General features: G+C 39.2%; 2 protein-coding genes and 1 long non-coding RNA gene across 3 annotated transcripts; 2 read left to right on the top strand and 1 right to left on the bottom strand.

Moving 5' to 3' along the window:
- Positions 1–20839: 20839 nt before the first annotated feature.
- Positions 20840–29231, top strand: LOC127935498 (scinderin). The gene is made up of 16 exons (XM_052533417.1): positions 20840–21132; positions 22589–22743; positions 23231–23392; positions 24576–24725; positions 24945–25037; positions 25138–25270; positions 25355–25443; positions 25957–26172; positions 26411–26547; positions 26644–26734; positions 27282–27452; positions 27697–27874; positions 27976–28097; positions 28270–28347; positions 28523–28583; positions 28821–29231. Exons 1-16 carry the CDS (start codon positions 20940–20942, stop codon positions 28988–28990), a joined length of 2199 nt encoding a protein of 732 aa, XP_052389377.1. The 5' UTR covers positions 20840–20939; the 3' UTR covers positions 28991–29231.
- A 2199-nt stretch (positions 29232–31430) lies between these two features.
- Positions 31431–33953, top strand: LOC127935499 (ADP-ribosylation factor-like protein 4A). Its single transcript, XM_052533418.1, has 2 exons — positions 31431–31589; positions 32187–33953. The coding sequence occupies exon 2, from the start codon at positions 32325–32327 to the stop codon at positions 32928–32930; it is 606 nt and encodes a 201-aa protein (XP_052389378.1). The 5' UTR covers positions 31431–31589; positions 32187–32324; the 3' UTR covers positions 32931–33953.
- Positions 33954–35673: 1720 nt separating this feature from the next.
- On the bottom strand, positions 35674–40158 carry LOC127935497 (uncharacterized). Its single transcript, XR_008148093.1, has 4 exons — positions 39237–40158; positions 38113–38153; positions 37906–38020; positions 35674–36563 (listed from the first exon to the last, which is right to left on the bottom strand). It is a non-coding gene; the product is annotated as an uncharacterized LOC127935497 (long non-coding RNA).
- Between the last annotated feature and the right edge of the window lie 31931 nt (positions 40159–72089).

The raw sequence follows: 72089 nt of genomic DNA, 5'->3' as shown, positions 1-72089 counted from the left end.
TTTTAAAATAAGTTTCTTTAACTTTGGGAGAAACAGGCCATCTAATAAATTTTGAGACAGCCTTTACCATAGTGGACTTCAATAGAAATTCAGGAACCAGCAGTGGTTTGTTAAAATCTGTATATATTTTAGATCTTAACACCAAACCCATTACTTTATTATGACATTTCTTATCAACTAAATCTAGACCATTAATCAGTAGGGCCGGAAGAGAAGGCTTGCTATTGTAATATTTTAAAATACCACAAATTAAATGTAAAAGGGGAAGAGGGACGGCTTTACAGATTTTATCAAATTCTTTTGTTGTACAAGCCACGTCGTATTTCTCTTTGAAACTCTCAAAACTAAGGAAATTACAACTGTGATCAAGGATATCAGTCACAAATAAAACGCCCTTCTCAAACCAATTCCTCTTAAATAATGATTTTTTTATTTATTAAAATGACCCTATTATTCCAGAGTGTGGATCTATGGGGAGTAAAATTATGTGTAAATATCATTCCTCTTCAGGAACTCGAGCTGCGTCAAAAGCGCTTTGGGGAATGCGCCCAGCGTCACCGGCGGAGTGACGTAAGCGACCAGGAAGCTATAAAAGCACGTGCCACGCAGCTGGCGTCTGCTTCGCGTCTCTCAGCAAGCGCTCTGTGTGTGAATGTCAAACTGTTTGTCTGTGAGTCTTATTTACTGTTGTCTGTCCAGTTTAAGAGCTCCTAGACAATGCCCAAAAGCAAGGCGAAAGTGAAACATTCTGGCGATTCCAAATCGCGTTATAGGCTGTGTGTTCCTCCCTGCCCAAGATATATAACGGGTGGGGATACACACAGCCTTTGCGTGGTTTGCCTGGGTTCGAAGCACGCTGAGTCGGCTCTCGAGGGGGCCGACTGCCCGCACTGTGAGCGTATGTCGGTGCGGCTGCTTCGTTCCCGGAGGGCCCTCTTCGAGGAGGGGGCCTTCGCCAGCGTTCCCCGCGGTGCTGGTCCCGCTTCTGCTGAGGCAGAACGGCGGCTGCACTCGTGGGGTTCGCAAGTGGATCTGGTGGAGGGAATGGAGACGGGCCAGTCCCTATCTCCTTCCACTTCTGCCAGATCCGGCACCCAATCCCTAGAGTCGGAAGCACGCTCAGCGGTTCCTTCCACTCAGGGAGAGGGGTCGACGCTCCGCCTCTCTTCCTCCGAGGAGGTTGATGTGGAGTCGCTCGACAGGGATTCGCCACCCCACTCGCCGCAGTATGAGGAGCTCTTGGAGGTGGTTACTCGCGCGGTGGCCAAGTTAAACATCGATTGGCCCGCCGAGAAAGCAGCTGAACCGCAGAGAAGCAAGCTTGATGAACACTTCCTGCGCGCGAGTCAGCCACCTCCCAGCCGGGGCCTGCCATTCTTTCCCGACCTGCACGAAGAGATCTCCAGGTCGTGGAAATGCCCATTCTCGGCCCGCCTCTACATCCCCTCGTCAGACTACTATGGGAACGTAGTGGGGATGGGAGAGCGCGGTAATAGAGCGATGCCCCAGGTGGAACAGACGCTCGCGAGCTATCTGTCCCCCGGTGCGGCGTCGTCTCTAAAGGCCCCGGCGTTGCCCTCAAAGCCACTAAGAGCAACATCGGCTTTGGTGGGCAAAGGGTATGCGGCAGCAGGTCAGGCTGGTGCGTGTCTGCACACTATGGCGGTGTTACAGGCGTACCAAGCCGATCTGCTCAAGGAGCTAGACGAGGGAGAGGAGATCAAGTCCCATGACATTTCAGAACTAAGAAGGACCGCTGATCTCTCCCTCCGCGCCACCAAGGAGACCGCTTGAGCGATTGGGCGGTCCATGGCAGCTATGGTGGCCGCGGAGAGGCACTTATGGTTGACCCTGTCCGATATGAAAGAGCGGGACAGGGTCTGCCTCATGGACGCCCCGATCCAGCCGACTGGCCTGTTCAGCGACGCAGTCAATTCTGTCGTCGACAGGTTTCAGGAGGCCCGCAAGCGGCGGCGTTCCATAAGTTCCTCCCTCGTCGCTCCCTTGGGGCATCTGGGCGGGAGATGCCCCAGCCGCTCCCTAGCTCCTCGTACCGCGAGGCCCAGAAACAGAGCGTCGCCTCTCGTGCTCCTCCGCATCGGGAACGAGAGTCTCGACGACGCTCTCGGCCGAGGACTTCCCAGCCCAAACAAGATCTTAGGGCGGTCATTGACGCTAAGAAGTCCTCGGCCAAGAAACCCTGACGCCAACAACCCAGGGTTTCAGAGGGCAGCCTCTGCTGGGGTAGAGCGGTACACACCGCAGTACACGGTGCCCGTCTCCCCTCAGCGCCCTCTGGGGGCTGGTCTGCCAACCCTGCCAGTGTTCCAGGGCGCAGCAGGTCCCAGCGAGCATCGCTCTCAGTATCTTCCGCCCATGCACGTAGCGGGGCTGAGACGCTCGCCGCCCCTGCGGGGGCCTTTTACACCAGAGATCAGTCTCGAGAGACTGATTCCCTTAGTAGATTATTTAGCAGCGTGGAAACTACTGCCAAATGTATCTCGATGGGTCCTGCACACAGTAGAAAAAGACTACCGCATTCAGTTCGGCTCCGTGCCGCCAGTATTCAACGGGGTCGTTCAGACAATAGTCGGCCTCAGGCAGGGTCTGGTTATGGAACAGGAAGTGAAAACCCTATTAGAGAAGGAGGCCATCGAGGTGGTCCCTCCTCAAGACAGGGAGTCCGGATTTTACAGCCGGTATTTCATAGTTCCGAAGAAGGATGGGGGGCTGCGTCCGATTATAGACTTGAGGGTCTTAAATCGTTCAGTTATGAGACTAAAATTCAGAATGCTCACAATCAAGCAAGTTGTAGCGCAGATCAGGTCCGAGGACTGGTTTGTCACAATAGATCTCAAAGACGCATATTTTCACATATCCATCCTTCCACATCACAGGAAGTTTCTGAGGTTCGCTTTCGGGGGCGAAGCTTACCAATATCGAGTACTTCCTTTCGGCCTTGCACTCTCACCCCGCACGTTCACAAAATGTGTAGACGCGGCTCTGGTCCCCCTGCGCATGCAGGGCATCCGCATTCTCAACTATATCGACGATTGGTTGATCTTAGCTCAGTCAGAGCAGGCTGCGGTTCGGCATCGAGATGTCGTCCTCGCACATATGGGGGAGCTGGGTTTGAGACTGAACGCCAAGAAGAGTGTGCTTTCTCCGGTTCAGAGAACCACCTATCTAGGCGTAGTATGGGATTCGACCACGATGCAGGCACGATTGTCCCCTGCTCGTATCGAGTCGATCCGCATCTCAGTCGAGAGAGTCAAAGAAGGCCAGTCACTCACTGTCAAACAATTTCAGAGATTGTTGGGTCTGATGGCAGCTGCATCCAACGTGATACCTCTTGGCCTGCTGTACATGAGGCCCCTGCAGTGGTGGCTCAAGACCAAGGGATTTTCCCCGAGGGGCAATCTACTTCGCACTATCAAGGTCACGCGGCGTTGCCTACGTGCCTTAGATGTATGGAAGAAACCTTGGTTCTTGAAACAGGGCCCGGTGCTGGGAGCTCTTTGTCGCCGTGTAACGCTAGCGACAGATGCATCCCTCACTGGTTGGGGTGCAGTCATGAGTGGCCACCTTGCCCGTGGTCTGTGGAGCGATCGCCATCGAACATGGCATATCAATTGTCTAGAAATGCTAGCAGTTTTTCGTGCACTGAAGCACTTCCTCCCAGACCTAAGGGGTCACCATGTGTTGGTGCGCACCGACAACACATCGGTGGTCTCCTATATCAACCATCAGGGAGGTCTGCGTTCGCGCCCTTTGTACAAGCTGGCGCACCAGATCCTGGTGTGGTCCCAGAGCAAACTCCTCTCATTAAGAGCAGTATATATTCCTGGGAAACAAAATGTGGGAGCAGACATACTGTCGAGGCAGGGGCCGAGGCCCGGGGAATGGAAACTTCACCCACAAGTAGTGAAGCAGATATGGAGAATATTTGGCAGGGCTCAAGTAGACCTATTTGCATCTCAAGAGACGTCTCAATGCCCCCTTTGGTTCTCTCTAGTTCATCCAGCTCCTCTGGGACTGGACGCTATGGTACAGACCTGGCCGAGGCTTCGTCTGTACGCATTTCCCCCTATTGCTCTGCTCCCGGGAGTTCTGGCGAGAGTGCGCCGGGACGGGGTCCGTCTGTTGTTAGTAGCCCCGTTCTGGCCGGGCCGAGTATGGTTCTCAGATCTAGTCTCGCTCCTCGACGGCTCTCCGTGGGAGATACCGATCAGGACAGACCTTCTCTCGCAGGCGCAGGGTACGATAATTCACCCTCGCCCGGAGTTGTGGAAGCTGTGGGTGTGGCCCCTGAGGGGGCACAACTTTTAGCAGCCGGTCTCTCAACCGAGGTTCAATTCAATTCAATTCAAGTTTATTTGTATAGCGCTTTTTACAAAATAAATCGTTACAAAGCAACTTTACAGAAAATTATGTTTTTACAATATTTAGTAGTAGCTAGTAGTTTGTGCACATTTGACAGGATTTTAGAAAAAATAAAAATAATAATAATAATACAAGACATAGTCAGCTAGACGATGAACTATCAATATTAGTAATTAAGTTATTATATGATTCAGTCACACAACCGAGGTTGTTGAGACCCTTCTCCAATCCAGAGCTCCCTCAACGAGGAAACTGTACGCGCTGAGGTGGAAACTCTTCACCTCATGGTGCAGAGACCGCCAGCTAGACCCAGCAAACTGCCCGATTGGTACAGTTCTGGAGTTTCTACAGGCTAGGCTCTCTGCAGAGTTGACCCACTCCACGTTGAAGGTTTACGTGGCGGCTATTGTGGCCTACCACGCCCTTCTCGATGGCCAGTCTTTGGGAAGACACCCCCTAGTTACACGTTTCCTCCGCGGTGCGCTGAGGCTGAAACCTCCAGTATAGTCCCGTATTCCCCCGTGGGACTTGGTTGTGGTGTTAGAGGCAATGTGCAGACCCCCATTTGAACCTATTCAAGATATCTCAGACAGACATCTCACACTTAAAACCTCCTTTCTGTTGGCTATCACCTCTCTGCGGAGAGTAGGAGACCTCCAGGCCCTCTCTGTGGCCCCTACTTATCTTGAATTTGCACCAGGCATGACTAAAGCGTTCATATACCCTCGAGCGGGATATGTTCCTAAGGTTCCCTCTGTTACACCACAACCTGTCATACTGCAGGCCTTCTGTCCTCCTCCCTTTCGGGAGCCAGACCAGGCGAAGCTGAATTGTATGTGTCCAGTTAGAGCGCTGGACGCATACGTCCACAGAGCTGCCCTGTGGAGAAAGACCGATCAATTGCTCGTATGCTACGGTCCCCCCAAGAGGGGTTTTCCTGCTTCTAAGCAGACTATCAGTCGTTGGATAGTTGAGGCTATCAATGCTTCCTATGAGTCCTCTGGTTGTCCCCCGCTGTCGGGAGCCAAGGCTCACTCTACTCGGGGTATGGCGGCCTCCAAGGCCTTCTTAGCAGGTGTATCCATGCTGGACATCTGCAACGCTGCGGGATGGTCCACGCCCTCCACGTTTGTCAAATTCTATGGCCTAGACATGCCAGTCACTCCAGGCGCTTCAGTCCTCCTGACCTAAGCTGTGCTCTTCGGATACACACTAGGCAGGGGTTTGGTAGTCTGGCGGCGTTGGTACTCGTTCCCCAAAGCGCTTTTTGACGCAGCTCGAGTTCCTGAAGAGGAATGTCTCTAGGTTACGTATGTAACCCTAGTTCCTCGAGGGAATGAGACGCTGCGTCTCGGAGCCATACCCCCAGCACCCCTGTCGGCGCTTGCTGGTACTCGAAGCTGATGCCAGCTGCGTGGCACGTGCTTTTATAGCTTCCTGGTCGCTTACGTCACTCCGCCGGTGACGTCACGCTCTTCCATTGGTCTGATTTCACACGATATTCAGAGTCGCGCACGCTGGGCGCGTTCCCCAAAGCGCTTTTGACGCAGCGTCTCGTTCCCTAGAGGAACTAGGGTTACATACGTAACCTAGAGACGTTTTCCAAAAATGAAGGATTTGTTTATGGAAATTAGACAATCTAAGAGGGATTTTATTAACTTCAAAATCACACCTTAAAAGAAATTCCAGGCCACCTAACTTATGGAACAACCTTCTGGGAATGTGGAACCACATTGAATTTGGTTGAGAAAGAAACTCTTTAATCCACTTAATCCTAAACACACCTACTAGTGCCTCAAAGTCAATGGCCTTAATTCCACCTTCATTATAATCTCTGACTAGTTGAGATCTCTTAATCTAGTGGGTTTTATTTCTCCACAAAAAATGGCATAAAACAGAGTTGGCTTTACTAATGTTGCTGGAGGAGACATAAAGAGAGTGACAAGGATAAGATAATTTGTATATACCTTCAGCATTAGACAGAAGAACTCTACCAACTACTGTTAAATCTCTGGTTAACCAATGACTTAAAGACTTCTCCGTAACAATGATTCGATTGGCAATATTTACATCTTGTTTTCTAATTGGGTTTTTAGATATTGTGATTCCTAAATATTTTACTTCTTGAACAACTTTAATATTACTAATGGTAGAATCCACACTTGTATGAACTGGAAGTAATTCACATTTATTTAAATTAAGAGTTAAGCCAGAAGCTTTAGAGAAAGTTTGAATGATATTAATTGTTTTTTCAACCATAGATTTGTCTTTTACAAATATAGATGTATCATCAGCAAATTGGCTTAACCTAAACTCTTTATCAAATATAATAATACCTTGTAAATCATGTTAATTATTAATAAGTAATGTTAATAACTGAGTAGTCAAAATGAAAAGTTTTGGAGAAATGGGGCAACCGTGTCTTATTCCTCTTGACACTATAAAACTAGAAGTCATACCAGAATTTAACGAGACATAGCTACTAATATCAGTGTAAAACATTTTGATAATGCTACAAAATTTCTCACCAAAACCAAGAAAACGTAAAGATTCTAAAAGGAAGGGATGTTCAATAGTGTCAAATGCCTTAAAAAAGTCCAAAAACATAATATAACTCTCTGTGTTAATAAAGTCACTATAGTCTAAAATATCCAGTATTAATCTAGTATGGTTATGAATATGTCTACCTTTTATAAAGGCAGATTGACATTCATCAATAATTTTAGCCAAACCTTTATCCAGCCTTCTCGAATAAACATGTGCTAATAATTTGTAGTCATTACGTAACAGAGTTATGGGTCTCCAGTTGTCCAGCAGCAAATGATCTTTATTGGGTTTAGGGATTAGTGTAATGATGCCTCTTTTCATGAAAGGTGAAAGGTTGCCACTAGAAATACATTCTAAAAAACCATTATAAAGCAAAAGTCTTATGTCTGTCCAAAAGTGTTGATAAAAAGCCACCGATAAACCATCTAAACCTGGCGATTTACCCTTTGACATTATAAAAATAGCAATGTCGAGTTCTTCTATTTTAAGGGGCTCCTCCAAATATGATTTGAAATCCTGTTCTATTTCCTCTTTTCTTAGTTCTTTTATCTTTGTGAAAAATATTAAAGACTCAATACCGGAGAATTTAGAATTATACAGATTGCAATAAAAAGTTCTTATTTCTTTGTTAATCTGATCATCATCTTCAATAATTAAGCCATTGATTGACAACTTCTGAATCTTCTTTTTAGTTTGTCTTTGTTTCTCCAAATTAAAAAAATACAAAGAATTTTTTTCCCCTTCTTCTAACCATCTGGCTCAAGAGCGAATGAAGGCTCCCTTGGCCTTCTCCAAGTATAAATTGTCAAATTTCGCTTGTAAGTTATTTAGCGGAATCTGTTCATCTATAGTTAAATCAGTTTTGTTGCCAAATTTGTGCATTTCATTTAGCAATTCAAGCCGTTTCATACTTTTAAATTTGCTAATTTGTTTACCAGTCTCTATAGCTAATCCTCTAACATTAAATTTAAACCATTCCCATTTACTCAGGGGTGACTTTTCCATTGCATTAACATCTTTTAAAGCTTCTTTAACCTTTTCACAGAAACCCTCATTTTCAAGAAGACTGTTATTAAACTTCCAAATGACACTGCGCTCACACCCTGATTTAAGGAAGGAAAAGGATAGCAAAACTGCACAATGATCGGTTAAGGGAGAAACTGAAATGTCACATTTCGATACGTTGTTAATTAGATTATTAGATATTAACCAGTAGTCAAGTCTTGAGCATTGGGCCTTATTAGAAGAACTGAACCATGTAAATTGTGATTTATGAGGATTACTCCATCTCCAATAATCTGTTAAGTGTAAATCTGAAATCAAATCTGAAATAACTTCCTCATAACAATGACAATTTGCTTTTGGAGGAGAACGATCGAACCAAAGATCATGAACTAAATTAAAATCCCCTCCCAAAATAATTCTATCAACAGCATAGGTGATTCTCCATTTTTTGACAGACTCCTTAAGAAAAACAAGCAATTCCCTATTCAGTGTTTTTTGGTTATATCCATAAATACACAGCAAAATAAAATTAACACCTCCTTGTTCAATTACCACCATAAGCCAATGACCCTTTGAATCACTTAGGTGGCACATAACATTACCTGGTAGCCTATTAAACAGAACCATAACACCTGCAGAATGGGATGTACCATGACTAAAAAAAGCTGAATCCCCCCACTGATTCTTCCAAAATTTAACATCAACTTCCTGAGAGTGAGTCTCCTGTAAAAAAACACAATTCGTCTTTTGCTCCTTGCAATAAAGAAAAATAGCCTTACGTTTTAAATGATCTTTTAGCCCCCTACAATTTAAAAAAAGAAATGATAACACCATTAATTCGAACCTCAAAAAACCAAACAACAAGGACGATGCGCAGGAACGAGAAGAATATGTTCCTTTAAATTCTCAGCAACAAAGAAGATGCAACAAACCAGAAAAGCACTTGTCGTCAAGTCAAACATTACCTCAGATTACAAAGCATTAAATCAGTCATTCGGGGTCCAAACGCCGGTTATCAATCAAAGCGTAACCTTCTTTAAGCAACGCTCGCGTCCCCCTCTTCCGAGCCTCTTGAACCAACGGCCATAACTTTGCCCGAGCTTCCCGGTCTTCTTTGGAAAAGTCCTCCTTGAACCGAATATGCATTTCTTTGCAAACTCTTGCGTCCTTGGACTTTCTCCTGAAGGAGTGGATGCCGAGTTGCCATATCCTTCATACTGATATTATATTATATTATTACATGATTTCTTGTTTGACTATTAATCAAGTTATAGCAAGAGTGAAATTTGTAACCTTATGTGTGCTGTATTTCTTTTCCTCAAGATTAATGTCCACATATTATGTGTGTGTGTCCAACCGTAATGATAAGACACTCGCCAGTGCTAGAAAGCCTTGAATTTTAGATAAGTTCTCTGTGTATGTGTGTTAGTATCTGTCTGTACAGGGAGAAGCTCAGACAGTCCCAGGACAAATGATCAACTGCCAGTGTCCAGCATATCAGATATACGTCTTTGGAGAGTTTTATCTAGGTTTTGGAACCAATCAGAATTTTGTTGACTCATGTATTGACGCAATTAGTATCCTCTGTCAGGGTATAACTGTGGTTGATTTTGTATTGTACGGGGGGCGGCCTGCGAACTCCTTCGAGAGTGTTGAAGCTGACTTCTGCTGATGAAATTGCAAACTATTTTCTTCAAGTAAAATTATTATTATTAATTGAACTCATCTCTGAGTCCTGGTCTTCATTGCGACATATCTGGTCCTTGGGTTTTAACTGTAAATTCCCTTACAGTTAATGGTGGAGGATCGGCGGGCAATAGTTCTTTGTTGACATCCCTGATCAATCATCAAACCAAGGTAGGAAAGATTTTAGATTTAATATTATTGGTTAGGGACTGTCTGTAAGTGGAGGGGGTCGAGAGAAGGAGGAACGATAGACTCACTCAGACGTGAGGGGGTAGACACCAGCTCCAGGGTGGAGTAAGGTAAATTGGTGTCACAATATACCTGTAAATAAGTAACCTTGTGAGTATAAGGGGTACAAGTACACATCGGTAGGTCTTGATATAAGATATTTAGAGATGTGTACAGTTACAGAGGGAACAGGTGCACACCTATAGGTCTTAGAGAGAGACGTAAAAATTTTCTAGGTGTGCACAGTCCAGGGGGGGACAAAAACGCATTCTTAACAGGCATGTGAACCAGTAAAGGGCAGTGCTGGGTCAAGCACCGAGGGACAAGGGACACATAGAGCCGTAAATAGGCAGTGCTGGGTCAAGCACAGAAAGCCGAAAAGCACGAGAGGCCATAAAGGGCAGTGGATTTACGGCCAGGGAAGCCAAAGTAGGGGTATGGGAAATCCCGAGAAGAATGTAAGACGCTAGACGGGGGTTCTAGTCGTATCTCGCTCTTCCAACTCTCGATCACCCACCATTACAGACAGGGGCGCCCCGAGCTTAGAAATAGGCCAGGTCAGTGGTTAGGGAACAGAGTATCCAAAATTAGTGTTTAAAAATAAATAGTGATAATTCATATGTGCACCTATAAAAAATACAGGGATATATGCAAAGGGAAAGTATTGATTGATCTGGGATGCCTCAGGAACAACCCCAAAAGAGCTAAAATGTAGTTTTCATGACCCTGATTGGATTGGACCAGTATATGGAAATTCTGGAATATACTTTGCAGTTCCATCACGCAGAAGTCAAGGGCTGTTGGTAAGATCGCCGCCTCAATATGTTTTTGGTTTATGATAGAAATATGACTGACAAATTAGGTAACCTGGTAAGCCCTGATAGAAATAATGAAACAGAAGAGAGCAAATGCTGTAAACAGTTTGGCTCTGAAGCTCTGACTTTAAAAATATTCTCTGAATTCATTGAAAGAATGGTCAGTCTGAGCTTTGATTCTGATTGGAAAGTTAAAACTAAAAAATTTATTGGCTTTAAACAAAGACAGAACCAGAGAAATAAACATTTATAAATGTATGTGCCGATTTGTTAAAAACAATCCCAGAAGTAACTGAGTGATGATTTAATCTGATTCTCTGTGCATAGAAGGTTCAGATGACAAAGAATGATATCATAAGATCTGTTCCAGTTCTTATATAATTGTTGAAAGTTCTGACAAGGCATACTGAACAGAGTTCTGGGTTAGTGAAAAAAAAAAAAAAAAAAAAAAAACTGAAGGCACACAAATTGGCAGTGGCATTTTGGAAAAACTTAGAAGCTTATGTTTTGCTTTAAAAGATAAAATTGCTTTGACTACAATGAAGCCGTTGTTTTATCTCATGCTGGCCCCCACCATGACTCTGGCTTAAGCTTTAAAAGTACCAGAGACATGTTCTGAGTAAAAAAAAAAAAAAAAATGTAATTCCTATATTTACTAATGTTTGGCCAAAAGAGTAATTTTATTGTTGGATTGCAAAATTGTAGTCACGCAGCATCATAAAAAAAGAAAAAAGAAGAGAAAAGAAAATTATTTTTTGTTTATGAGATGATAAAGTTGTAAACAAGTAACATAAACGGGGGTTTCAAAGTAACTTTGAAGACAGAATGCTAGCAAGACCCAAAGTAATATACCTGGGTCAGATAACCTCTGACAGATTTAAAACCAATGTTGAAATTCAGAAGCCATGGCCAGAATTAAGTGAAACATTTGAGTTGCGAAAATAAAGTATTTTTAAAATGCATATAATTTCTGACAAGTTTTAAACTGGGCTAGAGTAAAATGATAGTACGATGAAATTATGTTAAAAATGAATGAAAAATGCATTGTTACGAGTCCTGAATCCCTCAGAGTTCTCTCTCTCTCATTCAAAGTAAGCTAAAATGCCGTTATCTGAGCTTGTGTTTAAGTGATAAGATATTTATAGTACAGCACAGTGTTTCAGTCAAATCATAGGCAGAGATGCTAAAGGACATGATAAAAAGAGTTCAGATTTAATGCATTAAGAGGGCAATTGGTAGTTAAATGTTCAACTGCCCAATGCATGTAAGAAATAAGAGATTATAAAAATAATGAATAACAATTTAGGAGCAATTGTTGAAGAGACATGAGGTCTTTAAAATCATAATACAGACCCTGAGCTATAGATGTAATAATTTTGAATAGTTAAACAGTTGTATTGCTATTTGTTCTATGACCAGTAACTTATCTGTCTTATTTTTAGTCTCCACCATCATACAGGGCCTGATGGCTGCAGCTACAGAAGCAACAGAAAATTACAATGAATGGACGGGTGTGAAAAATAAATTCACTGAGTAATCTCAGCATGATAGTTTGGAGGTATCCAATTGAGTTTAGCGATTAAATATTAGTTGATTAACCTTTTCCAATGTTTTAACACTAGTAGGTGCTGTCAATGGCTCTCATGGTTCTTGAGTGCACCTTTCCTAAGCTGCAGGAAATACTGGATTCTGGAAGAAGACTGTCGAGGATGTTGCAACGGGAAAAAGTGGTTACCAGTGTGCATGAGGTGATTTCTCAATGACGGGTAAGATCCTCTTCTGGCCAATAGGGGACAACCTAAGGCAGGGGGTCACCGCCACTGGGCACCTGCCCTGAAGGGAGGTGTTATATGTGAGATGGTAGTGGAGTTGAGCGGATGCTTGATAGGCCTAGAGCATCATTAAGAGGGGAACTGTATGAAGTACAGCAATCTGCCTCAAAATGTGAGCTCCTCCAGACCTGATCACCAGCAACCGCATTCCTTGACTGATTGTTGTGACAAGCATCCACAACTTGATGCAACTATGCCAGTGGATCACACCCTGAGGACAAGGAGCTTATTTATAAAAAGTTAATGGCAATGGGCTTTCAAGAACCATCTGAGACCATGTGATGACAGCCATTATTCTGAGACAAAAAAATTCTTATGAGGCTAAAATGATATTGAACTAATATGTCTATATCATAGTCTTTACTCATGCAGGTCATTAGGCATGGCATAAGATGATTACAAGATATGGTGGTGGCTAAAAATGAAGACTGCTTCTGCTTAATCAAGAGATGGTTTAGATAACAAAGGTTAAGGGAATTAAGCATGTAAGGTAAAAATAATTTTAAAGAAATTTTCCTAGCATTATGTATTTTAAACAGTTTAAACTGAGATTTTAGATCTAGAAACTTTGACATTTTTAACTTATTTGAATAATTTAGGGTTATATGTTGTAATGAATTTTATATTATAGTCTAAGTTAAAGTTTGGCAAAAATTGTCAAAATAAATAAATAAATAATATTTTGCACAGTAAGAGAGAGAGAGAGAGTGCTTGAGTGGAGGCAGGGATGGTGCTCTTCTTCTATTATTGGCCTGCTAAGAAAGAGTAACCAAAACAGAGCAATAATTTTAAGACCAAAACAACCCAGCTGATTTTTCTCAAAATAAAAATCATTAATGAACAGGCAAACTTTGAGATTAGATAAGAGATTAGGTACAAACTTGGTAAAATGCACAGACAATGTTTGAGTTTAAATCCTTCCGATGTAATACCAAAAGGAAAACCTTAAATATGAGCTATTAAAATATAAATGTGTTAAGTATGTGCATGCATGAGGATGGCTATATATATATTATTGGGGGACAATTCTGTTCCTGTTTTGTTTCAATTGAGTCACTAACCTCTGGAATGAGTGTTTTATCATTACAGATGTGTTAAGTGAAATTACTTTACAGAAGTCGATAATTCTGAGTGAAACTAATGAAAAGACAATGCCAAACATGGGACGAGCTTTAAGAGGATTGGTTATCCAGCTCTGTCTGCTACTGGTAATAATGACTTGTTTTGTCTTTTATAATACTGATTTAAATCACTCTCTGGATTAATATGTTAAAGAGTGTTTATATGATTGGATTTGTGAAATTTAAGTTTGCCGTCCAAAATGGGTTTAAAATCCATGCCTAAATTTAAATGAGGGTCTAAATTTTAACAAGTTAACACTTTGTTGTTTGAATGGTGAAGGTAAATATTTTAGACTTGACGGCAGAAAAACAGTGACAGATTGGCTACGTCACTAACCAAATTATCCAGAGAGCACCCTCACATAAAGAAGCCTGGTGGGAAAACAAAGGAGTGAATCCTGCTTGTGTACTATAGTGCAAAAGCTTTATGTAGTGGTTTATGTAGAACAGAGATAAGTTGAACAAAAACGTGTGGATAGCCCCTTAATGGAGCAAATCCATAACAAGAGGTTTGAATTAATTGAAATAGCACAGCAAAAAAAAAAAATTATAATAATAAATTTTGTTTAAACAACACAATTGTAATAGGCTCTATGGAGCTGCTTATGAACACTTGTCAAGTCAAATTAATACTGTGAACACTGACAGGTCTTTTTGATAATGTATACTGCTTCAATACAGATTTACAGAAACTGATGATGTCTCTTTAATAAATATTTGGCCGTTTAGAACTAAGTAATAGTATTGTTCATTTAGTAATAGTATTGGGGAATCTGTGTGCTCTTTTTTTAGTTTATAATAATTTATGAGTAAATAAATATCACTACCAATTGACAAACATGAACGAGGGTTTTAAAGACATTGATCACGTAGCTGATGTGTAAGCATTTCTAACTGACAAAACAGTGAGAACTAAATTGACTTAATACGAGGTATTGAGGATTTGCTTCTGAATGTGTCATTAATATAGTCTGAGTACAGTAATATGGTATGATAATTGACAAGACTTACATTTAAAAAAAAAAAAAGGGTAATAATAAGGCAATGAGTATGGTTAACAGTAATGTCCTGGTATAAAATACATGCATGACAATAAGTGGATAGGTTAGTTGTATTTTTGAAGTTAGACACTTCGATACTTAAAATGTAATTTTGATCAAATGTTGTTAACAATGACAAGTTTGGGTTAATGGTTAATATATGTTTAAACAGCATGTGAACTATGATGACTGCAAATGGATTCGTGGTGAAAGTAAAACTTAATAAAAGGGCTATTAAGTAATAAACTAGGAACTGCTCTAGGTTTTCGAGGAAATAATGATTATGATTATTTTTATTTTTAAAGATGGCTCAATATTGATCTTACTTATTTTTGGTTTGTTTATTTTTGTGTTTTTAACACCAAGTTTGGAATGAAAGGGTAAAATGGATATTCAATCTCTATAATTGTACCATTGATCGGGAAAATGATAGATTTTCATAAAATAAGGGTATCTTTACTGGGATTTAGGTTATAAGCAATGTCTGTATTTGGTATCTGTGAGGTGACTGAAGGTCTGACATATGTCAGGAATGCAATAACAGTGGTTATTCATTTAGCCCGGCTTCCAGAGAATAATATATATACGTTTATTGTAATGAGTTTATTTTACTATATGACCAAATTAACTAAAATTCATCATAGTTGTATAAGACATGTTAAAAGAAAACAAATAAGACAAATATCCTTCTTAAGGGTTAATTTTTTTTTTTTTTTTGAATTGGTTATAGTGTATGCGTTTTTCTTTAATGATTTGTTAAATCTGGTTAATGAATATGCAAATTTAGTCTTAAGGCTGTTGGATAAATGTTTGGTTTTAGAGGGTAAGTGTGAAGTAGCTGTAGTAGGAAGAGAGGTATTTACAAAGATATGTTGATGAAAGTGAGGACACTTTTCCAGGTAGAGGGACACACAGAATGATTCACTGGAAAAGACATTATGTGAAGAAAGACTAGTGCAAGTGCCGATATTGTGGGATTAAGTAAGTAGATTAATGTATATGGGAAATAAGAATGTATATGGGAAGTATTTTGTACAAAATAATGTGTTTATTACTAGAAATGTCAGCCAGTACCAGAGATTTTAAGTATGCACATGTTTAAGTTGACCAACAGTCTGCATTCTTAGCATGCATCACAACGACACCTGACCTCATTTATTAGACCAGATGTGGGGTATTAGACCCCACATTGATCTAAAACGGGGGACTGAAGGAGTGGATGCCGAGTTGCCATATCCTTCATACTGATATTATATTATATTATTACATGATTTCTTGTTTGACTATTAATCAAGTTATAGCAAGAGTGAAATTTGTAACCTTATGTGTGCTGTATTTCTTTTCCTCAAGATTAATGTCCACATATTATGTGTGTGTGTCCAACCGTAATGATAAGACACTCGCCAGTGCTAGAAAGCCTTGAATTTTAGATAAGTTCTCTGTGTATGTGTGTTAGTATCTGTCTGTACAGGGAGAAGCTCAGACAGTCCCAGGACAAATGATCAACTGCCAGTGTCCAGCATATCAGATATACGTCTTTGGAGAGTTTTATCTAGGTTTTGGAACCAATCAGAATTTTGTTGACTCATGTATTGACGCAATTAGTATCCTCTGTCAGGGTATAACTGTGGTTGATTTTGTATTGTACGGGGGGCGGCCTGCGAACTCCTTCGAGAGTGTTGAAGCTGACTTCTGCTGATGAAATTGCAAACTATTTTCTTCAAGTAAAATTATTATTATTAATTGAACTCATCTCTGAGTCCTGGTCTTCATTGCGACATATCTGGTCCTTGGGTTTTAACTGTAAATTCCCCTACACTCCAAACATCATCACGTACATTTCTCATTCCGAACTGAATGATGATGGGCCTTGGTGTGCCATCACTTCTCTTGATCCCCAAACGGTAAACAACGTCCACCGTGTCTCGTAGCCGATCAACAGAAAGCGGAACCACTCTGGTTAAAATCCCAATCACCAGTTTTCTTGCATCCTCTCCGTCTTTTTCTTGTAGACCAATCATCCTCAGATTCCATCTTCGATTGTAGCGAGCTTGTTCTTCGTGGGCTTTCTTGAGCGAGCTGTTCACTATCTGTAATTCGGCGACTTTCTTCTGCAACACAGAGATTTCTGCCTTGTTCTCAGAGATGGCGCCCTTGTTAACTTCAATACGCTTATCAAAGCCTTTCAACAGCTCGGTCTGCTCATCCACTTTTTTGGTTAACAGTTGTAAGGCACTGAGAATAGCCATACTAGTTTCACCTTCTTCCACGGATCTCAACCTTTTTGGGAGCGGGCTATCAATCAGCGTGTGAGTAGGATTGGTAGATTTTGAGCTGGCTACAACCATGCTTTCTAAATCACTTTCGTCGCAAGCCTCCTGCAGGGCTAACAGATTATAGTTTTGAATAGACATCTTCACAAAACTGAAAAAAAAAACCTTCAGTGCGACTGATAAATACTCCAAAAGTATTAAAACAATACTTCCAATGAAAATTATATTTGCTGCATCTTTGAATGTCAAAATCTGGGAACTAAATAACAACTAATATACAGAGCCTGCAAAAGTTAGACCTCTCATTCCGCCATCTTGGATCCTCCCCTTGTTTACTTGATGTGCTTACGCGCCGATAGCTAAGTTAACAACACAGAGATATTTGAAGCAGTTTTACTCACCGCATGCGGTTCCAACACACGATCGTGACCCTTTTTCGTTGGGACTGCTTTATCCTTAAGAAATAAACTATGTGCAAATCCGGCGTCAAACTGGGCCTTGTTTGTAAAACAAGCATCTTCGAAATGCAGGGAACAAACAAAAACACTTGCACAACTCCTGATTTTTTCACATAATTTCACACACTTTTGCAAGTACTGATAATGTGCAGGATTTGTTCATTTTTGTTATAGATTGTAAAAGTTCAATTTGTCATGGTTTATTTGGCATCTCTCAGTTCATGCTGTTGAGTAACAGCCTGTTCCTCTGGATTCTGAAGGGTTCAATTAGCACCTGTGTTGGTTTAGACAGTGATGATTTGATCTGACGGGTTGATTTAGTCTACAAAGTGTTTCTTCTTTTTATTATATATGTCATATGTTATTCTCTACACATAACATGACCTGAAATGACAAGTCAAGCCCGGGAGGAAATTATCCTATATCATTTAAAAACCTGGCTTGCTGGAGGCTGCATTGGGTGGAGTTTTTAACGTTTTGACTAATTGTATTGCATAGTTGTGGATGCTTCGTTTTACCACAATCCTCCACGAAGGACTAGAGGGCACCTCACTGGAACTCAAAGGTTCATTTCCCAGCACTCTTTGAAGGAAGCGACCGTACCGTATATGACAGTTACACCCTTTACCTGAAACATTGCTGAAAGATGCACACAAATGTTTCCTTGTTAGTCACATGGGTAAACCATGTGTCAGTGAAGGATTTGCTGCATGAAGTAACTCCTTGTTTCTTGTTTAAAGTGAGATCTTCATATAAAATTACCTTCCTCTTAAAAATGTTTTTTTCCAGTAGTTTTTATTATATATATATATATATATATATATATATATATATATATATATATATATACATTTTCTACCTAACCTAATGTAACCTCAACCCCACCCATCTTAATGAATCACTAATTCCAGCTGCAGCTGAAATATTTTCAATATAATTTATGATACATCTTCAATGTTGATGCAAAATAAGCTTTCACATATATAAATCGTGCACAAGTGTATTTGTGTCCTCAGAAAAGATTTTGATGCTAAATTTCTATGGGACTAACTGTGGTAGATGTGCATGCAAGTGTATACTCAGTGTATATAATATCCAAGTGAAAGATATATAAATATAATATATATATAGAGAGAGATTTTAAATATAAAAAATGTGGTAATGTGCAGGCCCTGCAGGCACCCTTTCAAACTTTTGTACTATTCCAAATGGTAGACAATCATCTATAACTGTGACCCTGGACCACAAAACCAGTCATAAGGGTCTATTTTTTCAAATTGAGATTTATACATCATCTGACAGCTGAATAAAAAAGCTTGCCGTTGATATATGGTTTGTTATGACACTGTAGGACAATTTGGCCGAGACACAACTATCTGACAATCTGGAATCTAAAGGGTGCAAAAAATTCTAAATATGGAGAAAACCGCCTTGAAAGTTGTCTAAATGAAGTCCTTAGCAATGATATTACTAATCAACAGAGATGTATAAAGTACTAGAGAACCATACTTGAGTAAAAGTACAAGTGCTCTATCAAAAAAGTGACTTGAGTAGAAGTAGAAGTGCTCTTTAAGCACCACACTTAAGTAGAAGTACTAAAGTATTCAACATTTTTTGTACTTAAGTATTGCAAGTAGTCTATTTTAAAATTTACTACTCAAGTACTGAAAGTAAAAGTAGAAGTATTGTGTTATGTAGCTATTAAAGAAAGTAGTCAAAAGTTTGAACATATTGTTTTTACTATTTCAAATGATTAACCTAAAGGACAATCACAATTCCTTTGACTGTAACTTCTTGTAAACAAAAAAACGGTTACTAGGGTTAGTTAGCCCAATTTGCAAAATGATGTCATTAATAACTTACCCTCATGTTGTTTCAAACCCGTAAGACATCAGGGTCATTTAGAATTTTTTGAAGCATCGAAAATACATTTTGGTCCAAAAATAGCAAAAACTATGACTTTATTCAGCATTGTCTTCTCTTACGCGTCTGTTGTAAGACAGTTAAAAACAAAGCAGTTTGTGATATCTGGTTCGCGAACGAATCATTCGATGTAACCGGATCTTTTTGAAACAGTTCACCAAATCAAACGGAATCGTTTTAAACAGTTCGCGTCTCCAATACGCATTAATCCACAGCTGAATTAAGCTTAACTTGTTTAATGTGTCTGACACTCCCTCTGAGTTATAACAAACCAATATCCCGGAGTAATTCATTGACTCAAACAGTACACTGACTGAACTGATGTGAAGAGAGAACTGAAGATGAACACCGAGCCGAGCCAGATAATGACTCGTTCTCGAGTAAAGAACCGTTTCTGTCAGACGCGTCCGAATCGTGGACCGAGGAGCTGATGATACTGCGCATGTGTGATTAAGCGTGAAGCAAACCGACACACAGAGCGTCTGGAACCGAACTGATTCTTTTGGTGATTGATTCTGAACTGATTATGTGTTAATGTTATGAGCCCAGGTGCAGTCAACGCCAATGACGCCATTGCATCGAGCGCAAAAGAATCGGTGAACTGTTTTCTTCAACTGGTTTATTGAATCGAACTGTCAGAAAGAACTAACGTTACTGGTCATCCAAAAAATGATGCAACCGGTTCTTGACTTGTGAACGAGTCATTATCTGGCTCGGCTCGGTGTTCATCTCTCTCTTCACAGCAGTTCAGTCAGCACGCGCAGTCTCGCTTGATTCGCTTAATGATGTGCCAGCTTCATCAAACCTGCCATCTACAGTTCTGGCAGTGGTGTAATGGAATGATTCGTAACATTATTATAATTGTAACGAGTAACGATGCAGCACATAAAAAAAATATCGGAGTAAAAGTATTAAACTCAGCGAAAATATGTACCGAAGTAAAAGTGGAAGTAGGAGAAAAAAATAATACTCTAGTAAAGTACAGATACCGCCTTTTAGTACTTAAGTACAGTAGTGAAGTAGTTCTACTTCGTTACTATACATCTCTGCTAATCAAATATTAGGTTTTTATATATTTACTGTAGGATATTTACAGAATATCTTCATGGAACATGACCTTTACTTAATATCCTAATGATTTTAGGCATAAAATAAAATAATAAGAATGTAATTTTGATTTCTTCTGCTATTGTTAAAAATATACCCCAGTGACTTAGTTCTGGTTTTGCTGTCCAGGGTCACAAATGTAAATAAATTAATGTAGTTTTAGCTATTTTATATCAAATCCCCCTTCATTAGGGATTACTTCTACTACGTTTACTATTACTTCTGTAGAGTTTCGGTACACCACTTCAGACAACACTTTCCGTTTCATTTTCATTATAGAGTCATTTAAGTTAATTAATATGCAGTAGGTAAATGCAATAAAAGAATACCACATGACTCAATATCGTTTTATGCTTCTCCCTCTCTCTATGCATGTTGAACTACTTCACCGTGTTCCTGAACACGCCCACTTAAAGTGTCAGTGGAGACATCTGCACACCACTGTTATTATTTCAGTGCTGTCAGACCACTGAAGTACACTGTCTGTCTCTCACCACATCTCCATCTGACCGCTCTCCAGCATGGGGTTTCAACACAAAGAGTTCGAGCAGGCTGGCCAGCACCCAGGTCTACAGATATGGAGAATTGAAAAGATGGAACTGGTCCCTGTGCCTGAAAACTTACACGGGAGCTTCTATATAGGTGATGCCTACCTGGTGCTCCACACGGTCAAACAAAATCACTATAGCTTCTTCGATCTGCATTACTGGCTGGGTAAGCAGTGGATTTCCTGTCATTTATAAAAGAGCTTAGGTCTTTTGAATCAACTTTTTTATGTTTTAAATACTCTTTTTATATATGTACTATGTATAATATTTTCTATTACTTAATATTACTTATGACTCTGTAGTTAAACAGTAAAGTGTCTAATCTCACTAGCTTGACTTATATAGTTCCTTAATGTTAAAGAGGGTATCAGTTAAATTGTCAAATTGTATTCATAAATTATTCCAGAACCGTGTGGTTATTTTAACGTTAGTTAAAAAAAACAAAAAACAAAAAAAAAAATCTCAGTCACTTAAAAGGTTGAGGAAAACTAAGGCAAATTGGCTGACAGGATACTCAGATGTGCGCATTGTAAACACGCCAGCAGATAATCTGAGTAAAGCAGAGTATATGGCCCTATAAAATGTTGTAAAGTTTGTTCTCAGAAGCGGGCACTGCATGGGTCACCTGAAATTAAGACTGAACTTTCACCTATATACATTCTGTATGAGCATGATTTTTGATCTGATACTTTGAACCTCAATGCTGCATAGGTCTGGATGAATACATCTCTTAAAATACTTTAAAATGTGATTTTAAAAATTATGAATAGTGCATTCCTAAAATATGGCTGGGTTGCTTTAAAAAGATGTCTCACGTCAATTTCAAAAACCAACTTCTGTGGTTAAGTTGCAAAAGAACAGAAAACATGAAACTCACGAAGATGAGAATTACCATGGTTTATGCATTTTTACTATTGTAGACTCTACAAGAAAAATATTAAAGTTATGTTAAAGTCACCAGTTTTCTAAAAAAAGATCACAGCAATTTAGAAGCCATTTAGTGGCCAGGAACCGTGTGCATTTAATACAGTTTCCTTCCTCGCTGAGAGAAAGCACTTTCTCTTCTCCATGTTTCAGAACTGTCAATATCACTAAGATGTTATGGCCTTGAGCGTATTTGTGGCCATACCCACACACACACACACACACACACACACACACACACACACACACACACACACACACACACACACACACAAACGTCTTCCATTATAAGTCATTAACCACTTCCAATACAGATGGATTCCTTGATGTTTCTGCCCATAGTGTCTTTTTTTGCCAAGTCATTTGCCCTAAAAAGCCTACTACAAAATGAGCAGATCGCGTAGAAGGAGCATTTTACCTCTGACAACATCTTTGGTCACAGGCAACAGCTGATATAGCAGGCTTTAAAGTTAAAAAATTTATGCTGGGTAAACAGAACAGACACTTTGGCTATCAGTCGTCATCAAGTGAGAAAACAAACAACTCTGTTTGGTTTGCAGATGCAATGTTCATGCATCTGATGAGCTGAAAGTGTACAAGAAAAAAAGAAAAAGAAAAACAATCACTTAATTATTAACCTGAATGAAAAAGGGTGAATAGGCCACAGAAGTAGGTGATCCTTTTTTATCTCTTTCTAGGTAAGGAGTGTACCCAGGATGAAAGTACAGCAGCAGCCATCTTTACCATTCAGATGGATGACTACCTGGGAGGAAGACCGGTCCAGTACCGTGAACTCCAAGGTTTTGAGTCCACCAACTTCACCAGCTACTTCAAAGGAGGGATCACATACAAGGTTTGAGATGAGATATAACCCTCTAAAACTACTCTCACAACACTTTTCTTTTAGTTTTTGTGATCCACTTAAAACAGCATGTTATTATTATTCACGTTATTTCGGGTTTGTCATAGGTAAAACATAAAGCTGCTGTTTAAACTGATGGAAAGATGCTGTTTTTGCAAACAGAGAAAAAAGTTCCTAAAGTTCACCGTGCAAATCTATAGGATTAGCCTTTTTGTTTACAATTTGGGTGAGGTAAAACCTGCTACTCTAATACATTCCCACTGTACATAGGACCTTATGTTTTTCAGAAACAGAAACTTAAATATGTGGTCTGAGGGGATGTTGTGTTACAGCATGTGTTTGGGAACATTCTCCTCTGTGTTGCAGTTGGCCTCAGAATGAAAATGACTCACGGGTTTATAAACTGGAAGGGTTTAAAGTTGGAAAAACAAGAAGAAAGATAGGGGGGAAAAATATTTATATTTTCCAACCTTCTCAGGCCGGAGGTGTGGCATCAGGGTTTCATCAAGTGGTCACCAATGATCTTAGTGCGCAGCGACTCTTCCACATCAAGGGCAGACGCACTGTCCGGGCCACAGAAGTGCCTCTCGCCTGGGCCAGTTTCAACAATGGCGACTGCTTCATAGTTGATCTGGGAGCGGTAAGATTTGCACAAAAACATACAAATGGCTGTGTTAAGTGTTTTTAAAAGAATATTTTACCTTAAAATGAAAATTCTGTCAACATCCATTCACCTTCATGTCACTCCAAATGGATGATTAGACATTTTTTTTGTATTTTATTTATTTTTTATACATTTTATGTGGAACATCCATGGAATTGTTTAGCAAAATATCTACACTGTACTTTTCCATATACAGCAAAAAATGGAAAACCGCAGCTTGTAAAGTACAAAAAGTGATCCACATCTATAACGACTTGTGCAATGTATTCCAAGTCTGCTGAAATCAATAGTTTGTGCAAAACATGTCTTTTTTTTTTTTTTTTTTTGCAAAGAAATCTCAAAATCACTGCAAAATACCAAATGATGACTGATTAATTAAGAAAGAGGGCAATCATCTTTGATTGCTAAATGACCAAATTCATATTTTTTATTTAATTTTGAGTAATACAAACCTTTTTTAACCCTTCAGACCTTTCACAGATAACACATAAAATAATAATAATAATAATAAAAAGTACAAATATAATAAAATAATTAAATAAGTATATTCTCAGTAAGGATAATCAAGATAGAATCCCATTAGAAATGCCATATTTTATACTTCATTTCCCATAAACAATAACTGGCTGGTTCACTTGTGCTGCGTGTATTTAATGTCCTCTTTGTATGCACTTTGGGTGGGTTTGATAATTGGATTGCTGTCGAATTACTTGACTGTCAACATACTGTGTCAAACTAATGTTATGGGAGCACAAGGGCTGAACCATGTCTCATGCCTAAAAACAGATGCATCTATTAAGCTTTCACCAGGCTCTTGCTGACCATTATAGGATAGTTTGAAGGAAGATTAATAATGAAAATGCCATTTGACAGCACACTTAGTGCTGTACTCTCTCACTTCTCCAAAGGAATTTACAGACCGCAGTTAAACAAACAGAACAGACAAATCCTGATTGATACCATTCCACAATGACAATATGCAAAAACAACTATATGGTACCTTTTTTTAAAGGTAAAGGTGACAAAGAAATCTTGTCACCAACAAAATTACCAGGAACAAAACAGAGGCCATTTTCTTCCTAGGAAGTCTGCTATTGTACTTCTAAGAAACATAAGCACACATTGCCAAGCAATCAATTAAACACATTTCTGAAACTAGGAGATCTACCAATGGTGTGGGTCTAAGTGCAACAAGTTTGAGCGCCTCAAAGCTGCACAGGTCTCCATTGGTATCCGAGACAATGAGAGGAACGGACGGGCCAAGCTGGTGGTTGTAGAGGAAGGACAAGAGCCTAAAGAGATGATAAAGGTATCAAATAAAAATGACCATCATCTTACGTAAAAAATAATTTGCATGCAACCCAATCTTATCCATCCAGAAGAACTTATTAAAGTTTATTTTTGCTGGTAGAGCTTATCTTTCAACCCTGATTATTTTAAAGTTAACTCAAAGTTTGCTTTAGGCAGTGCAACATCAGGTTTAGCTGGAAGGTTTGACATTTTTATACCTCGTCTTTGCACATCACAGGTTCTCGGTGAGAAGCCTGTCATCCCTGAAGGGGACGAAAATGAGGATGTGGTTGCAGACGTGTCAAACAGGAAAATGGCCAAACTTTACATGGTAAACAAGTCTATAAACTTCACCTACAGTATATGCAAATTCAATAGACACACGCACACAGTGGAAATGTAATATTATATAAATACAATGCACTTTACAGGTATCAGATGCAACAGGGGAAATGCAAGTTACGCTCGTGTCAGAGGAAAATCCGTTTAACCAGAGTGACCTGTTGTCTAAAGAATGCTTCATTCTGGACCATGGAAAAAGCAAAATTATCTTTGTGTGGAAAGGTATTAGTAAACTGAAGCCATTAAATGAAGGGGTTGTGTAACCGTCTTACTGAGATTCCTTGACCTTATTTTTTGTTGATCTAGGCCACGAAGCAAATCCAGATGAAAGGAAGGCGGCCATGAAAACAGCTGAGGGCTTCATTAAACAGATGGGATATCCTGCCAATACCCAGGTTCAGAAACATTAAATATGCATATATGTTTTGCTGCATTACAATTTACATTCACTTGAATGAGTGAATCACCACAGTTGGGTGTAGCTAAACTGTCAGAAACAAAATATGCAAAAAATTTACAAGAGCTTGTCTATGGAGCAGAGCACTAAAACGGACAACTTTGTACCTTATTTACCCCTAAATCAAGGGTGTCCAAACCTGTTCCTGGAGGGCCATTGTTCTGCAGAGCTTAGCTCCACACCTAAACCAGCAAAATTAAGGTCTTTATACTCAATAAAATCTTCTAGGCTAGTGTTTTGGAGCTGGTTGGAGATCAAATCTGCAAGATGTCAACCCTCCAGGAGCAAAATTGGACACCCGTACTCTAAAAGGTTCATAGTAGTAACTTAGGGTACATATTACTAATATTATTTGCAACAACTATAAGCTGTTGCATGCCTAAAGGTAAAATGTTTGCATAAGGAAAATGTATAGTATTTTTTCACCCAGGTCTTTTCACCCTGTACACAGATCCAGGTTCTTCCGGAGGGTGGAGAGACGCCCATTTTTAAGCAGTTCTTTAAAAGCTGGAAAGAAAAGGACCAGGCTGAGGGTCTAGGCAGAGTCTTTGTCACTGAGCGGATCGCCAGGATTAAACAAGAACAGTTTGATGCCTCCAAGCTGCACAAGTCTCATGGAATGGCTGCTCAGTTCAACATGGTTGACAATGGCACTGGAAAAACACAGGTCACAATTTGCATACAAGAGATCAGAGATTGTATAAGTTCAATTTTGCTGGCATTTAGCATAGGTGCAGATGAGCATCTTTCTTCCAAAATGATAAAATTCTGATAAGCTGCTGAACGACTTTTGCTCTCTAAAGGCGTTTACCGTTGTTCGGGGAAAAAGTGTAATTTTATCTGTCGCCGTGCAGATTTTGCAACAGGTTCAAGGTAGTCACGCAGCATCTGCTCTTGTTTCATAGATTTGGAGGGTGGAGTGTGGTAATACCACAGGTGATACCAAGGTTCCTGTTGACCCAGAGACATACGGCCAGTTCTATGGAGGAGACTGCTATATCATTTTATATACCTACACCAAGGGAGAAATCATTTACACCTGGTGAGCCTCAAAGAAGCAGATAGTTTCCAAAGGGGAAGTCAAATCATACACAAAAAGAGTCAAATATGGCTTATCGCTCTATGCTTTCACCCTCAGGCAAGGTTCCAGCAGCACAATAGATGAACTGACAGCTTCAGCCTTTCTCACTGTTGAACTGGACCGTTCGCTGGGAGGAAGAGCTGTTCAGGTGAGTGCGATTTGAATTTTATCTTTAGACCGTATTTTCCGGACTATAAGTCGCACTTTTTTCCATAGTTTGGCTGGTCTTGCGACTTATAGTCAGGTGTGACTTATTTATCAAAATTAATTTGACATGAACCAAAAGAAATAAACTAAGAGACATGAACCAGGAGAAAACATTACCGTCTCCAGCCACGAGAGGGCGCTCTATGCTGCTCAGTGCTACTGTAGCCTACACTGAAGACATAGAGCGCCCTCTTGCGCCTGTAGATGGTAATGTTTTCTCTTGGTTCTTGGTTCTAAATAAATGCGACTTATAGTCCAGTGCGACTTATATATGTTTTTTTCCTCATCATAATGTATTTTTGGACTGATTTGACTTATACTCAGGTGCGACTTATAGTCCGAAAAATACAGTACTAATTTACTGAATGTAACTGGGTTTGGACTACGGACTAGATAAGGAGTGTGCTCGGAAACCCTGATTGAAAATCTAGAAGAAAACATAACTAGACTCTTATTTTAATAGTTCCGTCCGTTTCATGTCCTTTCAGGTGCGAGTGACTCAAGGAAAGGAACCACCTCATTTGCTGAGTCTCTTCAAAGACAAGCCTCTGATCGTGTATAAGAACGGGACTTCTAGAAAGGGAGGACAGGCACCAGCACCTCCAACACGCCTCTTTCAAGTTCGCAAGAACCTGGGCACCATTACACGGATTCATGAGGCGAGTAGTAGTAGCTGGTCCTAATTGGTTTAGTTTGTTGATGAGCTAGACTACCATGTAGTAGAGCTGAGGACGACTACCTAAGTCATTCTGGTTAGCACTGGCAGATCACTTAGACCAAGATAGTGGAGATCTGCTTAATTTTCCAACACAGCGTTTAGCATCTTTGGTTAGGCTGACCTATTTTGAAGTGTCACTTCAGATTAGATATGTCCTTAGAGAGTGCTGGTTTGTGGTCTAACAGGTAGATGCTAAAGCAACAAGTTTGAACAGCAATGATGCCTACCTGCTGAAGTTACCTGAAGGGGATGGGTATTTGTGGAAAGGGAAGGGGGCCAGTGATGAAGAGGAACGAGGGGCAAAGTACATGAGTGAGAAGCTGGACTGCAAAATCAAGCCAATTACTGAAGGAAAAGAGCCAGGTATGGGCAATGTGTTGTGCAATACTCAATTCATACTCTTCATACTTCATTCTCACACACTGGTAACTTTACATACTTGTTGCTCATTTTCCCATTTGAAGAGGACTTCTGGAATGCTCTGGGTGGAAAGATGGCATATCAGAAGTCTGAGATGTTGGAGAGCAAATCTATGACACATCCTCCCCGCCTGTTCGCCTGCTCCAACAAAACTGGAAAGTTCATTGTGAGTATCCCAGACCTGATAAAAGAAAGCCAAAGTCCAGTTCAGTTTCACATTGGGCTTTTGCTTTCGAACACGTCAAACACGACTTGGCTTCCTGTGCTAACTGCTCAGAAACTGCTACATACAGGCAGACTGTTGTTTGGACTCTAAACATTCATTTTTACCACTGTAGATTGAAGAAGTGCCTGGCGAGTTTAACCAAGATGACCTGGCAGAGGATGATGTCATGTTACTGGATGTCTGGGATCAAGTAAGAGAGCTATCTCTCTTTATGTCTTCCTCCGGGAATATCCTGAAGATTCAAAGGACAGCAGTTATCACTGATTAGATTTCTGACTATCTTTATTCAAGTTTTTAAAGATATCTCCTGTCTTTCATGGATTAGCATTCACTACGTGCCACTGATCCTTGTTTTCATCTCTCAGGTGTTTGTGTGGATTGGAAAGGATGCCAATGAGGTGGAGAGGACCGAGTCAGTAAAATCAGGTGTGATGCTTTAGGCACACATTCCTTAAAACATTTTCTGCATAATCTGAATACAACCTGAAACCACTTAATACATCAACAGCATACTTGAAAAACCACATTATTCTCACATCCAACAGCAAAGGATACATTTTATGCATAACAATATGTAAAATACGTCTTTTTTAATCATGTCCTCTCTGTTGTAATCTATTATAGTCATTCAGCTTTTTTGAATATGCATTTGTACCTTTGCAGCAAAGACTTACATTGAGACAGACCCATCAGGACGGGACAAGGGGACATCTGTTGTGGTGGTAAAGCAGGGACATGAGCCCCCCACCTTCACCGGCTGGTTCCTGGGGTGGGACACCTCTCGATGGGACAGTGACCTCATGACAAGAGCAGTGCAATCACTGATGCTTTAGTGAAATCCTGAAACCCTTTAAGTCAAAAGGCTTGACTGGAATGATAAAACTGAAAGTTGTTTATTAGTCTATTCCATAATAAAAGCATACAAATATGGCATCATGTCCAACATGTAAAGTTACCCAATATACATCAGATCTTAAAGTTGTGTATTTCAGATTTATATTTCTGCTCTGGATTCCTGTATGCATGATCGGAATTCAACAATAAAAGAATCAATTAACTTTTTCAAAAATGTCTTGTTTCAGTCAATGCAGTACACAAGAGCCCCCTAGAGACGAATAAAATGTACTACAACACGAGTAATACAAAATAAACGTTCAAGAAGTGATTTTGTGGTTTTGCTGACCACCAGGACACACAAAATACTAGAAATACTATGATTAAGTGTTGGTATTAGAAGATAACACTATATTACTAAACTTCATGTACATAGTGGTACATGGGTGAATTCGTGGCCTAGTGGTTAGAGAGTTTGACTCCTAACCCTAGGGTTGTGGGTTTGAGTCTTGGGCCGGCAATACCATGACTTAGGTGTCCTTGAATAAGGCATTGAACCCCCAACTACTCCCTGGACACCACAGCATAAATGGCTGTTCACAGTTTGTGTGTGTGGACTTTGGATGGGTTAAATGCAGAGAATTCTGGGTATGAGTTACATCACTTTCACTTTTTACATCCAGGTACTACAATGGCACATGTCATACACAAGCACACTGATTATAATTTAAGAAATGCACATTTCAGGGTTAAAATTCATGAAACCCAATGAGCTGCTTGTAAATATTTACTTCATTTGCATGCAAATTGTAAGTATTTGATCCTAGAAGGAAACAATATTGTAACATTATTTTAAAACCAGCCTGCACATTACTGATGGGGATTTTCACTATTAATTAATCAATCAGCATTGGAACAATGGTTAAATATGCAATGATAATGTATTGTACATGGACAATGAACAGCTAAATAGTGTCAAGTGCATGAAACGCTTGTAATTAAAGTCATTAAAGAAGGCGAGAATCGTATTATTTTACCATGCTAGTGAGAACATCTCATAGAGTACCATTGTTTGTATATTAGGCTAATCATAACCCGACCTCTACCCCTTAAACTAACCCTCACCTGCACATTTATTATATTTAAAGACTAACATCATCTTGAACATTTATGAGCATTTTTAACTTGTGGGGTCCCAGGCTCAATAGATGGTGTTCAACAGGTTTTCACATAGTGAGGACAGAGTATTTCCACACTTGTACACAAAAGATTGCTCTGTAAATGTCAGATTCACATTCTAGCCCCCCAACACTCCCTGCTGTAGCAGCTGTGACCAGGAATGATACTTTCAATAACTTTCAATACCACAAGATGGCACACAAGTGAAACAAAACGTTTAACGCACAAAATCCATCATTGGAAATTCATAATCCTTCATACAAACTATACGTTTCACATATTGAGTGCTTTTTAATCTATAAAATGCTATATGTTTAAATTTTTAAAACAGGAAAATTGTTACCACAAAAGGCTTTTTAAGTGATAGACTAATGTATACTGAATTGACTATAGTTTATTATGAAGATCAAACGAACGATTGTTTGAAGACAGGCAATCGTGCAGTCAAGTGTATTGAGTTAGATCTCCGGTGGATGAATAGAAGTGACTGACAGCACGTCTATCACGCGCTGATTCTGTTTTGATAGCACGTCTAATTGTTCTGACACCTCCTTTCTTTTGATAGTGCTGGGTCACTTATGTTTATTCCCATTTACCTATACGTTTTCCTTCAAGATCACATTTTCTTGACTTCTTTTAAAGTTAATATTCAGCGGCACGCAAATAAATTATGCTAAATCCATTGAATTTGAAAATAGTTACCAATCATGTGTGTTCTGTATTTTCTCTCTTTAACAATCTTATAGCCTACTCGGAACCAGTGATGTCACCAAGACAACTAACAACCCAACATGTTATATTTGAAAACATTTATCGCCAGTTATTTGACCGCACCATTTCCCTTAAATGTCCTAACAGTTGTTACATTTGCCGCTTGCTTGCAACTGCTGTGTTCACAAAAGCTTTGCGTTCAAATATTTAAACTCAAATCAATATCTAGTGTCTAATTATTTACTTATGTGGCAAGTAGCCGTGTAATAAGCGGGACACTGTACATATTATGTATACCTTACACAATGCATTGAACAAATCCTGCACAACCATCCTTTAGTTAAATAACTGAAATACTGATAACCTAGTAACGCTCACCTGTAAGCGCGTCTCTAAAAGTTTAAACGCCTAGCTACAGGAACAGGTGATGAAGGGGCGTGTCCAAAAAAAGACGACAGGCTTGACTTTTCTCCAATCAAACTCCAAGGAAAATAACACGCGCTGACTGAATTGAGCCAATCAGGGCGTTGTCCCACACAGTGGGCGGAGACATCCCTGCTAGAATGAAGTGGAAGCGGCCGGCTGTCGAGTCAGTGAACAGGCGCTGTTTTAGGGAGAGGATACACTTGTCTGCTCAGCTGATCTGAATAGCAACAATATTTTGGAAATCATCATCTAACGAGTAACGCAAGGGTCGCACTAAATAAGGTGGGTGCCGAACGAGATTTTATTTCTATATGCGTGTGCTTGCAAAGCTTAAATTGTAGAAAGATAACTGTTTAGAGTACCTTGCTAATTAATCTTTTGCGTCCTGAAGCCCGTTAAAAATTTTTAGTGCACAAATAATAAAGAATATAATTTTGAATCACTTGTTGGGAGAAAATGATGAAAAAATTAATGTATTTATGTATGGAGATGAGCCCCTCCTTGAGCGCTTTTACAGATGGCCATAGAGATCTGCGACAGACTCGGGTGTTCACCGTTTACACAGGCCAGGTTGTGCTTTTTTCTCTGCAACTGGCAACTACCGTTGAACAATAAAATGGCAAGAATAGATTGACAGGAGCCTTTGCGCCTGAGGATTTTTACCGATGCGTAATTCTGGTACCCCTGTGGCGCTACATGTGCAAATGGGCTTCCTGCTGTTTCATCCTTCATTCACCATCACTGGGACTGAATGACACCCAGCTAGGCTGAATCCATGTGCCTTTTAGAATGACAAAGTGAGAGCTGTAAAAGTGTGTGTGTGTCGTGGTGCTCCACTGCTGGCCTCATTGCATCATCTCCTTTTTCATTTGGTTTCAGGTTATAGCAGCAGCAGCTTCTCAGGGGAACGAGAGAAGCCTTGTGAATATTTGGTGAAGCATCGGCAGTAGCAGCGGCGACACTTGGTCTCTTGAGTCTCCGCGTTCACTTTCATCCTCATCAGGGTGGCGGAACAAGATGGGGAATGGATTATCAGAGCCCCATGCCCTCTTTCCCTGCCTGCCGTCCTTTCAGGCCCTGCACATTGTTATTCTCGGGTTGGACTGTGCCGGTAAGACTACCGTATTGTACCGGCTACGCTTTAATGAGTTTGTGAACACCGTTCCCACCAAGGGCTTCAACACGGAGAAGATCAAGGTGACTTTCAGTGGGAAAAGCCGGACTGCATCTTTTAATTTCTGGGATGTAGGAGGTCAGGAAAAGCTCAGGCCTTTGTGGCGCTCCTATACGCGGTGCGCCGATGGCCTTGTGTTCGTAGTGGACTCAGTAGATGCCGAGCGCATGGAGGAGGCCAAGACGGAGTTGCATAAGATCACACGGCTACAGGAGAACCAGGGGGTGCCCGTGTTGGTGGTGGCTAACAAGCAGGACCTACGCAGTGCGTTGCCATTAGGTGAGGTTGAACAGATGTTGGCACTGAACGAGCTCGGCTCTCATACACCATGGCACCTCCAACCGGCCTGTGCCATCATTGGAGAAGGTCTACAAGAAGGCCTGGAGCGTCTCCACTCCATGATCATCAAGCGGAGAAAGATGATGAGGCAGCAGAAGAGAAAAAGATGACTGTTTGGTGATGGGATGTGAGCTGGATGTGGTTGTAGGCCTCTATGATGGCTCTGCTGGTGACGTGCCATGGGCCATTGTGGCTCCTGACTTCTTGGAATTATTGTTTCAGGGGCTGAGTTCTATCAGTCAGATAGTTCTGGAGAAATAGAGTTCAGAGAACACAAGAGGACAATATTGATTTACCACATTGGTTGTTGGATTGTAGCAACAGTGGGACGATGACATGGAACATTTACATCAATACGTGTTACACAGTGTCAACAGGTCTAGTGGTACATTGAGTTCTCATGAAGGACAACACTTGCGTCTGCAGTGTTACACATATCCTAGTGTCCTAGCATTCATGTAAAGTCTTGAAATAGAGGGATTGATTACCAAAGCTGCCACTGACATCATGAAAAATCCAATGTGAACATTCAGGTGATGTGTTTTCCTACATTGGTTTTATCCAGAATGGCCAACCGTCATTTTCCCTGGGTGTTTGTTGTCCCGGTGGTCAGGGGAACCAGAATAAGCTTTATGGATCACTTGTTTGGGAACGCACAAATATTTAAATCAGATTGGAGTCATGGAGAAGGGTATTTGGTCGACCACTAAAGTAGTTCAACAGGTGAATGTGGTGATTGTCAAGATATGTAAGAGATTAAAGGTGTACTATCCTTCTCGACTTGTTGGTGCAGTAGTAGCTTCTCCCAAGTTTGAGGATTACTGGTGTCATTTCTAGCTAAAACCACATTGTGTGCTTCCCTGAACGACAAGAGATGTTTAAATGCACTTTAGCAATTCCCTTTTCTAATCTATGAACTTACAGCATCTGATTTTTTTGTAAAGAGTTTATCATACTACAAAAAAAGAAGTAATGTATTGCTTCGAATGAAGCATTTTGTTTGTTTTGTTTTATATCCATTTCCACATTCAAATGTGTCAGTTTGTCACTCAGTGCTTGTGTCCTGGGCGTGTTCATATTTATGTTTCTGAATTTGTACATTTTGAATAAATCCACAACTAAACTGAAGATAATAGGTTTTGAGTCCTACTTATTATCTGTTGCATGATAACTCATGCTTATTATCAATGTTTATGTACTAACAATGTCTCTGATTGCATTTTAAGTCTGATAATCGTTTGATGCACTTTGAAGCTGAGTCACCGAAGTTGTTCCTTTATAGAGTCATTATGACATGAAAAAGAGGTAACATGACATGAACGTCCGGTTTTAGGCATAGGACCGAACAGGATGTACTTTGTACTTAGTCTGACGTCAAACACCTATATAAATGTTGAGGGTGGTGCAAGACAGCAATTGTTACATCTCCATATTCATTGTAAAAGCTTAATTTAATCTGTGCATTGTGTTGTTTGAGTGTTTCTATTTAATTATGTATTTCGGAGTCATCCATGTTAAAGGGTAAAGTGCTCATTTCTTTGTATGGATTTATTTAAAAAATATATATTTTTTATGAATTTCCAGTTAATGCAATTCATACAATGATTTTCTATTTCTGAATTGTCAGAAATGTCAGGATACAACTTATTTTGATATCAAAATGAAGAACAAATAATTTGTAAACAAACATGACATGACATTTTCAGACATTAACTTTTGTTGGAGTTAAATAAACAAAAAAAAAAAAAAAAAAAAAAAAAACACATGAAACCAACATGAAAACAAAGAGTACATCACAACTTTGGATGTGTTTTAAACTAGTTGGTTTACTACTTCTTCATCATCGACAGTCTTACCTGTCATTGACCCACAAAACTGTTCTTGCACAACAAGCCAAACCGACTGAGAGTTCATGCTTAAACATTAATCAGACAAGACTGCACAAACAGAATTTGCTCTTTTACAAACTGCAGTAAGTAACTGCTCAGAGTTTTTAAACACAGCTGGTTAGCACAAAGCCCCACAGAGTTGCATATTGTGTTTGGAGAGGATCTGGCACTGCTGGTTCTAGCGCAAGAGCATTTTCCCTGGGAACAATGAGGCTTTAACACAGCATGAGAGGGCCCTGCACACCAGATGACCAGTTCAAACAGGAATCCTTCGTTGGACGTTGGTCTGTTCAGAATTCTGATGGCAGGTGGATGACAGACGGAGATCAGATGATACCAGCTTCAGAGATAACAGAGGTGGGATTTGCTTCAAATTGGGTCTCAAATCATGAGAAAAATGCACACATATCCACCACAAAAGCCAAGGCACCAAGCTCATTGGAAAAGCTACTGTATTTGTTGCTCGTACAAGGAGGTGGAACAAAGAGAATTCACCATTTGTCATCTAAAACAGTTGCAGGCTTTTATATATATGCCATTTTGGAGGGCAACAGCTTTAAGACAGCTTGGCTGGGCACGAGGCTTTGGAGCGAGGTGTGATCTGGCTATCTGACCGTCTGCTTTGATTTGTTTGAGAACAGCACTGGAGAATTATACCTGACAAGCTCAGCTTCACAAGCCACACTGTAAAAAAAAATCCCGTAAAAAAACGGTAAAATTCCGGCAGCTGGGGTGCCGGAAAATTACCGTTAAATAACGTGCACATTAAGTAACAGTAATTTTCCGTAATTCAAAAATACAGTTTTTTGCTGTAATTTTACATATTTTCTGTATTTTCTTCAGCTTTTAATGTTTGATAAGATGTTTTACATAAATATTGTGGAAAGTTAATAAGAAAAAAACCATTAAATTATCATAAAGTTTGAACACTGCTTTAATTCAAATAATCAGCCAAGTGCAAAAATGTGTTTTAATAATTTATTGACCAATCTGCAAGAATATACAAATAGTTTGTTCAGGACTGCAATTTACTAATATTCTTTGTACAAAACTGCAACAATATACCAGTATAGAGATTATAGCTAAACTGCAACAATATTCCAATAAAAAAATAAGCCCAAAAGTTTAAATTAGATCACAACTGCAACCACATACAATTCAGTTTTTTTTCATAACTGCAACAGTATATATGAAGAGTTCAGATGCAAAAGCCTCTAAATGCCATCTGAAATTTTCATCTAAAATTGGGATTTTTATCAAGCTCCTATGCTTAAGTTGAGTCATTTTACTTTAATGGCAATGTGCAGGTCCATTGCCAGACTATTAAAGTGAAATAACTGAAAATAAATATAGGAGCCTGATAAAAATCCAAATTTTAGATGAAAATTTCAGATGGCATTTAGAGGCTTTTGCATCTGAACTCTTCATATATATATATATATATATATATATATATATATATATATTTAATAACTGCAACAACACACAAAAGAATTGTTCAAAACTGCAACAATATAGCAAATTGGTAAACAAATAAAAAATAAGAATTAATTTGTCCTTAAAACTGAACCACCTGTGAACAGATTAATTCATCTTGACAACAGATGATGCATTAAAAAAAAAAAAAATCAACCATGAAAGCAAATAATCAGCAAGTATTTTAAGTCTTTGACACTGTCAAGAATTTCTGCTAGGCAATGTAGGAAGATCTGACACTCCAAGTTTTACTCCATCCTTTCAAAGTCCGCAATCTTGTTAATCAGTGAAAGAACCTTTGGACTGACTGCTGATTTCTTTCTCGATGTGGTCTTCTCCACTTTCGATCCCTTCTCGGGGTTCATCTTAAAAAGGAATCTGTTGAGTAAAAAAAACATATTTAGTAATAAAACATGGACTGTACCATATGCTGTGAATATATTTAAAATAAAAGCAGAACAATAAGAACTTGTAAAGGGCATGCTTGTGGTGGATGTTGTGAAGAAGTATGTGAGAGGTAGTTGTGTGTGAGGCAGACTAAGAAGGTTGTGACAATGTAATGTGTGTTGTGTGAGGATGAGAGTGTGAGGATGCATGTAGGGCTGCACAATTAACCACATGCAGTTGTCAGATGCATTTGCAGATGAATCGCATTAGATTATGAACAGGATACTGCATAGCTTGTCAGTGAACTACAGCTCTGTTTATTAAATGTTGCTTAATTTGAAAACAGGTGATGGATATTTACTACTAATCACAGGACCGACTTTAATGACGAGACACGCCTGAAAAACGCATGTGATTAATTATGCAGCCCTAGAAGGTTGTGTGGGGATGCGTGTGAGAGTATGTTAGTGTGTGTGAGAGTGTGTGTGACTGTCTATGTGAGAATGTTTGGATGTTTGTATAAGGAAGTGTGTGTGAGAGGATGCGTGTGTGAGAGTGTGTGAGTGTAAGGATGCATTTGTAAGAATATGTGAAAGTGTATAACTGTGTGTGAAGATGCGTGTGAGAGTGTGTGTGTGTGAGAGAGAGAATGTGTGTGAGGTTGCATGTGTAACTGTCTATGTTAGAGTGTGTGGATGTTTGTATTAGAATGTGTGTGAGAGTGTGTGTGAGGATGCGTGTGTGAGAGTGTGTGAGTGTAAGGATGCATTTGTTAGAGTATGTGAAACTGTGTAACTGTGTGTGTGATGATGCGTGTGAGAGTGTGTGTATGAGTGAGGAAACGTTTCTGAGAGTGTGTGTATCTGAGAGTATGTAAGTGTGAGGATGCATTTGAGAGAGTGAGTGTGTGTGTGTGTGAGGATGCATGTGTGCAAATGTGGACGTGAGTGTGCGAGTGTGAAGATGCATTTGTGAGTGTGTGTATGTGAGAGTGTGTCAGTTTGAGGATGTGTGTGTGACCGTGTGTATATGTGAGAGTGTGAGGATGCATATGTGACATTGAGTGTGTGTGTGAGAATGCATGTGAGAGAATGTGTATGTGAGTGTGAGGATGTGTGTGTGTGACTGCGTGTATGTGAGTGTCTGTGTGTGTGAGTAGGCATGTGTGACTGTGTGTGGGTGCGTGTGTGACTGTGTGTGAGAGTGTGTGTGTTAGAGTGAGTGTATGTAAGGATGCGTAATTCAGTGTGTGTTGAAAAAGTGTGAGTGTGTGTGAGAACACACGTGTGAGTGTGATATGTGTGAGAGTGAGTGTATGAGTGTGTGTTTTTACCTTGGCACAATCTCTTGCGTTTCTCCTTGGTTTCCTGGGTATGAAATGTTCAAGCAGTTGTATGAAGCAAACATCAGAGCGTTGCAGAAGATGGTGATGTGGTCGTTAACTATGACTGGGTGAACAGAAAACATAAAGTTCATAAACCATAAACACCACAACTATTACAAGTGTAATATGTGAACATCTTTGCATTTTGCAACTCACCCTTTCATGTTGACCATGGTTTTAGCACTCACTGAACTTATCTGTAAGGAGAAAAAAAGCATGTAAATGTGAAATTTTAAGGAAATCTACAAAAATACAAAGAAATATATTGATAAATGTTTTATATCTATGGTTCTGAACCTTATCTGCGCCACCTGTTCATCCCTATCAGTGAGTCTATCAATAATCCCTATAAGCTATAACAGTCTTTAATTATAGAAGGGTGATTAAAACAGAAGTTGTGAAACTTTTTTCCCTAGGCGTAGATTACAAGATTACAAGGTTATATGAATTCTCAGATGACACACTGCAGACATTGTTTTTTCATTCACAATTTTAACTGGTCAATGGTTTCACCAGCTTTTTGAAACACTTTTAATATTTTAAATATTTGCTTAACCGATAGACAGATATAAAGGGTAACCAACAGAAATAATTTATTAAAAAGTGATTAAATACTGACTGTAACGATATTTCAGACCCTCAATAAGACTAAATCTGGAAGTAAAAGAGTAAAACATGCAGACAAATTAAAGTAGTTAAGTGAATTTCATTATACAAGCGTAATAACCAGTGCTTGAAGAGGGAGAAATGCAGACGAACATAACGTTTCAAATCGCGCGTCACTTTAAGCGCTGGTCCTAATGAGTCTGTTTCTAAATTCAGAATTTTCATCCAATCTCGCCTCGAAAAATATGATTTTTTTTTTTTTTTTTTGCTTTTAGACGACGCCTACTATTATGTATATCAAAACTGATTAAAAACACTGCATTATGCGTCGAAGTTCGGTAAAGTTGGCAACATCTACATATTCGAACTTAACATTAACTGAGCTAACTGTTAAATTTATGAGTTCTTAAACCACAAATGATAATAATATTTAATAACAGTATCGTAGACAACCAGCTAACGACTTTCCTTAAAGTAAGCCTGTTTTTCCCTCAGGGACAAAATAACATTAGAAGTTAACGTTACCCACACTTAACGACTAACGGCACTGGTCAGCGCCGAAGTTTGAAATACTGGTTTAACGATTCAAAAAGGTAAACATTCTAAATTTTAGAACTCATATATAGTAGAAATAGCATTTAGTAATGACCAAAATGAGAAAACATGAACTTTACCTGCTTATTTTCGCCTCAGATTGAAGATTGACCGTGAAACTGAAGGTCGAGTTATTCCTTCTGCGCGCGCAGCAGCTCCACTGCGTGCTTGGAGGAGAATGTGTCCTTGCGCTAGGGCGGGAATTCCTTCAGTTCGAATATTACATTTTTTATTTTTTTTTATTTTAATATCAGCATATTATTATATTATTATATCAAATTATGAAACGGTACTATGAGAATAAATCCGTAATAAAACACCAAACTGAGCAGAACTATTTTGACAAGCGGAAGAAGATGTGGTCAGTTGACAGTACTTTGGAAATACGATTCTTTCGAGAAGGATTTTTCAACAAACCTGTTCAAAAAAGGATTAACCTGCTCTTTTATGCAAACACGCAATGTAGGCTACATATACAACATATTATATCAATAGTAATAATAATAATAATAATAATAATGAACGTTAACTTTTGTACAGTTGTTATTTATATTTTTAATCTATTAAAAAATATGGCATTATATTATTAATGCCACACACACGTACACACACACACACATACTGCACATACTACATATAAATATAGCGCATTATGTGAAATAAATCTTCAAAAATATTTTTGGGACGTTATGCACATTGACATGTTTTTCATGTGATTTTACATAAGATATGTAAATTTACAGTCTCTTTCTGTAATTTTACAATTTTAAACTGTATTTCAAAATTACGTGGAAAAAACTGTAAAATAAAACAGTAAAATTCCGTAAAATTACAGTTTTTTTTTACAGTGCATGTAGATGAGCTGAGGGATTTTAATTAACCAGTGTGCCATGCCTTTTGTCTTTGCTTGAAAGTACAGCTCACTTCTTTAAGTAGTGCTGCTGAGGGGGGCTGGTATTATGCTTAATGTTCCACTAAACCATCATTTAAGCAGAGCAGAGGTTAAGCCTTGTGTGCCGTTCTCATGGCAGTTCAAGGAAAAAAGCCCAGTTTATCAGAATCAAACTGAGGTTAGCAGTTCCCACACTCCCCTATCACTCCTGACTCTTCCTGTTCAAGTTCAGGCCACTTTCCCTCTGATCCTGTGATATAAGTGACGTGGGACTGAAGGGCCAGTGTTGGTAAAGGAGATCAGAAATCAGAGCAGGCTTCCTGTTCGCTCCACCCTAGAACACGCTGAGTCAGTTCATGGCATCGAACACTCCCTTCACCGGGTGTCCTGCTTTCCTCCGCACTGCTGCACGTCATAAAAGAGCCACTTACGCTTGTAAAACTGTAGCTAACGGTCATAAAAGGTTCACCAGGCCATCATTAAGTCCATTTGGGAATGTAGTATCAATCTGGAACACTGAACGTTTATGCACAGCAGATGTTTACTGTAATTTGGTTTTTCCGTGACTTGGAGATAAATGTTTCTAATGAGCAAGTTTATATATTTCCTCAGTCTATTGGCTACATATTCTGTTGACACAATATGGTGATACATGAGGAATTATGACAGCATGTTTCATCAGTGATTCTGAATAATGAGGCAAATATGTATTTGAAATAATAATGTATATCTGAAAGCAATCATTGTTAAAGTACAAGTCACAGTTGGTTAACCAAGACTAAATATTTAACACCATTTAAACTTGGTATTTACGTATGAAATGCAAAACTGTGATCGTAATCCACTAAGGCCAATTTTTCACATTTTGTGTCTGCAATAGCATTCAACATTTTTAGGCTAGTAACTTTTTTAAATTACTGTACTTTTTATTCAAAAAGGATGCATAACATAGATCAGAAGTACAGTAAAGACATTCAGAATGCATTCATTCAAAATTTGTTCATCAAAGAATCCTGAAAGAAATGTATTACAGTTTCAACAAAAATAATAAGCAACACAACTGTGTACAACATGGATACTAATAAGAAATGTTACTTGAGTAACAAGTCAGTATATTGGAATGATTTCTGAAGGGTCATGTGACACTGGAGACTGCATTAATGATGCTGAAAATTCAGATCCGCATCACAGGAATAATTTACAGTTATTTAAAATTGTAAAAATACAACAAAATTAATTTTTTACTGTATTTTTTGTTCAAAGATATGCAGCCTTGGTGAGCCTAAAATGACATTTTATGAATCATACCAACTTCAAACATTTGAACAGTAATGTAGGCCTATATGTAATATTCACTCTTATCAATAAAGCTATAAAAAAAAGACATTTTCAGCAACTCTATCTGAACTTGAAAACGTAATTGAAAATGTGTTATACTGTACACAAGATCCACACTTCTGCATTTTATCTAAAGCTGAATTATGTGTGTCACATGCATGTGGCTGATTGACAGATGAGTAGACAGTCCTACAGATCAGCATTTACACTTCAAATGCAATGTAGCCACACATGTTTCCGGCTGTCTCCTAATGTGCTTTGTGTAATTAGATCACAAAATGCCTCGGACGTCATCTGAAATGGGCAGAAAAACCAGAATCAAAGAACTCCTTGAAACAACACACTATAATCATTACTTTCATTTGTGTTCCTGTTTTTAGATGGCAGAGGTACCTGGCAGACTTAATGTTTAGGCCGTTTAATGCTTGGCCTTAAAAGTGTGAGTCTCATCCTCAGAGCTTGAATTGTGATTAACATATGTTTGAAGTCAGCACATTTATCTGTGTTGTCTGGCTTCAGTGGTGAGGTGTGAATATCTGAGCGCAGGGGCGAGTGTGGTGTAAACGGGCGGGTGGAGGATGATAGGCCTGAGTTAGGGGTTAAAGCAGAGTGAGATAAGTGCTCCACCACTCCCTGCCCTTCCTGAGAAGCACAGCGGCTCCCGCCCTTCTTAACACACACGCCAAGCTACGATGACACAATCATGATGTTTATTCATCTCTGTTACAAAGGAAGTCTTTTCCCTCTCTTAAACACAGTCCTTTTGGATAACTTACTTTTATTGGCATTCAGAAGTGTCCTGGGTTTAATTGTACTGAGCAAAATGTGTAGTCACTTGGAAAATATTGTGCTATGGTGCTTTCACACATTGCAAAATCCAAATGATGGAGCTGAAATGAAAGAATTAGACAAGAAAAGGACCAATAAATGAGACTTTTAACATCAAAACCACCAGAAACTATCATACACCTTTAGTGAGAACATTTCTCTTTATATTCAGTGCTTTAGGATTGGTGAGGTTCAGATGACGCTCAGTGTGTCTTATGCAACTGGTTGCAAATTTCACGAGTAAGTGATCACGGGGGCACTTTCCGGGGAGGTTGTTTAAAAGATGTTTTCATGATAAGGCTAAGACTTTATGATTTAAACAGTTTAAGCCAACTTTTGAGCTCAAATCAAACAACTTTTTTAACTGATTTAACTGATTCTCAAATAATAGTTCAGGAGTTGCATCATGCTTTTCTTACTCCATTAATTTTGGCCCCCAAACCATACCATAACACAGCACAGTACAACACAACACGCAACACAAACAAAGGGGATTAATAGCAAAATAATTTAAAATTCAGCATTCATATCTGTGAGCATACAAGAGGAGACGAGGGAGAGAGAGAGAGAGAGAGAGAGAGAGAACAGAGAAATGAAAAATATGTGCATGTGAGTATCTTAGTATAAATAGTAATTAGTAAAAAAAAAAACATAATTTAAATACACAGACAGACAGACAGACAGGCAAGCAGTTAGATAGATAGATAGAATACAAAAGGAGGTGAGGGAGAGAAAAAGAGAACGAACAGAGTAAGAAAAGATGAGTATCCCTCTATGTCTGACAGTTCAAAGCCAGGAAGCACTAAAAAACAAAACCTCAGAGTTGTCTAAGTATTCAGTTTGAAGGTGCTCTTTAACTGTCCTCTGAATGAGCTCTCATGAACTGTTATTCTTGACAAATGCCATCATTACTTCATCCACAGACTGATGATGATGGGCCAGACCTGATCTACAAAGTGTATTTAGTAAAAGTGCTGTTATCTCCACCACATAATAAAGAGTATGAAAATGCCCCATTATGGTGCAATTCATTGGCAAGATCTTTTACAGACTGTCCTTATCATGAGTTATATGGTTATATGCGATATGGATACTTGGTAGCCTCTGTAACAGCTACAAAACTAAATATTATCAATTAAATACTATGCAAATAAAACAAACTATAAACACTAATATTAGAACAAAATTTTTCAAACTCTTCATGTTGTTTGTCATTCTCATGTCGTAGCCAAAATCAGTGCACACTGTATATATTTTAGTATAAATTGTTTGTCTAAATTATAATTGTGGTCCGTCTGGCTGGAGGCACACTAGGGTGGTTTGGGGAGGGTGGGAGAGGATGACAGGGCAGTTTCAGTGGACAGGAACTCAACTGTTGGGTTTTGTCTAGAGAGCTTTTGTTAACACAGAGGGTGTGGGTGTCCAGGGCTTCCTGTCATGGTCTTGAGAGGGCTGTACAGGGCCAGTTCAGATAAGACCAAGTCAAACAGAAAGGCAAAGAAAATGGGTGGAAGAATTTAGTGGAGAGCAGTTCATTAATCAAACCTCTGCAAATGCAGTTTGGCTTGAAAATCAGTTCATATACGAGCTCAACTGGAACCATGTTGAATTTCATATAGGAGTTACCATTATTATTTTATATATTTGGTTATTTGTTATTGGGAAAGTAGTGGCCTAATGGTTATAGAGTTTGACTCCTAACCCTAAGGTTGTGGGTTTGAGTCTCGGGCCGGCAATACCACGACTGAGGTGCCCTTGAACAAGACACCAAACCCCCAAACCCCCGGGCGCCGCAGCATAAATGGCTGCCCGCTGCTCTGGATGTGTGTTCACAGTTTGTGTGTGTTCACTGCTGAGTGTGTGTGTGTGCACTTTGGATGGGTAAAAATGCAGAGCATGAACACTGAGTATGGGTCTCCATACTTGGCTGTATGTCACGTCACTTATTTTAATAAAGAACAAAAGAAAAAAAAATGCAATATTTTGTCCCACTGGCCCAACCACAAAAAAAAAAAAAAAAAAAAAAAACACTCACTAAAATTAAAATAATTTTATATGAAAATATTGTTTTTTATTAAATGCTTTCTTTTTACAACAACAGCAACAGCAATAATAATAATAATAATAATAATAATAATAATAATAATAATAATATTAAATAACTCCATGATTATATTTATACATATTATATTATAAAAAAAATAATGGGATATTATGAAAATATTATACTTTTTCATAGCAAGTGATGTATTTTAGTAAAATATATTTTAAATATTTATTTTAAACGCATGCTCATACCAAACAACACAGTCAACACATTGATGCTTATAAGATGAAGTCTTTCTTGATCTTTTGATAAAACCTCAACCATGTCAGCCAATTAGACATGTCACAAAACCAAATATTTACATTTCAAAAACATGTACAATATCAACAAATATAAGATGTAGTGGAAATGCAGTGTTGCGATTGTAGTACAATGTTGTGGCAGTCTGTAACTTGCACATTTTGGCAAATTGGTGACCAGTTCATCTGGATTTGTTTAATCTCATTTGTACGGTTTAGTTTGATTTGATTATGTACCCACTAACAGTTAGGTTCAGGGGTAGACCTTCATGTGTACTTACTGTAGAAAAAAGTATGTTACAATACAATTCACATTCATAAATAATCACCACCTCACAAAATTTTGACATTATCCCGTGGGATCGGATTGGGACATCTTTACTGTTGAGGCCTGACATTGCATGCTTCAAAACTATTTTTAACTTCTCCAAGAAATCTACTGCTCCTTCCTCTTAAAACTTAACCTTCATTTGCGCCTTTCCATCTCACCCTGTGGAGCAAGCCTTTGCCATGTGCCGTGTCATCCCCTTTATTAAACATTCATTTAAAGAAACACCTTAGCCCCTCCATCACGAAGCCACTCTGCTTAAGAGCCTTTTACTGTCTGTGCTCTCCTTGCTCCTCTACACTCCCCGTTTATGCGCCAGACCTTTTCCAGGACACCTCAATCCCTCTGATCTGCTTGACAACAATCACTTCTGGAAATGATTTAATGTTTCAGTTCTCATGCACATCAGCTATGCTCACAGAGCCAGAGGAAACCTAAGCCTTTTTGCTGCATTAAAGCAGAAAATACCTTGGGGTTATGCAACTGTTGACACAGTACTTCAGCAAACCTCTGTGAAAACAGCATGGAGGTAACGCTGGAACCTGTGAGAGTTAGGCAGCTGTAGGGCCACTGTGAACAAATCTCTGAAAGCTGTCAGCTCTGATCTGAGGCAGACTGAATGCTGAGTGAATGACAGCTGTCGGGAACAGGGGCTTGTAGATGTGTGTCTGAGAGGAACAGCGGCGTACGGCGGATGTTTACTTGTGGGAGATTATCCTCTCAGCAGGTGAAAGTATCAGAGCGCCGGCTCATTATCACTGCTGATGCCACAAGGAAATGAGACATTGTGAGACTGTAGACACTCGTTCATTTACACAGAAAAATACTTTTGGACTCCATTTACACCTATTTTAGATGATCTGATTTCAGGATTGAATACAGGTGGTCCAAAATGTTGTATGATCAGATGACTCAAACCACAACTGAGTTGTGGTTAAAAAAAAGAATTGGACCACATCACATTAGGAGTTTAAACAGTAGCAGAATCTCTTTAGGGCAAGTCATGTGATTCTGTGCCCATTTTTAGTGTTAATAGCCAATGCGAGTACAACTCCAATCTATTTTAATGGAAGAAGACAGAAAATTCTTTAACAGTTTTAACATTTCATAGTTTTTTTTTTCTTTAATATTTTAAAATAAGTAAAACAAGGAATCAATAAATTGTATTGAATGTTTCTTACAGTCATCAAAGCTGCATTCATCTGAATAAAAAATTATTATGGAGTTTGTATTTTATACAGTATTTATATATTGAAATATTACTACAATTTAATATACCTGTTCCCTGCTAGAATATATTTTCAAATGACATAAATGCCTGTGATGCTGAAACTGAATTTAACCAGTTTTCAGTGACATGATCCTTCAGAAATCATTCCAACATGTTGATTTGCTGCTCAAGAAACATTTCTCATTATTATCAATGTTGAAAAAATGTATATATGTAACAAATGTATATAATATATAATATATATATATAAACATATATACTATATATATAGTTTACTTATATTTTTTTCCCTATTATTTTTGCACTTACTTAATCAGCATGCATAGTCAGTGACATATGAAGTTAAAAGAGATTTTAAGACAGTTCAGATGCATGCTCATTCCAGGTGTAAACAGAGCCTCAGACTAAATAAAGTTTTCCAACTCTCTCAGCAGATGACATATTTCTGAGGTGTCTCAACCACTTCTTAAATGAGTCCAAACTGCTCTGGAAAACTGGCAGAGCTGCTCTGATGCTGGCAGAAACAATAACACAGTCAAGAACCGCCACATTTGAGCTGCAGTTTCCACATGTCACACAAATCTTCCACCATTGAGTGAGTGAAAATAGTGACATTCAGCCAAGTATGGTGACCCATACTCAGAATTTGTGCTCTGCATTTAACCCATCCGAAATGCACACACACAGAGCAGTGAACACACACACACACACTGTGAGCACACACCCAGAGCAGTGTTCATCATTTATGCTGCGGCGCCCGGGGAGCAGTTGGGGTTCGATGCCTTGCTCAAGGGCACCTTAGTCGTGGTATTGAAGGTGGAGAGAGAGCTGTTCATGCACTCCCCCCACCCACAGTTCCGTCCGGCCCGAGACTAGAACCCACAACCCTTCGATTGGGAGGCCAACCCTCTAACCATTAGGCCACGACTTCCCATTGTCCTCTTTGTGGCCACAGCACCATGTTCCTTATGCAGATGAAATCTTGATTTAGCTCCAGTTCAATCCACATTTGCTGTTATATGACACAAAGATCATTTTTTTCCCCGATCCATTGGCATGATAATTTTTGGGATGAAGCTGGCTGTGAAGATTTGGGCATGATGATAAGACTGTGGTTAGCATTACATACATTACATTATACACCTTATTACATAAGCCATGTGCCCTCTGGGAACGCTGATAAAACATTGACGGAGCTACACAGAAAAATTCAATAGGCTGTTTTTAGTACTTAGACTATTTATTAATGAACCTCTGCTTTTCATGCAATCACACATAATATATGAGTGATATCTTTTCTCTTTGACTGATCTTATGTATTAATATATTCACAGAGCCTTGAAATTTAAAAATAGCATGCATGCAATCATGATTTGAATGGCTAACAGCTTATGCAAAGTGTGTTACATTTTGGCACACTGTTAGATTACGCTAACAAAAGACCACTCACAACTGAGCTATTTTGAGACGTGCAAGTTCTGCCTCTATGTCACAACACCATATGGGAAAAAGCCGGAGTAAAAATTCCCTGATTTTAATGTCATATTGGCTTTGTCTGTTTATCCCATCATCTTTTGCACTTTTTCCTGTGCGGGAACTGTTACCTTTGCTCTTTCCTGCTCGCTCATATTCCATCCTCATACCCTTTCCTTTGCCGTCATTTGCACTCAAACATCTTCTAATTCATTTCCAGTGCTTTCCCTGTACAACATGTTCCTGGATCAACATCCTTGTTGATCCTGGAACAACATTCCAATCTACCAATCAGAATTCAGATATAACTTTTCGGGAAATATCTGTTTTAGGCTTAAATTAGGGTTTAGGCGTTTCTCTTTTTAATCAGCTATAATTTCCTACAGATTATGGGTAAAGTTAGGTTTAGGGGTAGGGATTGGGAATCTATATTTTTAATAATAATGTTGATTAACATGTCTCGATTACACCTAATATGAAAATCTGTCATGTGTTATCTGATCACAAATGATCACGTCATGAAACAAATAATAACATAAACTACCATTCAAGAGTTTGGAGTCTGTAAGATGTCTTTAATGTTTTGAAAGAAGTTTCTTCTGCTTACCAAAGCTGCATTTATTTGATTAAAAATACAGTAAAAGTGGTAATATTGCATACAATTTATAATAATTGTTTTCTAATAATTGACAAGAGTGAGTAAATAACATTTTTATTTTTAGGTGAAAAGCTGTGTCAGCCATTTCTTAAACATTTTCCTGACATCTCTTCCTTTGCACACCTCTGTTTCGCTCACTTAATTTTTTACATCCTCTAAAGGTCTTGTTGATATGAAGTTAATTGGCCTGAGGGTGGAAAAACAATTGCAGGACAAAGATTTTCTTCACCTACATTCAAAATGCACCGCAGGGGGAGGATGTTGCCAGGAGCGCTTTGTGTGGTGCCAAAGCCAATGGTCAATCATTTAATTTGTGATAGATGACCAGCAGAGTGGCTTCTCAGTGTGAGCCTGATGCTTTTGCATTTGCTAAAGCAGAGCTTCTTTGAAACAAATCATTTGTAAGGCGTACAAAACACCGTAAGCTAAACCTTTTTAGCATTACCTTTAACTTCTGAAAGACTGCCCAGCTCTGCTCCCTGTCTTACTGATTTTCTCTGTCTGGCTCTGATCAGTGAACTATTCAAGTTCTTCTGTCTGTTTTGGACCAGATGAGATTGCTGGACTCGGCTTACACCAAAAACACTTGTGGCTGTGTTACCAAACATCTGGGGTTCCAGGAAAAGCACAAAAAATGGATGGAGGGAACTTAAGATCTGTCAGTGTTTTTTTTTTTTTTTACTTTAGGGGAAGAAGAGCTGTAATTTTATGCGTTTACCCAGCAGGCTTTGAGGTGCCAACTCAGTGTCAAAGAGACAGGTGACAGGTAGTCTCAGCCTGAGACGGCATGACCCATGGACTGCAGACAGTCTGTCTGCTGATGTCTGATGCATATTGCATCCACTGGTAAAGACTGCCCCAGTATTATTTATTTTTCATGCAAGCCTTTGTTTGTAGTGTACTCCATTTCAGACAAATCCAGTCCTACACATCACATAAAAATAAATAAATAATAAAAAACCATAGTTAATCATTTTACATGTTAATCAGTCAAACAATCTCTTCTTGTTTAAAGGGATAATTCACCCAAAAATGTCTTCGTGTTTTTGTTTTGTCTATTCAAAGAACAGCAATGGGGTCCTGTGTTGTTTGGACAAAAATAGTCTTCAGAATATCTTCTTTTGTGTTATGCAGAAAAAGGGAAGGTTGAAAGGCAGGTTTGACATTTTCTGAATTGTATTTTTGGGTCAACTCTCCCTTTAAGAAGCTTGCATACTCAAAGTGCTCATTGTACTTCCTGTACTCATTGTATACAACTTTTGTAGTAGTGGAAAAGCATGTGTAAATGTGGGATCTGTGTGACCGTTACACTTGCAAATCCAGATTTAGTTGAGGCACTATCACCACAAACATTGTATTTGAACATCAGCCGCTCTGCTGCATGTCAATAAAGAATATAGAGGCCAGAACAGTTATATATATGATAATCTTTTTTAAAAAGTCCTACTAAAAATTCAGGGCTAATCCCTTGTACTGTCATAAATTGGATGCATTTTCTTGATCCTGCTCCTCTGCCTGAGGCCTAACAATTATACTGCATGCCAGTCCCATCACTGAAGTACAACCTGATGATAAACAAGAGAAAATGCTTTGTTGCACAGAAATAGATTACATGGAATGATATTTGACAAATATAACATTAATCATTGATTTCTCCTGTTTTGTATAGCAGATAGGCCTGTGTGATGGAAAATTTAAGAAGTTTTATTGCCTTGGTAATAAAGTTGTAGATGAAAGCACAGACGCCCTCACCTCCCCATGATGATAAGATCACGTCTGTCATCAGTCGTTCCCATCTGAGCAGCACAACCTCCCTCTGCTGCACTGGGAACACTGGAGGAGGTCTAGGAGTGTGTTGAACGAGCAGGAAGAGGAGTGTGTTTGTGAAGGAGACAGACACACATACACAAATAGCATGTAAAGGTTACGATAATGTGTGTTGGTGAATGCCTCAAAGTTACTTTGAGGGATCTTTCTGATTTAATCTACCATTATGTAAGAGTCACACACCCAATTCCTAAAACTGTGGAGAGGACTTGACCACAACAACAAATTCACACAATGCAACTCACATTTGTGTATGTAGTAAAAACAAAAACAACAAGCAAAAAATAACTAAAAACTAAATAAAAAACATAGACAGACCACAATAAAACAAATCAAAACACAGAGACATTCATAAGACAAAACAAAGAGATAAAACATAGAAACAGACAAAAACATAAACATAGACAGGCTGAGAAAAATAAAATAAAATAAATAAAACACAGAGAAAGACAAAAAAAAATTAGAAAGAAACATACAAAAACAGACTGAAAAAAAAAACAGGAGACAAAACAAAATGCACTGACAGAATGAAACAAAACAAAACAAAATGAAACCAAATAAAACACAGAGGGAGACAAAACTAAATACATAGACAGGCCAACACAAAAAGCAGAGAAACAGGCCAAAACAAAACTATAGACAGGTTGAAACTAAACAAAACACAAACACAAATACATATATATATATATATATATATATATATATATATATATATATATATATATATATATATATATATATATATATATATATATATATATATATATATATATACAAAAACTGTAAACAATAGTTTGAACGAATCACAAGTTAACTATTGTGTTCTGATCCCAGTTAAATATTCTCCAGTGCTGTAGTGTGTGTTCAGATGGAGATAATTTTGATGTCTTCACTGACTAACCATATCAGTGCAGTGGTAACCGATAATGACTTTGTTGAAGGACAAACTTTGTTGTTTGGTGCCTCCTGACTAAAGGTCTGTTGAAACTAAATATAGACAACAAATGACATGACACACAAACATACAATGCATAGACTGACTGCATGATGTAATGAAGCCTCATGACCTTTATGAAGAGATGAGCAAAAAAAAAAATAAAAAAATAATTAAACAACTAAAAATTAACTATTGATTTCAGCAACTGCTCTGGATTTGCCCTGTGGCTGAAAGGCTTACATCTCAGTTTACAGCTCCACACATTTTAAATCGAAACGTTTCCAAAGCTGATTTTGATTTGGAATTCCCCATTTCATTCCCTATCTCGAGCTAACAGTCATCTTTGGCTTTGTATGCTAAAGCACCTCTCAAAAACATGTGCTCTTCAGCTCCAGAGTGCAGATTAGTAGCTGCTGCCTAAAGGGCAAGCGAGCCTGTTTAAACCCAGAGTGGAAGCCAGCACAACCGCATGAACCCAAGACCTGCGCTTGATGAGCCAAAACTCAATCAGGGGGAATCCTTTTTAAGCCATCCCAGGAATGCAAGACACCTAAAATAATCACTGTAAAAATACCTCATCAACATAGCCACAGATGTAAAAACACAGCTATATTTAAACCCTGCAACTGCAAGCACTCATGATGTGTGTTTGTCAATGGTTGTCCATCAGTGTGCAGTTTTGTGAGTTAACTTAGATTAGACTCTCTAAAATTAACATGTGAAAAATAGCATTTGAGGATTTTGTTTAAGCCTGGGGTTGCAGCTGTATGTTTTAGGACTTAAGACATACATTTACAGATTTTTTTTTTTTTTTTTTTGTAAAATTAATATAAACGAAGAAAGATGATTCAGTTTTGAATATAATATTTGACCTGTTTTTTTGACATAAGGAAGACAGCTGAGTAAATCTCTGTTTGTAAAAAATGAATGAAATGTGAAATCGAAACAAGTTAAAAAGCTCTATATCATATAATGAGGCAAAATGTTTAAACCAGAGAAAAATAAATAAACACCACAACAACAGTTTCAATACAGGTTTGGTTAAAATAGCACCTACAGTAGAAGTCTATGGGACAAGGCATACTAGAGAAACATGCAGCTTGTATTTTTTTACATAATTATATTAATTCTTCCAAAAAAATATGTTACTTGAGGTTTAGTAGTCTAAATGGTTTCTAGTAGTTTTACTTTATTTACATCATGGCAGTTATTTATGGGTTATCAGGGGCTATTGTCTCATGTGAACAAGTCTAATTTTTTTTTTTTTTTTGGTGCAACATCTTAGACTTGCATCGTGAATTCACATTTTTAAACACATTGATGAATGAGTCAAAATAATTTTCTGTGGTCACAGATGCTGTCAATAGAGCTTAACTTGTATGTAACCCATAACATTCCTTTAACCGTTAACAGTTTTATGGCTTCAGAAAGACCAGCATTTAGCATTCACTGCAGGAATCCAATTTGTGTGTTTCTATGGATGTTTTGTTCATAAAGATTCCCTGAGGCTTAAGCATTTCTCAAATTCTTCAGGTTCTGTACATTTCGCACATGATTTTTGGCAGCAAACATGCAATGATATGATACCATAATCAGAGCTTGCTGAATGGTTTAGATTGAGCACTTTTGGGTTTATCTTTAACCACGCAATCCCAAAATCCCTCATTGTTTCCAAGAACGCTCCCAGCACACCCCATTCAGTTATCAGCTGCATCATTAAAAGAGGTTTTTCCTGAAATCTGCAACACAAATCTGTTATCCACATGGTCTAATCTCCATTTAAAGGGGTCCTATTATGCTTTTTCAATTTTAGAATTTTAGTCAGTGTGTAGTGTGTATGTTTGGGCATAAAAAAATGCACAAAGTTACAAATATCAAAATCCACTCCAGGGAGATCTTTTGTTAAAAAAAAAAAAATCCCTTTTCAAGAATTACAAAAAATGACTCGTTTGGACAATAGTGTGGTTTACCGGGTTATGTGATGTCACAAAACGGCCCGTTAATATCATCAAAATAATGGAGCAAGGTCATGGTTAGAACGCTTGGTTGAGTGTATCAGACAAGAAGACGATGAAGAAAGGCTGCTGTAGCTGTAATATGCAGATTTTACACTTCAATTATGAGACTATGGTATAAATAAATTTAATTTAATTAAATTCAGTTTCACTGCAATTCATGTTATAAAGTTAACATAAGACATATGCACTTATCTGTATATAGTAAACTGAGTTATTTTTAAGAAGTTGTTGACATCCTATCCAAAATGTGATTTAACAAAAACAAAACAAAAACAAAACAATAACATTACCACTCTAATATGTCTTGCAATATCCGTGCGTGCAAAGGTTCTGTGCAATTCTCTTGTTCAGTATTCTCGGGGTCTGAATCCGGCTCAAATTGACATGGCAATATTGACGGGATCTTTAACTATACTGGAGCAGACGGAACTTGCTGCTTTGGCATAAAATAAAAATGTATAATTTAGACCCATACAATGTATTCTTTGCTATTACTACAAATATACCCCAGCGACTTAAGACTGGTTTTGTGCTCTAGGGTCACATTTATTATGTAAACAAAAACTTTTATTTTGGATGCGATTAATCGTGATTAATTGATTTGACAGCACTAATCTAAATACCTTATTATGCTATATTATTGCCAAATGGATTCAATCTTTTCATCAATTTTTTTTCTTTTTAGAACTGATTGATCATCGACCTTATTAATCTTCATTAAATATTGAATTATCCACAAGTAATCTTTTTTCAATGAGGCCTACGGCTAATCAGTTGTGCTAATTGAAATTAATCTAAGATTTGGTTATAATAAAGCATAACAAGGCATTTTAAAAAGGCTGGGCATTTTTTACTGGGAAATACAAATTAGGTAAATAATTTTCGGCACAGCATAAGAAAATACAATATTCCTTCATTTAAATCTATATCAGTTAAAGGTAGTAATACAAATTACGCATAAATTGCTCGGCATTAGATATTGTGGGCATCGATAGACTTGTGGGCAGTGCGCCGACATACAGCACTGTTCCACTATGGGTATTCTGAATATGAATCCCAACTTGAGGAACTTTCCTGATCACGCCCCCTCTCCTACTTCACTTCCTGTCAGCTCTACACTGTCCTATCATAATAAAGCATACATGCCAACCCTCCCGACTTTTCCAGGAGACTCCCGAATTTCAAAGCCCCTCCCGAAAATCTCCCGGGCCGACCATTCTCCCGAATTTCTCCCGATTTCCAACCGGACAACACAATTTCTACACCATCCGTCACTTGGCGCCGTTTCAGACCGAACAATAGGGACTTAGCAACAGCCTCTGGTGGAACGGCAACGCCATTCTGGCGTTATATTGCACATGCACGAATTTAACTGCTACTTTGTGACGTTCTACTTTAACGGTCTACTACGGGAGAACAGCTGATTTGCCGGAGTCGCTTCAACATGAGAGATTAGGTAAATAAATGTTATGGCATATGACACTGTAATTTGCATCGGTTTATGATTGTCTGATCACAAACGATCTCATTGGGAATCCCGAGAACATCTATATTAATAAAAAAATATTTTATTTTACCATGATAGGTAAAAAAAAAAAAAAAAAAAAAAAAATATATATATATATATATATATAGCTTGAATGCACTGTAAGTCGCTTTGGATAAAAGTGTATGCTAAATGCATAAAAAAAATAGTAAATAAAATTGGACCCAAGACTGATCCTTGAGGTACACCACAAGATACACTCAGAGTTTCTAGTTTGGAATTATCAAAATGAACACACTGAGTTCTATCTGCCAAGCAGATGTAGATGGTCAAAACATTATTTCGTAGCTTTTCCAGTAAAATGCAATGGTCCACTATATCAAATGCTTTGGCTAAATCTATAAAAAGAGCTACACAAGTGTTCTTGCTGTCCATTGCCTCAATAATGTCATTTATGACCTTCATTGCAGCAGTAGTACTATGCTGCCTTCGAAACCCAGACTGTACATCAGACAAAATATGATGGGAAGACAAAAAATCTTTTAACTGATCAACAACCAATGTTTCTAACACTTTAGCTAAAATCGGTAATTTGGAAATTGGTCTGTAATTATCCAAAAACAAGGAATCTCCTCCCTTTAAAAGAGGGAGTACATATGCCAATCTGATTTCCAAATTCGTGTTATCTCATTGTTGACTAAGGTTTGATTAAAAATAATTACAATTGGTTCAGCAATAAAATCAGCAGCAATTAACAAAAATAGCTGGATTTAAAATCTTCAGGAGTACTGAGGCTATTAATATAAGGGCCAGGATTAGGATGTACATTTCCAGAGATCAGCAATAAATTACCATATATGAGCATATATGTTGTATATATGCAGCATATATGTGCATATAAACTGCATATAGGTTTCATATATACAGTATTGTTCAAAATAATAGCAGTACAATGTGACTAACCAGAATAATCAAGGTTTTTAGTATATTTTTTATTGCTACGTGGCAAACAAGTTACCAGTAGGTTCAGTAGATTGTCAGAAAACAAACAAGACCCAGCATTCATGATATGCACGCTTTTAAGGCTGTGCAATTGGGCAATTAGTTGAAAGGGGTGTGTTCAAAAAAATAGCAGTGTCTACCTTTGACTGTACAAACTCAAAACTATTTTGTACAAACATTTTTTTTTTCTGGGATTTAGCAATCCTGTGAATCACTAAACTAATATTTAGTTGTATGACCACAGTTTTTTAAAACTGCTTGACATCTGTGTGGCATGGAGTCAACCAACTTGTGGCACCTCTCAGCTGTTATTCCACTCCATGATTCTTTAACAACATTCCACAATTCATTCACATTTCTTGGTTTTGCTTCAGAAACAGCATTTTTGATATCACCCCACAAGTTCTCAATTGGATTAAGGTCTGGAGATTGGGCTGGCCACTCCATAACATTAATTTTGTTGGTTTGGAACCAAGACTTTGCCCGTTTACTAGTGTGTTTTGGGTCATTGTCTTGTTGAAACAACCATTTCAAGGGCATGTCCTCTTCAGCATAGTGCAACATGACCTCTTCAAGTATTTTAACATATGCAAACTGATCCATGATCCCTGGTATGCGATAAATAGGCCCAACACCATAGTAGGAGAAACATGCCCATATAATGATGCTTGCACCTCCATGCTTCACTGTCTTCACTGTGTACTGTGGCTTGAATTCAGAGTTTGGGGGTCGTCTCACAAACTGCCTGTGGCCCTTGGACCCAAAAAGAACAATTTTACTCTCATCAGTCCACAAAATGTTCCTCCATTTCTCTTTAGGCCAGTTGATGTGTTCTTTGGCAAATTGTAACCTCTTCTGCACATGCCTTTTTTTTTGCTCTACTTTTTAAGGCATTGGAGATCATTTTAGCTGAACAGCCTTTCATTTTTTGCACCTCTTTATAGGTTTTCCCCTCTCTAATCAACTTTTTAATTAAAGTAGGCTGTTCTTCTGAACAATGTCTTGAACGACCCATTTTCCTCAGCTTTCAAATGCATGTTCAACAAGTGTTGGCTTCATCCTTAAATAGGGGCCACCTGATTCACACCTGTTTCTTCACAAAATTGATGACCTCAGTGATTGAATGCCACACTGCTATTTTTTTGAACACACCCCTTTCAACTAATTCAACTAATTGCCCAATTGCACAGCCTTAAGAGCGTGCATATCATGAATGCTGGGTCTCATTTGTTTTCTGAGAATCTACTGAACCTACTGGTAACTTGTTTGCCACGTAGCAATAAAAAAATATACGAAAAACCTTGATTATTCTGGTTAGTCACATTGTACTGCTATTATTTTGAACAATACTGTACGCATGTATCCTCATATAGGTTCTTTCCATGTGGGTATTGTCATAACCGGTTTATGAGATGCAACCAACATTATTAACATTAAATTATTTAATCCTTTTATAACATTATTTTATCCTTTTATTTGTCCATCTGGACTAAGTGAGGTAGCCTGAAAAACCCTCTCAGACACACATTCAAGGACACAAGCAGCATATACCTTAGAAGAGTTGGATGCACCAAGGCTCCTCCATAAATATCCCACATAAAAAAAGGAATTCTTCATCTACTGGCTATTAATGGCAGGCCTGCTGCACTAAGTTCCTCTTCCATGCCTGCTCCAAATCAGCAGCTCGTTAATCTTCCCATGAATACATCGCCCCGTTCTGTCCCCCTCCGTCCGCATCACCCTAAGGGCCTTTTAGAAGAACGACTCTCCATCACTTTGCTCATCTTTAATTTTGTCGCCTGGTTCTTCACTATTTGTCCAATTAGATATATAACACATGTCAGAATCCGAAGACAGAGGAGGTGTATTTAACTGTAATTTCCTAGAGTCTCTGTGCTTTTCTTTCATTAAATTCAAATAAAGGGTTGTATTGCTCACTAATATTCAATAAACTTACATTTTTGTTGTTTACATCAACACTTTCCTTCACAGGTACACAAGAACCCAAGAGACACACATCATGACCATGTTTTTTTAGCTCATGTTGCATACAAACACAAACTCAAATACAAACAAACTGAGTTAATTGCATCACGGCCAATCTCAGCGTGATTACTGTTTTTCACATCACTGTTTTCACAACTGTTTGATGAAGAAGGCGAAACACAGAGAGCAAGCGAGAGAAGATGACTGAAGATAATGTGCTGAAAAAACTAATTAAAGAAGAAGGCCATGGTCCATTATCAGTTACCCAACCGAGCCTGAGTCACCCATTTTTAGATCAAACAGAAGTTGGTGCATTTCAGCTTTCTTGTACTCGTACAAAGCGAGACGGATCGGGTGAACGCCGTTTGAAGTGCAATGAAATCCTACATGCCAGGTGGCAGATTGAACCCCAGACAAACACCATTCTCAACCTGACATTGTGTAATTAATACAATTATTTTCTGGGGGGTCGGATTATTAAAAGGAATTTAAAAAACTTCTAAATGAGTAAATTAAATTTTCTGTGCAACGCAAGCTGCCTAATGACACAAGCACAATACCAATTATTTAAAATAATATAAAAAGAAACACTAATGTTGTATTTTGGATTTATTTGTGATATGTAAATGTTTGATAAAGTGATATATAATGACAGTAGTTGTAAAAAAAAAAAAAAAAAAAAAAAACACGATTAACTTATCTCAGCATCCACAGTCTTGAAGATTGTGCAGCTGTACATTGGAACATTTTAAAATCCTGTTTAAATTAATACATATACTACCAGTCACATTGTTTTGAAAGGAGGTATGATCAACCAGTTTTTATCAAATGTATAATAAAACCAGTAATATTGTGAAATATTATTGTTTAAAATGTTTGAATAAATTTAAATTTGTAATTTATTCCTGTGATGCAAAGCTGCATTTTCAGCATCATAACTCCAGTCTTCAGTGTCACGTGATCCTTCAGAAATCATTCTAATATGATGATTTGCTGCTCAAGAAACATTTTTTTTTACTATCACAGTTGAAAAGAGGAATGTGTTTGTAATCCACTGCTTTATTTTTGATCAGTGTCATCAGATATAGAAGGGTCTTATGTGTGTTATCTCTTTGTCCCAGTGTTGCATGTTTGTTGTATAGCTTGTTTTAGCTGGATTAGCATAGAAACATTTTAACAACATACTAGTAACTTGCTAATCATTCTAGCAACATGCTAGTCTTTTGCTAATGCTGGAATCATACTAGCAACATGCTAATTATATGCTAATCCGGCTAATGACATGCTTGTCACATATAGTTATGCTAGCGACATGCTAGTGACTTGACATTTAATGCTAGTGACTTGACAAGTCAAATTGTTTTGCCTTCAAAACTTTAAACTTTAAAACTACTTTAAACTTAAAACTAGTTAAAATTGAAAACCTTCAAACTTAAAGCTTTTAAAACTACTCCAAACTTTCTGGTTAGGCTTTTTCAATCCAACTTAAAGTTTGTCTTTTTTTTTATCTAGTTAATTATAATTGTTAAACAAGCAGCGTAAGTGTGAAAGGTGTCACATAAATAAATAAACAATTAAATAAATATAAATAAATAAAGCTAGCAAGAAAATTAATGAATAAGCAAGCAAATAATGTAATAATAATAAGCAATTCATTAAATTAGTAAATAAATCTATAAATATAAGCGAGTAATAAATAGTGCCAGAGATAGGATCCAAGAATGCGTGTGTTCTAGACTAAATTTATCATTAGAATTACAATTAGAGATAGTAGCATCAGAGTGTTTGTGTGTGCTCATCTGTTTATGGGTGTTAGTCTGTGTCAAGTCTCATAACTGCTGTTGGGACGCAATGGTCTGGACAATCAGGCGAGGGGAAGAACAGCTCATAGAAAGGAAGGAAGAGAGGCAATGAGACAGGAAGACCACCAGCCTGAGGAAACAAACTGCAACATTATGCCTCCCCACACACATGGGCCTATGTCTCCACACGAAGAATGAGACAGGAAACACAAATACAGAGAAAAAGAGAATAAAATACAGTTAAAGAGCAAGATAAAGAAAGTCATAGAGTGAAAGAAAATGTATTAATGTTTATGAGTGAAGAAAATTCTAAGTGTATGTATGTGTGTGTGTGAACATGCTATATGGTTGTAAACATCTTTCAAAAACTCTAAAGACTCAACATTTCCACAAAAACATTAAGCAGCACATCTGTTTTCAGTATTGATAATAAGAATACAGTATGTGTTTCTTGGACATCAAATCAGCATATCAGAATGATTTCTGAAGGATCATGTGACACCGAAGACTGGAGTAATGTTGCTGAAAATTCAGCTTTGCATCAAAGGAATAAATTACATTTTAAAATATATTTCAATAGAAAACAGTTATTTTAAATTGCAAGAATGCTCCATAATATTACAATTTATTTGAACTAACTGGGAATAACTAACTAATCTATCTATCTATCTATCTATCTATCTATCTATCTATCTATCTATCTATCTATCTATCTATCTATCTATCTATCTCAAGTGGACTAACTGTATATACTAAAGGACAATGAGTGGTCTTTTCATTTCACAGTGCACATATCTCATTTACATCCACTGATTTACAGTAATAATCTGCATTCAATAACCCACAGTGTTTCTCTAATATTTACCTTTAGTAAAAACAGCAAGCCCACCTCACTTGAAATTGCATAACATATTGCGGTCTGACATTTATTTCCCCAAATGTTAAATTTTGTGAGAGGAGACACTGCATTTATATGCAAATAGACAGAAAACCCCTGCAGGTGCGTTTGTGTTACACAACCATCCAGACTCACCGGCGGCCAGCACCATCCTTCCATGGGCTTGCCTAGCTTATATGAGTGTGTTTGTGTGTGTGTGGGTGTGTGTAAGAATGACAAACCTTCTTTAGTGACAGTTATACATGAAAGCAATCCCCGTCCTTTAATTCAAGTCATCGGTTCAACAGGTAAACCGGTCACCGTTCAACCAGGTAACTAAAACAATGACGTTTTTGTTTTCAGGTTGTTTTTGACAAGGGTAGGCAGGGATTTCTCGTCCGTTTGGTGCATGTTTATATGGGTGTGTATGAGTGGTACAGGGAAATTGAGGGCTGCTCTGTGCTGTCAGATTGAGTGGTTGTCTACATCTGCTTGGAATGATATTTGTGAGTGTGCGCACATGTGCATAAGTGTGTGTCATATGCGTAAACACAATAGACATGACAGAGCAGTAAACACTAACAGACAGACACACTGCAATCTCAGTACAGCCTTTTGTGAAGGTTACTTGGAAAACACAGGCTGGATACAAATATGGGCAATCTCAATGGGCAGAAGCTACCAGACCCTTGTACAAAAATAGTCATGACTAGGCAGAATACATTAAATGTGAGAGGATGATTGCTTTTAATTTATTAGTTAAATATAGACACCATTTTAGTGGTGATAATTAAATGGTGTCTAGCATTAAAACACACACGCACATAGATACATATATATACACTGTATATATATATATATATATATATATATATATATATATATATATATATATATATATATATATATATATATGAATAGCTTAATAATTATGATTTTTCCTTTTAAAAAAGTCCCTTATGCTTACCTAGTCCGCATATCACAATTTTAATTCATAAATATCCTATGGTTTTTGGGAAGTCCTATCACGTGATATTTACAATCCGAACTAGCCATATCTTGAAAAAGGAAACGTCTTGGTTACCTATGGTAACCCTCGTTCCCTGAAGGTGGGAACGGAGACAACACGCAAAATGGGATATTGCTTCGATAGACCAATCTACTTAGAGTGTAAACTAAACGAGCCATTGCACATTGGCATGCAATTATTGCATCCAGCTTCCGCTGATCACAGCATGGGTATAAGAAGGCAGCAGGTGCAATGCATGCCAGGTTTTCACTGAGGAGCTGAGCCGGAAACCCCGTAGCGGTACAGCAACCATGGCGATGGGACGTGGTTACAGACGCAAAATGGGATCCCTACAAAAGTGCCATGGGTAGATTCCCTTCCAGTGCCCAGTGCGAGCCACCTGTGCTCCTATTAGGTGTAGGCCGGGACTCAGAACCAGTAGTTCCACTCACCATTGTCAAAGCACTACCTCATTGGGTGAGATTGGATAACACTAGGAAGACATACCCGTTCTGCTTGGAACAGGGACACCGGGAAGCACCATCCTTCCAGAAGGAGGTCTCTGAAGCAAATTAACATATAGCATCTGTTTAGGTGTATATGGAGAAATTTGAGGTGATTAAAATCCTCTTGGGAATGCAGAAGTCTGCCTAGGAAACACAGGCTCTAACGCTATAACCTGTACTATACACATACGAGTACCGCTTAGGTCTCAATATGGAACCCAGCCTTCCATGGTTCTCACGGATTCATCATGAAGGCCTGGCGCTGGACGTTCCGCTGCATCCAGCTGCCTAGGGTGATGGATGATCTCAACAGGGTCTACAGTATGGACACTCTGGAGCAGTTTAAGCAAGCCGACACTGACCGGGGCCTCTCAGTGCCACTACCCATTTGAGGTGAGAACACAGGAGGATACTGGCTCTACACAAAGGCTATAGAATCTAGAGAACGTGTTAGGGGTTGCCTAGCCCACAGCTCTACAAATATCTGTCAGCGAGGTGCCACAATCCAACACCCAGGAGGATGCAAGTTCTTCAGTGCCTGAACCTGGTGCACCTGCAATAATGCCATGGCATGTAAGGCGGAAGCAGCTTCCCCACAAGCCACACAGGCACCGCTGGTTAGACCCGACGAATGCCTACAGGCCCCGGAAGGCAGTACTGGCTCTCCACACCAGGAGGAGGTGGACTTAGGACACAACTGCATCGCTACCACGCGCTCCACTGACGGGATTGCCAAATACCCCTTTGTTGCACCGCCATCAAGGGTGGTGAGGGAGGAGGAGCGCATCAGCTGGTTTCTGGCAGTAAAAGGTGCCTTCCATGACTTGGAGAGCTCATCGTGCACTTCCGGGAAGAAAGGCACTGGGGCAGGGCACTGAGAACCAGCACGGGCCGCCCTGAGAAACCAGTCGTCCAGCCTGGAAGGCTCAGGACACGGTGGAGGATTCCACTCAAGCTCCACCATCTCGGCAGCCAGGGAAAGCATAGCTGCCATCTCTGGATCCGACTCAAGCTTTGCCACCATCCCGGAGAGCGACCGAATCTTCCTCAGACAGCTCTCCCTCCTATGCTGAGATCGACATGTGGTCGGGGGGAGGCCCACGTGGATACCGCTGGTACGCAATTTAAAGAGGGCTTAGCGCATTCTGTGGGTTGCTCCACTGGATCGGAGGTGCTTTAGGAAATGCTCTTTTAGTGCTGAGGCACACAGGAGAATTGGCCACTTGGAACACGACAGGGGTAGTGCAGCCTGAAGTGCGCCATCCACTCGACACAGGAACGACCACCGCTGAAGCGCCATCTCGCCAACACACGAAGCTTCTGAGAGCGTGCTGAGCTCGTAGTTCACAGCAGACACAGTTGAGCAGAGCGATACTAACGCTCGGCTCCGAAGCGAAAAGCTGGTATTCATTGCAGCTGCTGCCTTCCTATACTCACACTGTGATCAGCAGCAGCTGGATGCAATAATTGCATGCCAATGTGCATTGGCTCGTTTAGTTTACACTCGAAGTAGATTTGTCTATCGATGCGATATCCTATTTTGCGTCGGTCACTGACGTGGCGTTGAGAGTCACCGACTGAAAGGAACTAATTATATGATATACACTATTGTTGATATGTATATTTATATGTATGCTTGGGGTCAGTAAGATTTTATAATTTTTTTTATAGGACTCTTAAGCCACCAAGACTATATATACTGTAAAAACACAAGTATTGTGAAATATTATTAGAATATATAAAATAGCTGTATATTACTAATAAGCTGATTTGTTGCTCAAGAAACATTTATCATTATTATTATCAATATTGAAAATACTTGTGCTGCTTAATATTTTTGTGGAAACTGGTAAAAACATTACAGGAACCTTTGACAAATAGTCAAAGATAAAAAAGTTGAACAGTCAGATAAAAGAAATATAATGAAAAGTTAATAGATATACATAGTTAAAGTAAATAGATATACATTATTAATCCTACATTATGATCAGGTGATCAGGTCGGGGCTTTACTGAACTGAGAATTGGGTATGGCAGTGTTAAATATTATCTTTTTAACAAATAATGGTATGTTTGGTGTATGTTTTTCTTGGTTGTTTATTGTCTCTAAAGGAGATTAATCTTTATAAGGTGTAGTATTAAAACATACATTCAATAAGTGGGTCATGGCTTGCTTAGTTCTTGTCCTGTCAGCAGATTCACAGAGGAGCTGCTACTATCCCTGGCTCCTGTGTAAGAATGCTTATGAATATCTCGCTCACTTTCTAGGTTATTAATAGCAATGAGAGCAAGTGGTCTGCCCTGTGCAGCAAACCTAGATACCTGATACTGGGTTCACACACACACTTTCATCCCATAATGCAAGTAGGTAAACTGCTCACTACATTAATAGCAGACTATCTGACTTGAGTTGAAAATTTAGATTTCTGTAACAAAAGAAAATATATAATTTGATATGGCTTACCAAGCAAGTTTTGCGGTTTATTTAAAATACATGATTACACACACACACACACACACACACAAACAAAAAGAGTATTCTGTTCCTAAACACATATTGTAAAACAGACACTTTTATGTTGAAACTATAATGGAAGACAAACCAAGTAAAACTAAAGTTGAGTTTCAAACATCTCTCACTATCTCTGTCAGCTCTGTGTAAAGATGAAGTGTTTCTACTGAGACGCACAGAGTGTTTGATATCAAACGGCGAGAGTCAAGGAGGTTTCGTGGAGCTGCATACTAACTGGGTTGCGGTGTGTTTACCAGAATCCCTCCAAGGAAATTTCCGTTGTGCCAAGGTGAGGTTGAGGGCGTGGATGGGGAAAGTCAGAGATGGAGGATGGATGAATCCTGTAACCCAATGCTATATGTGAGCGAGCAGATATTTGTTTGTGGAATCATGCCTACAGACTCATCCATGATCTCATCCTTGGTAAATGTGTATCTGCTGTGGCCCCTTGCCAGAAGAGGAATGAAGTGTGTGATGAAGCACTCATGCTGTTGCTCACGCATAATTGGCTTAAACAATTTAAGTGCTCGGCATTTAGATAATTACCCCCAGTCAAATCACATTTCGTGATAGTGAGCAATGGTAATGAAATGAAGAAAGATGGAAAAATGCGCTGTTATCCAACATGCTTTAATGTTACGGCATATTAGTCACTGAACACTTTAATGCCACCTGAAAAAATCTGACATTTAAAGGAATAGTAGATCATTTACTCACTCTCAGTACTGCAGCTCCCTATGCGCAGATTATGCAGTATTAATATTAACATGTACATATACATAATAATCTAAACATGGATACAACTAGGCTATATCAGGGAAAAGACATCAGCGCAGTCCGGCCTAGAGAAATGAAAAGACAGAGATTAAGCCCATGCATCACTTTTAGGTAGGCCCTTAACTACGTTCATAATCCTGGGAAACTTTGACTATTGATCTTGTAACGTGTTTTAATGTCTGTAATAATTTCAATACCACCAACTACGCATCTGACTTAAAGCTGCAGTAGGGAACTTTTGACGCTCTAGCGGTTAATAAACAGAACTGCTTGCGTCTTGCGGAAGAACATTGTAGCCGGAGCTACTTCTCTCTGTTTATGTCTATGAAGAATCACAAAGGTACTGGGTTACTCCGCCGCGGTACCCCCGAAGCAATCTAAAATAGTCTGAATATAACACTTATTATAGGTGTACCCTAGTGATTCAGGACAAGCTAAAAACACGGTTTGGAAAATGGATTCATAGTGTACTCGCTTATTATGTTCATTTTTATACATTTTGAACACAAACAAAGTTACGAACCGCAGCTCTGATTGGTTGTTTTTTACCAGGAGCGCATAACTTTCTGCAAATGGCAATAGGACCACTGGGAGGAGCCAGAGGAGCTTGATTTTTTTCACAGATTATCTGTCTCATATTCTACTGTCAGGACATAATGACAGGTTTAATAAATATGTAAAAAATAATTCTTTACAAAAGTTCCCTACAGCACCTTTGATAATGAAGTTTCCATGCCTTAAAATGTATTATATGAACAATACGAGGCAATAGATGGTATATGGTTAAATATGGTTTAATTGAACACTGTTAAAATACATAATGTAATACAAAATAAACAATTTATATTATTTTAAATGCCTGCAAAGGGCTCCAAATGTCAGGGTTTGCAAGGGAGGAACTCAAGTGCAGACAGGATTCAACACAAAAGGGTTTATTAAATACAAAAAGGGAAAACAAAAACCCACGAGGGGGAAAACAAGGGCTAGGGTAAGGACTAAATAACCAAACAAGACAGGGCTGACCAGATAAAGACACTAAACACTAACTGTAAACAAACACTCACGGTATACAGGATACAATCACAGTCACCAGTGTGGAACACATCTGAGAAGCACATAAGTAACACAATGAACCGACGCAAGACAGAGCACACTAGGAGATCTAAATAGGGGGAACAATTAAGACACGACAGGTGACACAGATAGGGCAATCACGACACGACTAGGATAACAAGGGGGGCGGGGCAAGGGAACGAGACAACACAAGCACATGGCCCAAAGACAAGGCCATGCGCTTGTACACAAAACAAGGGTCTGTCATGATCCTGCCTCAAGACTAGGAAAAATCAAGGACACGAGGGCAGGATCATGACAGAACCCCTCCCTTAAGGAGCGGCTTCCAGACGCTCCTCAAGGGAACATCAAACACGGGACATGACTGACATGACAGACTGGGACACAGACACAAACCAACAAGACATGACTAATAATAACAAAGGCAAACATGAAAACACAATGGCAGGGTTAGGGTGACATAACAAAAAAAACAAACAGGGAAGGGGAGGGGGCGGGACCACAAAGTTCATGGGGGACAGACCAGGGCGGGGGGGGTGGGGTAGGAATCTTAGGAGGACAGGACGAAGGCTGACGACGGGGGGTACGGGCAGGTCTGGGTGGTGAGGGGCGGGGAGGGGTCTCAGGACAACTGACAGGGGACATGACAGGAGCAGACAAGGGACGCGGGGCAACACTTACGGGACGCGGGGCAAGACTTACAGGATGCGGGGAGACGACAGCTGGACACGGGGGAACAACATCTACTGGACACGGGGGGGCAACATCTACTGGACACGGGGGGGCAACATCTACTGGACACGGGGGGGCAACATCTACTGGACACGGGGGGGCAACAGGACACGGGGGGACATTAACGGGACACGGGGCCACATCAACAGGACACGGGGAGACAACGGCTGGACATTTGGGACTTCTGGGGACAGGGTCAGGGGACAAGACAGGACTGACGGGGATTTCTAAAATTTGGACAAGACGGGACAAATAATCAGAAAATGCTTTAGCAGCTAGGCCAATTGGCATCTCCTTATGAGATGAAACCGACTGTACAAGAGTCTTTGCTGCAGAGTCGGCCGCGGCTCTCTCCTCCGCTCTCACGACTGCCGACTTGCATACAGCTTTCTTTCCCGGCTCGGGCACGCTAGCGCTCACCGCTGCTGGCTCGGGCACGCTCACTGCTGCTGGCTCGGGCACGCTCACCGCTGCTGGCTCGGGCACGCTCACCGCTGCTGGCTCGGGCACGCTCACCGCTGCTGGCTCGGGCACGCTCACCGCTGCTGGCTCGGGCACGCTCACCGCTGCTGGCTCGGGCACGCTCACCGCTGCTGGCTCGGGCACGCTCACCGCTGCTGGCTCGGGCACGCTCACCGCTGCTGGCTCGGGCACGCTCACCGCTGCTGGCTCGGGCACGCCAGCGCTCTCCGCTGCTGGCACGGGCACGCCAGCGCTCTCCGCTGCTGGCACGGGCACGCCAGCGCTCTCCGCTGCTGGCACGGGAGGAAACGGGGTCACAGGACCGGCAGGCCCCCTCTTCCTCCTCTTCCTCCTTGGGCGCGGTGCAGAGACCACAGCTGGGTCAGAGGCGGGTTGGGGGAGTTCGGTCTCTGGCAGGGCTGACTCCGACGATTCCGAGGCAGACTCCCACGATAACCGTCTCCCTCGCTTCCCGGGGAGACCGACGGGTGTGGGAGGCACCTCAGGACTCGGTGAGGGATGTGCCTGATCCCCCAGAGTGGCCACGGCCAGGATACGACCCTCTGGAACCGTTGGCAGCTGGGTAGGTGGGGACCTCTGGGGCTCCTCCTCTCGCCCACTCGCTCCGGAACGACCTCCCCTGGTCCCCCGGAACACCACAAGGCGAGAGCCCTCAAAACAATCTCGCTTGCTGGCTGACAACATCCAGTATTGCCTCCTGTCTGCTGAGTTCCCTTTTGGTCGGTTCATTCTGTCAGGGTTTGCAAGGGAGGAACTCAAGTGCAGACAGGATTCAACACAAAAGGGTTTATTAAATACAAAAAGGGAAAACAAAAACCCACGAGGGGGAAAACAAGGGCTAGGGTAAGGACTAAATAACCAAACAAGACAGGGCTGACCAGATAAAGACACTAAACACTAACTGTAAACAAACACTCACGGTATACAGGATACAATCACAGTCACCAGTGTGGAACACATCTGAGAAGCACATAAGTAACACAATGAACCGACGCAAGACAGAGCACACTAGGAGATCTAAATAGGGGGAACAATTAAGACACGACAGGTGACACAGATAGGGCAATCACGACACGACTAGGATAACAAGGGGGGCGGGGCAAGGGAACGAGACAACACAAGCACATGGCCCAAAGACAAGGCCATGCGCTTGTACACAAAACAAGGGTCTGTCATGATCCTGCCTCAAGACTAGGAAAAATCAAGGACACGAGGGCAGGATCATGACACCAAAGGCCTGATAATTGCTGTCGTTACTCTACGGAAGGAAGATCAAATCCTTGTTTAATATTGGCCAAACATTTAATTCAAATATCCACTTAATTTTTGGACACCCTTTTGCAACGGAAATGATACAGCCTCTTTAATTTCTTCAACAAAAACATGTGGACATCACAAACCTGATAAAAATTATCCATGTTTTTTTCATAGTAAAACTGCTTTTATTTTGTGCGATTTCTGAATGCTTGAGACCATAAAATCAATCAGACAACTGTATTAATAAAATCATAGCCATGGGTATCTGTCTAGAGCTACAATTGTAATTTATAAATAACACAATTAAATTACAATTTATTTATTTACTTTTTTATTTGATTAAAGGTCTATTTTGACCCCTTATAATAGGAAGGTTTTTTTTTTTGAGATAGAGGGGGCACAACATTACTATTCTGCTTAGGGGACTCATTTGGCCAGCAGCAGCCCATGCTCACATTCATCACTCATCTTCTGTGGAACACAGATCACACTACTCTTTTCCATACAGTGAAAGAGAAATGTGACCAAGGGCTGTTTAAAATTGACAAAAGACACCAATTTGGCTAATTATGAGCATTTAAATTTGTCAACTATAACTGGGTACAGGACATGTGAGAAACAATGATTAGGTATCACTGAAGTCAAACATGGTGTGATCATGACCCATCATATTTAAATATATGAACATTAATGATATATATATATATATATATATATATATATATATATATATATATATATATATATATATATATATGACATTCAGCCGAGTATGGTGACCCATACTCAGAATTTAACTTATCCAAAGTGCACGCACACACACACACACACACACACACACACACACACACACACTGTGAACACACACCCGGAGCAGTGGGCAACCATTTATGCTGCAGCACCCAGGAAGCAGTTTGGGGTTCAGTGCCCTGTTCAAGGGCATCTCAGTCATGGTATTGCCGGCCCGAGACTCAAACCCACAACCCTAGGGTTAGGAGTCAAACTCTCCAACCACTAGGGCACGACTTCCCATGTATGAAAAAAAAAAACCCACCATGAAAATATGGTAACACTTCATAATAATGTCCCATTTGCTAACATTAGTTATTGCATTGGCTAACATAAACTAACAATGGGCAATATATTTTAAAAGCATGCATTATTTTTTGTCAATGTTTGTAAATGAAGCTTCAATAGTAAATTTTAAAATTAGCATCAAGTATGGCTAATAAATACTGTATAAGTATTGTTCATAGTTATTTCATGTTAACTAAACTAGTTAAAGGAATAGTTTTCCCAAAAATTTAACTTTTTTAACTTTTTCATCTATATACATAGATGAGCCATATTTTGATGAGCAAGTGATGCTAAATTTCTCAAAACCTGTTCTAATAAACAAACTTCTCTACATCATGAATGGGCTGAGGGTGAGTACATTTCAGCAAGTTGGGTGAACTATCCCTTTAATTAAAATTAACAAATACAACCTTATACTAAAGTGTTTAAAAAAAAAGCTGAATTTCTACTTTTGTAATGAATATATATATATATATATATATATATATATATATATATATATATATATATATATATATATATATATATATATATATATATATATATATAAACAAACATACAGGTTTGTAATGATTTTAAATTGAATAAATGGGTAATTTTTTTTTTTCCTTTTGTTTATAGCTCGTATATGAAATGTATATTTGCTGATGATGGAGGAAAACAGAAAACCCTTCAAAACTCCCACTGAGAGACAGCTATGATTTTCTCTCTCATCACATCTTTCCTCTTCCTTATCTCCCTCTCAAAGACATGTGGGACGCAGCTTTGGAAGTAGGTCAAATCTGTGCAGGAAAACAGTGATCCTGGCAGACAGAACTGGCTCAGTAGTGTGGAGCATGTGGTCTTTTTACCTTCATGCCTTAAACAGAATAACGACAGCAAAAAGCATCAAGAAAACACCAAGTCTTCAGGCAATGAAATGCAGACATTCAGTTAAGCAGCAAAAAACCTATTAAATGTAGTCAGGAAGTTAATTATGAGCCAGTGTTTAAGTGATGTGTTTTGGTGTGAAATAGTGATAGTGTACAGATGGTACACTGGGAGATCTTGCAGTTATGTGTATAATAATGAGCTGATATCTATCTGCACTCTGCAAGCTCTGCTAGAAAATCTGTGCACACTTCCTCTGATTGTGACTTCTCTGTTCTCTTTCCAGCTCACCATGTTTAACGCGTCTGAAAGCTCACAAATGGGCCTTGACTTTGTGTGTGTGTGTGTGTGTGTGTGTGTTGGATAAGGCAGGAGCAGATGACCAGAGAAAGCATTGGCTCGTCTCTGCATTCATGGACCTCCTGAGTTGTCATGGAAACACTATCGCCTGAGTGTGGTAGACTAGTCCTTGGCTTGTGTTTGTATTCTTGTGTTGTATTTAGACCAATCAGGGGATTGTGATCCAATGATGTGATCACAGGAGCACCCTTTCATCTTTACCCTTTATTATTAGTTTATTTTAAGTTACATTCACACACCTTCTACACTTAAAGCAGTATGTAAGTGACTGATTTGGAAAATATATTTTAAAATGACAGCTCTTCCTTGTTTGAGAGTCGTAGTAGTTAACTCATAATAAAATTAAGTGACAATTACATGAGATGAAATGGTGTTGTACTGAATAATACCCTCAAATATTGCGAGCGGCTGAATCATGTTGGTATTCAGAATCAGACCAAACAGTACGATTGCAAATGTGACACTGCTTTTATCCAACAGTTTAAAAAAATGGTAAATGTTAAAATAAACAGAATAAAAAGTCAAATAATATAAAAGTTCATCAAAAATGTAAGATTATTTTATTATTTACTCCCTCATGAATATACCGTACTGTTTTTTTTTTCTTCTATGATTGTGATGATCATCAAGCTGCTAAAAACATCACAAATGTAGTCCATATGACTTATATTGAAAATCTTCAGAAGTTAAATGATAGTTTTGGGAACACACTGATAGGTTTCAGGAACACACTGAATTTATGACTGCAACGGAAGAAATCATGAAGAAATCAATTTTTTGAAATTTCAGTGAACCTGTGGATATCATTCACAAATTAGAATAATGTGATTCATTTGCTTTACTCACGGACTTAATATAATAAATGTAATAATTCTTCATTACGTTTATATAGTGCTTTTCTTGATATTCAAATTGCTTTACATTTGGGGGGGGGGGGGGTCTCCTCATTCACCACCAGTATGCAAGCATCCATTAGAGTGCCCACCACACACCAGTTTACTGGTGGAGACAAACCAATGAAGCCATGATATGGGGATTGTTATGAGGCCATGATGGTCCGAGGCCAATGGGCAAATTTGGCCTGGATCCCTGGGATTTTTAATGACCACAGAGAGCCAGGACCTCGGTTTAATATCTCATCTGAAAAAACGGTGCTTGTTGAAAGTAGTGTCCCCGTCTACACTGGGGCACTAGGACCCACACAGACCACAGGGTGAGCACCCCCTGCTGGCCTCACTAACACCTCTT

Source organism: Carassius gibelio, chromosome A19 (genome assembly GCF_023724105.1).
Source record: "Carassius gibelio isolate Cgi1373 ecotype wild population from Czech Republic chromosome A19, carGib1.2-hapl.c, whole genome shotgun sequence".
Lineage (NCBI taxonomy): Eukaryota > Metazoa > Chordata > Actinopteri > Cypriniformes > Cyprinidae > Carassius > Carassius gibelio.
Note: the sequence above shows the minus strand (reverse complement) of the source record. Positions and strands in the feature narration are given on the sequence as shown.

What these genes read in the sequence shown, in the direction of transcription:
- LOC127935498 (XM_052533417.1), top strand. Translation starts at nt 20,940, where the DNA reads ATGGGGTTTCAACACAAAGAGTTCGAGCAGGCTGGCCAGCACCCAGGT. An exon ending in AATTATCTTTGTGTGGAAAG is followed by an intron (nt 25,271 to 25,354) that starts GTATTAGTAAAC and finishes TTGTTGATCTAG; the next exon opens with GCCACGAAGCAAATCCAGAT. An exon ending in TGGGAGGAAGAGCTGTTCAG is followed by an intron (nt 26,735 to 27,281) that starts GTGAGTGCGATT and finishes ATGTCCTTTCAG; the next exon opens with GTGCGAGTGACTCAAGGAAA.
- LOC127935499 (XM_052533418.1), top strand. Translation starts at nt 32,325, where the DNA reads ATGGGGAATGGATTATCAGAGCCCCATGCCCTCTTTCCCTGCCTGCCG.